We start from the raw sequence: 72,089 nt of genomic DNA on the forward strand, positions 1-72,089 counted from the left end.
TTCAACCTGGCGGAGGTGTGCTCTCTACTGAGTGCCGTTGTAATTTTTAAATTATTCTACAATACCTGAAATAACTAATTGGAAGTCCATGGATGACTTGATTTCCCATGTACTTGTATCAAGTATTCCATGTTGGCAGGCGAGATTTCTAACATGGCGGGTTTCTGGGCTGTGCTGTGGTCACTCAAAGACATCTACACATTCGAGTCACGCTCGTGTGTGGATCTTTGAGGGGGCCATTCTTCGATTTTTTTTCAATCAGCCTGCATGGCTGTGTCAAGACGAAGAAGGTGGACTCGTCCTCTGATAAAGGGCACCCTTCAGGAAAGGAGAGGGCCACGGGAGGGATTTGGCATGCGAGTGCTGGGTGGGATTGTTGTCAGAGGGCCTTTCGTTTGGATTCTTTAGTTCTCTGTCCTTGACCCGAAGATGGAGGCACGTAGGGTGCTGTGCTTCGAGCAGGACTTGCACTTCCGACGACGTTAAGCTGAGAAGACAGAAAAAAATTTGTTGGAATCCGATAGGAGAATGTGGGTGAGCAGACTCGGCATGGTGGGAAGCACACGATACATGTGGGGCAAGCGTTGGACTCCCTTGATTTATCTCTGCAGCTCATAGCTGGATGCACCACTTGCCTGAGTTCCAACAACACTCCCACATGACCTGTCACCATGGCCAGTGAGTTTATAAACAACAAACTTCCAAAGTGATGGCTAACAATCTGGTGATGTGCTCACCGCATCCCTTATGTTTCGGGAAAAGATGTCGGAATAGCTTGGATAATTTCACAGAGGCAGTGCAAACTGATCTTCAGACCTAGGATGATCCAAGACTTGCCAGATGATCAATCAAACCTGCGTTTGTGTCTGTGTGCTCAGCCCGGACTTACAATGTTATTTCAGGGAATCTCACAATAAAAAATGTCGGCGGCTCCTAACAAAATGGCGACGCTTATAGTCTTTTCAGTTTCTTCAAGATCTACAACCAGTTGACGGCCATTTCAGTGTAAGAATCACCTCTCTGTGCTTTACTAGGAAATGTTGATTAGTGAGGGATAATATGAAGTGCCAGGTGCGCATTCCTGCCTGACCACCCGCCGGGTGCTGCACCCCTGGTGGGCATTCCTCTTCTGCATCCCTTAGGCACATATTGCCCCTCGTCGCTGGTATGCCTCCGACTTCCCTGACTTACTCTCAACACGCGCTTGTCTGTACTCGGTGCAATCTGTTAGACAGAACGGATTCGCAAACCTCACCCCAGCTCCAACACACGGATAAGCCATGTACATTGGGAGAGCTCCTTTATCATGGAATGAAGGAAACTCGCATTCACAGGCTGGCATGGACACCTGCTCTTCGAGGCTTGGCACTCAAAGGGAACGGGCACCTCTTATTGACACAACTGTTGATATCCCAGAAGATATGGGCCCTCGATTAATGCTGTGGTGTCTGATAAGGGGAGGCACCAGGTAGGACCAGACACCTGGTACGTGGAGGACCGTTGGGACCCATATCAGTATGACGTGACAATCAATGGGATAACAATGGTTTTAATCAACCGCTCATCACTGGCAACACCTGCGCAACACCGCTCATCACTGACAACACCTGTGCAACACCACTCATCACTGGTAGCACCTGATCAACACCGCTCATCACTGGCAACACCTGTGCAACACCGCTCATCACTGGTACCACCTGTGCAACACCGCTCATCACTGGTACCACCTGTGCAACACCGCTCATCACTGGTAACACCTGTACAACACCGCTCATCACTGGCAACACCTGTGCAACACTGCTCATCACTGGCAACACCTGTGCAACACCGCTCATCACTGGCAACACCTGTGCAACACCGCTCATCACTGGCAACATCTGTGCAACACCGCTCATCACTGGCAACATCTGTGCAACACCGCTCATCACTGGCAACACCTGTGCAACACCGCTCATCACTGGCAACACCTGTGCAACACCGCTCATCACTGGCAACACCTGTGCAACACCGCTCATCACTGGCAACACCTGTGCAACACCACTCATCACTGGCAACATCTGTGCAACACCGCTCATCACTGGTACCACCTGTGCAACACTGCTCATCACTGGAAACACCTGTGCAACACTGCTCATCACTGGCAATATTTGTGCAACACCACGCATCACTGGCAACATCTTTGCAACACCGCTCATCACTGGAAACACCTGTGCAACACCACTCATCACTGGAAACACCTGTGCAACACCGCTCATCACTGGCAACATCTGTGCAACACTGCTCTTCAATGGAAACACCTGTGCAGTTCATCACTGGCAACATCTGTGCAACACCGCTCATCACTGGAAACATCTGTGCAACACCGCTCATCACTGGAAACATCTGTGAAACACCGCTCATCACTGGTACCACTGCTCATCACTGACCGTGAAAGGGGATGTGTCTTGGGTGGTTTTGTGTCTTGACCATTTTCATATATTTCATTGTGATCACCACGACACCTCTTAATTGTTAGATTTACATTCTTCATTACCACTTTATTTTAGTTCGTTCTCTCTTATCTGCCATTTATTCATTCACCTGTATGAATGATGTATGTGCACAGTTTACAACTTAGTGCATTGGGCAATTAATCGAATGACAATCAATCAATAATCCCTCAAAAAAAACAAAAAAATAACAAGTGTAACAGTTAACACACATAGTTAATCTCACAATTCAAAGTTAACGCAATATTTAAGAAAAAGTCAGATCAGTTAGTCTCGACTATGTAATTTTCAACAAAAAAAATTTTTTTTTAATTATTAATTTTAATAATTAGAAGTTGCTTTTTTACAACTGCATCGTTGTGTTGAGCACCCGAATTATTAATTTTCAACCAAACGATGTAATTTACGAAGTAAAGAAGTTTAATTAATTTATTTTATTTCGTACAATATGGCAAAGGCTGACAGGATGGCCCAGCTCTAGAGGCATTCACAATCACCTCCGAGCTATCTAGCCTGGGTTTGAATCCCGACCCAGCTACAAACTGTCATCCTGGTGTTTCACAGGTACGGTGATCCATCAATGTATGTGACGTCCCTCAGATGGAAGTTAAACTGGGACATCCTGTCTGCTAGCATTGGTTCTTTCATTGGTGTTTTTCAAGTCAATTTGTGTCTTTTTGTGGGCGATGGTGGAAGGGAATAGCAATCTGCATGTCAGATCAAAACTAGCCTCTGGTACCTTGAGCTAGAGGGAGAACCTTCCCCGTCGACTCTGCTTCATCATCATCTCTAACCTTTCTGTATTGTGTGAGCCCTTACTGAGTGATGACGTTGAGTAACAAGATGGCGGAACGTTCGAGGAAAGGAAATTCGATTCACCACGTTTACTTTGGATTGTATTTATTTACTTAATATAATAATCAATAATAATCTATCTATAATTCCAGCAATCTCTGTGTGTGTGTGTGTGTGTCTGTGTGTGTGTGTGTGTGTCTGTGTGTGTGTTTGTTTGTCTGTGACCGCTGTTTCTCGACAACCACGGGTCCGATATACTTGAAACTTGCCAGGTATATTGCTGGGGACCCGAGGATGTGCCTTTTCAAGGTTTTAAATTAATCGCAGAAGTAGTTACCGAGCTATGTCCAAAAAACGATTCAACCAATCAGAGAGCAGCGAGCTATCGCGTGTGCCGAACGTGGCGAACACACTCTGCCTCGGACGGCACATTTGAGAGCGTATTCATTTATTTCACGTTGGCAAACTATGTTGCCGCTATGTTGGCGTTAAACTATGTTTTAAAACTAATTAAAACCATTTCATGTAAATAGAGGGGGGGGGGGGGGGGGGATTGTCACTGTACTCGCAAGCCGTTCGCCGTTCGCTTTGGCGTTGCGAATGGACCAAAACATTTCATGAACCAAACCATTTCATGTAAAGCGTTCGCCGTTCGCTTTGCGTTGCGAATGGACCAAAACATTTCATGAACCAAACCATTTCATGTAAATAGAGGGGGGGGGATATAATTTTAGATATATATATAGTACGGGCATGCCCTAGTAATAATAATAATAATAATAAATTCCGTTTTATTGACATAAAAAGCATACAAGACCATAGTCCGAAGACTAAAACAGCTGTGTTTACATTAAAATGAGAAAATCAATTTACGATGAATGAAAAAGCAAATTAATACCTATATATAATTACATTTCGAAATCAATCACAAACATGCAAATAACAAGAAATTATTCAATAAATAGGTCAATAAATTACAAACAAGTTTACTTTACTTTTTAAAAAACAACAGAAAAAAACATTTAAGAGATGAGATTATGATTTTACAGACATTAAAAAGTTAAAAACATTCAGCAATTATACAGAACATGTGAATATATTTACTTTGTATTAAATTACACACGCAGGTAATAAAAGTTGAAATCATTAAAAATTATTGAAAAAGAGAAAAAAAACAAAAAAAAACTGAGCTTAATTTGAGCTTTATATTTTCCTTCATTACTTTCCTGTGAATAAACGTCTTATGTGTTTGAATTCTCACTCCATCTCCATCTGACTCACTCCTGTCCGTCCAAGCATGGGTAACTTCAGGGTTAACCTGTCAAGTAAGTGACGGTTTGCATTTTCTGAGCTGGCATCTGAAATTCCATGAGTCTGATCATTTTAACGTTACATTATTGATCTCGCGATGTTTAATGGATTAAAATAAAGATCAGCTCCCACATCACTCGGTTTCATCTTCGCAAGCGTAACTAGCGGGTCCATAGAACACCTTACCCCATGCAAAAACCCCTCCCCCCCCCCACCCCCCCCCCCCCGTCTTTTGAGGAAAGTTTCATCCGCAGCTCAATGGAATACTGCTCTCCCCTCTGGGCTGGTGCTCCTGCCTCACACCTAGCTCGTCTTCACGCTGTTGAAACCAAAGCGTTCAGAATCATTGGAATCTCCCGCGATGAAGCTGATTCTGAGGGTCTTTCACTCACTCACCACAGGCAGGTTGGTGGTCTTTCCGTCTTCTACCGACTCCTCTCCGGCCTTGCCCCCCCAGCTCTCTCTGGGCTCTGTCCCCCAAATATTCCTACAGGTCGCACAAGATCTGCCTGCAACCATCTTATGGTTAAACTGCCAAAATCAAGACTCCCTGCTCACCTTCACTCCTTCATTCCTCTTTTCTCCCGCCTCTGGAACAAACTCCCTCACTCTCTTCAATCCCACTCCTCCCTCCAGGTCTTTAAAACGGCTGTTCACCACCATCTCTTATCTTCCCCAATCCAAAACCTTGATCTTTTCTACCCCCGTTAATACACCCCAAATCCAACTCTTTCAATCCAATCTCTGACTTCATTCCTGAAATTCCTTGTCGTGTCAATTTATTTGATACGGTGTACCCCTTCCCTCCCACTCCCCCCCCCCCTCCCCCCCTCACAGCCCTCTCCCTCCCACAGATCTCCCGATGTCCCTGTTCTCTACTGTTGTGCTTGTGTGCTTCCCTCTCTCTCCCATCTTGGATCCGCCTCCCTTTATTGTTTTATGTGTCCGTTTTTGTTTTTTTGTGTTTTATGTGCTCATGTGTGTTTAATGTGCTAGCACTTACATGAGCCTCGATCTTGTATTTAAAAAACCCTACAAACAGTAAGTTTCCTGTTTGGAATAATTTTACCTTGTTTGACTGCTGCACAGGTAGACAGACTAAACTTGTTTTATCTTACTCCTTTGTGCGCATGCACGATTGGGATGTGATTCCGTACAATTTGCCAAATTCAGAACCAAACTAGAACACCACTCAGTAGAGCGCATACTCCCGCCGTGGGTCAAGTTGGAATAGTACGATTTCACAAAAGTTTGAGGGAGTAGTTCAGTGACAACACAAGACAAGACACTGCACAGATATACATGTATATATATATATATATATATATATTTAGAATATATAGAAGATAATGTTAAAAAAAGACAAGGCAATTTCACTTACATTTTCGGATTCAGCGTTCAATTCCATATAAGTGAGTGTATTTTGAGGCATGTGTGACTTCAAATACAATTGTAAGCCAGGAAAACGTTCGTTTCATTCCTTAGGGATACAACATGTAAAACTGGCCCAAACGTCAAAACAACACTCGCTCATTTTAAGTCGTACAAGCTAATGCGACCACTCATTCTTCTGGGAAGAATCCCGTGCACATGCTGGTCACACTTATAACTCACCTAAGTCTTTATAAGTTCATCAAATACTGACACCGCGATTGACATTCGCTGAGCTAAATGTTGATATCTCTCCTGAGGTAAAAAAAAAAAACAACAACAACAACAACAAAAAACTGTTTTAAAGCATTATACGTATCAACCGATACATTTTATGAAACGGGGAAACCGAATACACACTTTAGTGGTTTTAAAATGACAGAATATGTCTTTATTAGAGAAAAAAAAAGAACCTTGAATACGACGCTGCTAACAAAATACACCGCTCTAATGCATAACCACGAGTTTAAACTACATTTACAACAAATATGAAAACTATTTTCATATCACAATGTTAAATATAGAATATATAGAAGACAATGTTAAAAAAAAATGAGCCCTATCTTCCAATGGTAAACAATCCTTCAAAAAATTCCTGGATCCGGAGTAATATCCTAGGCTTTACCAAAAACTAATGAATTCTTCCTTATCCCAAGGGCAATCATCCCACCAACTTTCATGCAAATCCGTTCAGAACTTTTCGAGATATTGTGGTGCGGGAGCACACACGTTGAACAAAGGTAGGCCACAACGCTTTGGTTATCATCGAGCTCTTTATTCATTGCTTACTCATCCGCACTGGCGCGCTCCGGGCTGCGCGCCCGGTGTATATCCCGCGGCCACGCCTACCCCTCGGGCGTGGCCGCCGCCCACTTGGTGCGTGGAATGATGCCCTCACGCCAGTGAGCTTTAGTGTCCGCCACACGCGCCCCCCCAGAATTACCGCGCACCTGGAGGGCCAGTTTGCGGGGCAACCGGATGACCCGGCCGAAGCGCCCTCTGGCGACTGGCGGCGTCCGGGGTGCAGGGATGCCTCCGGTTGCACCCGGGATGGGTGCAGGACCGGGGGGCGGCGTGCCGGCGGGCCTGGGCGGTGCCGGGGGTCCGCCCGCAGGGGGGCGGCCCCGACACGGGGGCCGAGCCACCGGCGGTGGGTGGTCCACGTCGAGGTGGGCCGGCTTGAGGCGATCCACCGAGACGCGGTCAGGAGTGCCGCCGATGTCCAAGGTGAAATGTTTCACCCCGGTCTCCAGCACGCGGAAAGGCCCGTCGTACCGGGGCCGCAGTGGTGTCCGGTGGGCGTCGTGCCGGACGAAGACGTACTCCGCGGTGCGAAGCTCCGGGGCGACGTGCGTAGACGGGTGCCCGTGGTGCGCCGTCGGCACCGGGGCAAACCTCCGGGCGGTCTCCTGCAGCGCGGAGCGCTCCTGCGCCGCAGACCATGGTGCCGTGGGGTCGGGGAGGAACTCGCCCGGCACCCGCAGCGGTTGTCCGAAGACCAACTCCGCCGCGGGTGCCCGCAGGTCGTCCTTGGGCGCCGTCCGGAGGCCCAGCAGGACCCAGGGGAGCCGGTCGACCCAGCCGCCGTCGCGGAGGGTGGCCCGGAGCGCGGCCTTCAATGAGCGGTCGAACCGCTCGCACAGGCCATTGGCCTGGGGGTGGTAGGCCGTGGTTCGGTGCAGCTGGACCCCGAGCCCCCGCACGACCGCCCCCCAGAGCTCCGACGTGAACTGGGGGCCGCGGTCGCACGAGATGTCCGAGGGGGCGCCGAACCGGGTGACCCAGGTGGCGATGAACGCCTGCGCGATGTCCGCCGCCGTCGTCGCCGCCAAAGGCACGGCCTCCGGCCACCGGGTGGTGCGGTCCACCATGGTGAGGATGTGGGTGAAGCCCCGCGAGGGGGGCAGAGGTCCCACCAGGTCCACGTGCACGTGGTCGAACCTACGTGCCGGCACCGTAAACGGGGCCAATTGGGCCTGGGTGTGCCGGTGCACCTTCGTGCGCTGGCACGCGAGGCACGTCCTGGTCCAGCCGCGGACGGCCTTCCGGAGGCCATGCCAGACAAACTTGTCGGCGACCAACCTCTGGGAGGCCGCCCGAGGGAGACGTCGCACAAGAGGGCCGCGCCGTCGAATGGCACCTCGGTGACGCGGAGGCCCGTGATGGCGGTCCGCAAGGCCTGGATGCCGGGGTCGGCGGCCTGGTCCGCCGCCATCCGGGCATAGTGGATGCCAAGGTGGACTGCGTGGGCGACGGACCGGGAAAAGCAATCCGCCACCGGGTTGTCCTTCCCCGCGACATGCCGGATGTCCATCGTGTACTCGGACACGGCAGAGAGGTGACGCTGCTGCCGGGCCGAACACGGCTCGGCGACCTTGCCCATCGCGAAAACCAGTGGCTTGTGGTCGACGAAAGCCGTGAACGCACGGCCCTCGAGCAGATGGCGGAAGTGCCTGACCGCCAGGTGAAGCGCGAGCAACCTGCGGTCGAAGGTACTATAGCGGCGTTCGGGTGGGCGAAGCTGCCGGCTGAAGAACACCAATGGTTGCCAGGCACCACGCACCCATTGCTCGTGCACCGTGCCCACCGCGTAGTCCGAGGCATCGGTGGTGAGGGCGATCGGTGCATCGGGCGCCGGGTGCGCGAGCATGGTGGCGTTAGCCAAGGCGAGCTTCGCGCCCGCCAACGCCGCGTCCATCTGCTCGGTCCAGGTAACGTCACCTTTGCCCGGCTTGCCCCGGAGGGCCTCGTGCAAGGGGCGCAGGAGCTGGGCGATGCGGGGCAGGAACCGATGGTAAAAGTTTACCATGCCCAGGAACTCCTGGAGCCCCTTGATCGTGCGGGGACACGGAAACCCCTTCACCGCCTCCACCTTGGCCGGTAGGGGGACGGCCCCGTGCCTGGTGACGCGGTGCCCCAAAAAGTCGATGTCGGCGACGCCGAACCGGCACTTGGCGGGGTTCACGATGAGGCCATGCTGGCGCAGACGTTCGAAGAGCGTGTGGAGATGGTGTAGGTGCTCTTCGCGGGACACGCTGGCGACGAGGATGTCGTCCAGGTACACGTAGACGAAATCCAAGTCGCGCAAGACGCTGTCCATTAGGCGCTGGAACGCCTGAGCTGCATTCTTCAAACCGAAGGGCATCCGAAGAAATTCGAAAAGGCCGAACGGCGTGATGACCGCCGTCTTCGGGATGTCCTCCGGCCTGACGACCTGATGGTAGCCGCGTATGAGGTCCACCTTCGAAAAGAAGGACATGCCCGCCATCCGGGCGGAGAAGTCCTGGATGTGGGGGACGGGGTAGCGGTCGGGGGTGGTGGCGTCGTTGAGGCGCCGGTAGTCCCCGCACGGTCGCCATCCCCCGCCGGGCTTTGGCACGATGTGAAGCGGCGACGCCCAAGCACTCTCGGAGCGCCGAATGATGCCGAGCCGCTCCAGCGTAGCGGACTCCGCTTTAGCTACGGCGAGCTTCGTCGGCTCGAGGCGGCGTGCCCGGGCGTAGACCGGTGGCCCGGCGGTGGGGATGTGGTGTTCCACCCCACGCTTGACGGCCCCCGCCGAGAAGGTGGGCCGCGTGAGGGCCGGGAAACCCGCGAGGAGGCGGGTGAATTCGTTCGCTGCCGGAAACGGACAGATGAACCTGGCCGGAACCGATCCGCTCAGCAAGCCACTCGGCGAGCCGCCGATGAGCCGCTCCGGGAGCTGCTCAACGAGGCGGGCAGCGCGCAAGCGAGCGAGCTGAACGTCTCAGCCTGGACAAGCCTTCTGTGCTTGACGTCCACCAGTAGACCATTGGCACGCAGGAAGTCTGTGCCGAGCAGTGCCATAGGCACGTCGGCAGTGACGAACGACCATCGGAAAACCTGCCCTCCGAACCGCAGAGAAAGGCAGCGTTTTCCGTACGTGCGAATGGACGTACCATTGGCGGCAAGCAGCGCGGGGCCCCGGCCCACGGACTGCTTGTCGGACGTACCGGCGGGAACGACACTCACCTGCGCTCCCGTGTCGCACAGGTAACGGCGCCTGGATAAGGTGTCCGTGATGAACAACAGGCTGCCAGTATGGCCAACGCTCATGGCAGGAAGCGAGCGCCGGCCTGGTCGTTTCCCGACCTGCCAAAAGTACAAGGCGGGCGACAGGACCTGGCCTTGTGGCCGAACCTGGCATGGAAACGGCACCAGGTCTGGCCCGGTGGTGGTCGCCGCACCGGTTGCGACGACGGTGGTGGGCGGGGCGTGGCGGCGGCCACGCACGGATCCGCCAAACCTACGCCGCGCTCGGAAGGAACCGAACGCCATGCCACGTGGCGATCCGCCAAACCTACGCCGTATTCGGGAGGATCCGAACGCCATGCCACGCGGTGATCTGCCAAACCTACGCTGTGCCTGGAAGGATCCGAACCACCTGCGCCGTGTGCGGCGCCGGGACCCTCGACGGCCGTGCTTTATGCCGGCCGTGCGTCGTGGGCTGCGAAGTACTTGTCCGCCTCCCTGGCCAGGGCCCGCGGTTCCATAATGGTCGACCGGCCAACGCGAGCCGCACCTGTACAGGCAGCGCGCGGAGGAAGAGAGCACGGAACAGGAAATCCGCGCGGCCGTCGCTGAGCAGGGCTAGCATGTAATCCATGCGGGCGGACGGGCGTATGTCGCCGAGGGCGGGAAGGTGCAAAAGACGGTCGGCGCGGTCGGCCTCTGGGAGGCCAAACGTATCGAGGAGCAGCTGCTTGAGCGCCGCGTACTTGCCCTCATCCGGCGGGTGCCAGAGGAAGGACACGACGCGCGCGGCCGTGCCGGAGCCAAGGGCATCGACCACGTAGACGTACCTCGTGTCGTCCGCCGTGACGTCCCGGAGCTGGAATTGGGCCTCGGCTTGAAGAAACCAGGTGTCGGCCTGCGCTTCCCAGAACTCCGGCAGCTTGATCGCGTTGATGGCCATTGCGCGTTCGGGGGTTCAACTATGGTTGAACCAGTCGGAGGTCATCAATGTGGTGCGGGAGCACACACGTTGAACAAAGGTAGGCCACAACGCTTTGGTTATCATCGAGCTCTTTATTCATTGCTCACTCATCCGCACTGGCGCACTCCGGGCTGCGCGCCCGGTGTATATCCCGCGGCCACGCCTACCCCTCGGGCGTGGCCGCCGCCCACTTGGTGCGTGGAATGATGCCCTCACGCCAGTGAGCTTTCGTGTCCGCCACAATATCTTGTTCACAAACAAACACACACACACGCACACACACACACACACACACGCACACACACACGCACACACACACACACACACACACACACACGCACACACACAGACACGATCGAATGCATTACTCCCTGCCTAGCGGGAGTAACTACTGCTGAGCTGCAGGTTTGTGTTCCAATTTATGGTCTACACTGTTCAAAATACAACATTCAATTGTTATTAAGTACTCGCTCAATCACAGACCGATGTCTGCAGAGAGACAGACAAAGTGAACCAATAGCTTAACGCCGCTTTTGGCTTTGCGTGCTCGGCTAAGAATCACTCATGACATCACATGTTGCCATTGATTTGGTTACTTCTGGCATTCGACATTTATATGGCTTTGTGCCGTGCAATACGCCACACACGTGACAATATACGGTATTCTTGGTGGTAGCGTGAAGGTTAAGGTGGTTGGCGTCGGATTTTAAAGTCCCGAGTTCAAGCTGCAGCCACGTTCTGGCTACTACAACAATAAAAGCAGGCAGGTTTCCTCGGCCTGTCATCCTTCTGAGGTCGGCCAAATGAGGACCAGCTTGCCGGGAAAAGTGAGCTCGTCCAGTATCCTGTGTCAAAGTGGTGACCTCTCCAGGATTGTACCCCCTAGCCAATAAAACTGTCTTTCCCAGCCGTATGTGCCTCACGGCACTATATATAGACTCGGACACTTTTCTCAGAAAATAACAACTGCAGCCATTTTTCAGGAGAAGTTGGTGAACAGGTTTTCCAACACAATTTTGCTTTCCTAAACACCAAAAATTGTTTACCAAGCTCAGTTTTCAGTTGTAAGGCGTGAGGGTGTGGGTCGGGGACGCAACTCGCTGTGCACCCCACCGACCACTTTCCCAAACCTCCACCCATGTGAAAGTGGTCTATTGCATGTTGTTTTCAGAAGCTTCCATAATCACTGGAAACTCAAGTCTCCATCTTCTTATTCTTCTTAGCTGGTTCGGATTGGGATACATTAATGATTTCTACATCCGTCGGTGCGTGAACGACATTTGCAGGCTCCAGTGCAATACAAGTTGCTTTTTAACTCAACTGGACGGAACATCACATACTGAACCCTCCGGCGTCCGTCGTCTGTCGTCGTCGTCGTCGTCGTCTGTCGTCCGTTAACTTTTCGACGTTAACACTCCAGCGTCCACAAATATCAACCGATTCTGATCAAACTTGACATGCAGCATCCTTACCGCAAGGACCAGGTTGGTATTACATTTCAGCCCGATCCGTTGAAAAATGGCGGACGTAGGCGACCATTTTGTTTTTGGTCATGAAAACGACGTTAACACTCTAGCGTTCACAAATATTAACAGATTTTGATCAAACTTAGAATGCTTAACCCTTACCACACAAGGTAGGTTGCTATTGCATTCCAACTCGATCCGTCACAAAATGGCCGCCATAGGCGGCCATATTGTTTTCAGCTCCGAAACAACGTTAAGACTTTAACGTCCATAAATATTTATGGATTTTGATCAAACTTGGTGTGTGAAGTTGTCCAGTCAGTTCAGTTGAGTTCTGCTTCCCTGGAAGCTCTAGTTTACAACTGCATCGTTGTGTTGAGCACCCCTTTGCACAGCCACATGAGATGAACTCTTCACAAATGTCTGGTACTGGTGGCAGAGACATGAGTTGTGGCTTCAGCTTATTATCCTGTAATATCTATCCATGGCCAACTGGTGAAGGCAGGTGTGAGTGGGCACATATGGCTCGTCTCCATACCATAACCTGGTAGTGAGCCCAAGGTATGTGAAATCTCACTGCATCAGATGTGGGAGGAAGTGCTTCAGGAGATCTACATTTGCAAAACAGTCTTGCACGGACCTCATCATAGCTAACTATGCATCCTGATGATACATTTTACAAATGAATTGTTCTGCAGACTTTATGGTGTCATCAGTAAGTGGGTGCTTCCCCAAGTTCGCCAGCAGATGACGATTGTTCTTCACCGCTTCCCATGATGTTCTCTTGCTGTGACCTGCTATGTGAGAAACTGTGTCACACCCAGTTATTGTGTGAAAGGGAATCAGCAATTCATAGTCGTCTTGATTACAGCACCGTTTGTTTCATCCATGCTTCTCAGTGTAACTTCAGCTAAAGAAGTGTCTTCTTCTGGTAATAGTTCATCACCGTCACGCGTACCTGACGAGGACATGTGTTCAAAAACGTATTGTCTACCAATAAGAAGACGTATGAACATGTGCAGGCTCTCTGGTACACATGATATTGCGTATTCCTCGAGGACAGACAGACCTTTATGAGGTGGGTGTCTAAATATATCAGATCGTAATTTCAGTGCTATGTGAACCATCGACAAGAACTTCTCATTGTTTGCCGTAAAATGTGAAACTGGAGAGATTATTTCCTGTCATTCTGGTATCTAGTATCCCTGGTGTTGGGCTAGTGGCTAGGGTGCAAGCTTAGGATACCGAGGATCCTGGGTTTGAATCCCGGTCGATCGCTGAATTAATGCCAGGGGGGTTGACTCAGCCTGTCATCCTTCCGAGGTCGGCTAATTGAGTACCAGTTCACTGGTAATTCCCTGTTTGTCGTTAAAGGCGGCAAACAGGGTTGGCGTCAGGAAGGGCATCTGGCCGTAAAACATTGCTTCCAAAAGGGGACCAAAAAACAACAACAACCACGGTTCCCGAAAAAGGCCAACCCCTGCTTTGCGGGGAAAAATGGCCTCTAAAGGTGGTTATATGTTATATGCTGCTTTCTCATTTTGGAGATAGGTATTTACACACCTACACAGTCACGTGAAAAAGTAAGTACACCCCATGTAAAGTTTTGACTTTTTCAACATATTTCAACATTCAGCTATTTGATCTACATGGGACGTGTGCCAGGAGGAAACCTTTGCTGTCCAGAAAGAACATCAGGGCAAGACTAAAGTTTGCCAATGAACACCTGGGCAAAGACCAGCACTTCTGGAACAATGTGCTCTGGACAGATGAGTCAAAGGTAGAGCTATTTGGCCACAGTACCAGAAGACATGTTTGGCGAAAACCAAAGACAGCATTTGACCACAAGAACCTGATACCAACTGCAAAGCATGGCGGTGGAAATATTATGGTTTGGGGCAGCTTTGCTGCATCAGGGCCTGGGCAGCTCACCATCATAGAATCCACTATGAATTCTTCATTGTACCAGAGGGTGCTTGAGGATAATGTGAGGCCATCTGTCAGAAAGTTGAAGCTCAACCGAAGGTGGACCTTGCAACATGACAATGACCCTAAACATACCAGTAAATCCACCAAGGAATGGCTGAAAATAAAGAAATGGAGGGTTCTGGAATGGCCAAGTCAAAGCCCGGATCTAAATCCCATCGAGATGTTGTGGGGGGATTTGAAACGAGCTGTGCATGCAAGAAACCCCTCAAACATCGCACAACTGAAATAATTCTGCATGGAGGAGTGGGCAAAAATTTCTCCCAGTCGATGTCAGAGACTGGTAGACAGTTATAAGAAACGCCTACTTGAGGTTGTTTCTGCCAAAGGGGGCAATACCACCTGTTAGAGCCAAGGGTGCACTTACTTTTTCCACATGCGAAATTTGCATTTATGTTTATATAAATTATACAATGGACTACAAAATGTAAATGTTTCATGATATTTGTTATATCATATCACCTTTATCTATCAATATTGTTGAAATGAAGATCAAATAGCTGAATGTTGAAATATGTTGAAAAAGTCTAAACTTTACATGGGGTGGACTTACTTTTTCACGTGACTGTATATATGTATTTATACATATGTATACACATATTAATTACAAAAGATTGCTAATTGACAAGCTTGGTTTATTCTCACCCAAATTAATCTTTATTAATAACAGTTAATGTTGTTATATTAGTAAAGAACATTAGTGGAGGATTGGAGTAAATTGTTGATGTTAAAACCATATATTATAACTCCTGGAGGTGTCTAAGAGTTTTACATAGCATTGTATACACATGTGTATGTTTATATTTATATACATTAAAATTAATTACATGACATCCTATAGGATACAATGTACAAATATTCAATTCCACCACCCATGGCCCGACAACGCCTGCGCTGGTGTTGTCAACCTATGGTTATTCGTGCTCTGTCAATTTTTTAAATGTTGAGTCAAACAAGGAAGCAGAATGTACCATGAAGCAAGGCAACTGCATGTATCATGAAGCAAGGAAGCAGCATGTACCATGAAGCAAGGAAGCAGCATGTACCATGAAGCAAGAAAGAAGCATGTACCATGAAGCAATGAAGCAATATGTATCCTGAAGCAATGAAGCAGCATGTATCGTGAAGGAATGAAGCTGCATGTACCATGAAGCAAGGCAACTGCATGTATCATGAAGCAAGGAAGCAGCATGTATCATGAAGCAAGGAAGCAGAATGTACCATGAAGCAAGGCAACTGCATGTATCATGAAGCAAGGAAGCAGCATGTACCATGAAGCAAGAAAGCAGCATGTACCATGAAGCAAGAAAGAAGCATGTACCATGAAGCAAGAAAGAAGCATGTACCATGAAGCAATGAAGCAACATGTATCATGAAGCAATGAAGCTGCATGTACCATGAAGCAAGAAAGCAGCATGTATCATGAAGCAAGGAAGCATCGCATACCATGAAGCAAGGATGCGCAGTACGTCCCAGACTCAGAAGAGCTCTCTAACCATTCCGCCACAAAATGCGCTCAACGCGCTCACATTGCGGAAAGTTTCTTAAACTTCGAGAGTAAAAGTTCCGCACGTGTATTTTGCGTTTTACAGACATGAACTTGTAAACTTGTACACGTTGTACTTTTACTTGTACTTGTTCTACTTGTACTTGTACTTGTTGTACATGTAGTTTACAGACTTGTAAAAGAAGCAGATTCCTTTATTTTAAGAATATTTATGAAGAGTTTTGAAACTCCAAGTCACAATCAATGTTCACCACACCTGTCGTCACCTCTGGCAATCTGTTGCACCTGGTCGGTGAATATTTCAATGAATCCTTCATCGCCTTTAACAATCTGCTGTGAACCTGAAGGAGCAGCAAAGATTGGATGCCAGACGTTGCTCACCCTTCACCCTTCATCCTCGCATCCCTCACCAGCATCATCACCTTGAGCCTTGTCTACCTTTGAAGTTTCGTCTTGAAGCACCTTTACAATTACTATTCCGTGCACGAAGTTGTCGTTTATTGTGGATTTATTGACAAATGAGGAGTCGAGGCACAGGGGTCGTTCATTTGAACACGTGGATGTGTTTAGCAATAGACAGGAGGCATCACCTGGTCCATTAGATCACTCTGATGTTCACCTGGAGGGTCTTGCTCTTTCAAGGGAGGACAAACTTTTGACAAACTATTTCTTTATCAGGTGTGTGCGTCCTTTGTTCACAGGTACCTTTTAACAAGCACCTGCTACTTGTACTTCCAGCATAACATCTACCGAACCTCGCACGATGCAACCAACACAAGGTACCGTCTTGTCTGTAATCTTCACACAGGTAGTGATTGTTACCTCCGCCTCCAAAGGTGGACGAGGTTACGTTTTCACCACAGACGTAGTTTGACTTCTCTATTTAGGGAGGGGGGGTAGATGTTATGGGGGGGGGCAAGGGAGTAATATTAATAATGGGTAGGTATGTCTCACTTCCAAAGTTACCTTTTGTTAGTGTATTTACAGTGTATGTGAAATCACAAATACACTTCACGTTCATTATTGTTACTCACCTTTCAATACGGGATGGTTTTATATTTATTGCAAACTACAGTCCTGAAAAAAATAACGGTGGGGTCATTGCCCCCCAAACCCCCAAACTCCGCCGGTGGTTTTCACCCATGTCTGTTCGTCTGTGAGCAGGATATCTCAAAAAGGTATGGACGGATTCGGACGAAACTTGGTGGACAGGTAGAGTGAGTGACAAGGACGAAATGATTTGATTTTGGTGAAGATTCGGATTCGAAGATTAAAAAAAAAAATTTTTTTTAAAGGAGATTCTTCGTCATTGAGCGACGAGGCCAAAAACGATACGTAGCATGGTATTTCAAAGAGTTCTGGACAGATTCAGACAAACCTTGGTGGACAGGTTGGGCGAGTGACAAGGACGAAATGATTTGATTTTGGTGAAGATTCGGATTCGAAGACTTAAAAAGTAAAAACATTTTAAAAGGAGATTCTTCGTCATTGAGAGACGAGGCCAAAAACGATACGTAGCATGGTATTTCAAAGAGTTCTGGACAGATTCAGACAAACCTTGGTGGACAGGTTGGGCGAGTGACAAGGACGAAATGATTTGATTTTGGTGAAGATTCGGATTCGAAGATTTAAAAAAAAAAAATTTTTTTAAAGGAGATTCTTCGTCATTGAGAGACGAGGCCAAAAACGATACGTAGCATGGTATTTCAAAGAGTTCTGGACAGATTCAGACAAACCTTGGTGGACAGGTTGGGCGAGTGACAAGAACGAAATGATTTGATTTTGTTGAAGATTCGGATTCGAAGATTTAAAAAAAAAAATTTTTTTTAAAGGAGATTCTTCGTCATTGAGAGACGAGGCCAAAAACGATACGTAGCATGGTATTTCAAAAAGTTCTGGACAGATTCAGACAAACCTTGGTGGACAGGTTGGGCGAGTGACAAGGACGAAATGATTTGATTTTGGTGAAGATTCGGATTCGAAGACTTTTAAAAAAAAAATTTTTTTTAAGGAGATTCTTCGTCATTGAGAGACGAGGCCAAAAACGATACGTAGCATGGTATTTCAAAAAGTTCTGGACAGATTCAGACGAAACTTGGTGAATGAGTTAGTTAAGTGCCAATAACAAGCTGATCAGATTTTGGTTCATATCGGAATCCAGATCCGGCCTATCAGTGGGATACAAAACATAAAATGTTCAACCTGACGGAGGTGTGCTCTAACGAGTGTACCCGTTCTACTGAGGACCGTTCTACTTTTTAAAAGGTAGTATTCCGCCTGTGGCTGCATCACTTTCTGGGGGTGTGGCCTGTGCCGCTGATGCGGTGCCCCCTTACCAACTAGTTGGTGCTCATTGTGCTGACCTCTGAAGGATGACAGGCCGAGTCAACCTTCCTCGTGTTAATTCAATGGCACAACAGGGGCTTGAACCCAAGACCCCAGGATCTCAAGCCAGCCACCTTAACCGTTAAACCAACACCAGGCTTCACCATCCTACTTCATGCCCGTTCTCGCATCATTTCAAAAGTGAATGTTGAGCTTTTCAAAGGCAGCGCAGGAAGCGGCCGCCATGAACGGGAGACAGACAAACGCACGGACAGACACCACGGTTCACAGTATATAATTTATGATGGATGATAACAATGTATGGTATAATTGACATACAAATAACCAATACACTACACAGAATTCTCAAATGAACATCATGTAGTTTAATAACATTTTTCCAACAAGGGACACTGATGTAACACTTTTCGGTGTAGAACCTTCCACGTTCTTTCCTTTAGTTTACTTCTTTGAAATTATTCCTTCCAACTGCGCCTGCAAAACAATGGAGGTTTTCATTAGAAATCTTTTCTTTTATTTATCCACCAAATGAAAGCGATTTTGATGGACGTACAAATTATTGTATGTAATTGGTGTGGTGTGGCCTGATGCAGAGCAGATGGCACTCCGGTGTGCTGGTGTGGGCTAATACAGAGCAGATGGCCCTCTGGTGTGCTGGTGTGGGCTGATACAGAGCAGATGGCCCTCCGGTGTGCTGATGTGGGCTGATACAGAGCAGATGGCACTCTGGTGTGCTGATGTGGGCTGATAGAGCAGATGGCCCTCCGGTGTGCTGGTGTGGGCTGATACAGAGCAGATGGCCCTCTGGTGTGCTGGTGTGGGCTGATAGAGCAGATGGCCCTCCGGTGTGCTGGTGTGGGCTGATAGAGCAGATGGCCCTCCGGTGTGCTGGTGTGAGATGATAGAGCAGATGGCCCTCCGGTGTGCTGGTGTGGGCTGATAGAGCAGATGGCCCTCCGGTGTGCTGATGTGGGCTGATAGAGCAGATGGTCCTCCGGTGTGCTGGTGTGGGCTGATAGAGCAGATGGCCCTCCGGTGTGCTGGTGTGGGCTGATAGAGCAGATGGCCCTCCGGTGTGCTGGTGTGGGCTGATACAGAGCAGATGGCACTCTGGTGTGCTGGTGTGGGCTTATGCGGAACAGATGGCACTCCGGTGTGCTGGTGTGGGCTGATAGAGCAGATGGCCCTCCGGTGTGTTGGTGTGAGCTGATAGAGCAGATGGCCCTCCAGTGTGCTGATGTGGGCTGATAGAGCAGATGGCCCTCCGGTGTGCTGGTGTGGGCTGATAGAGCAGATGGCCCTCCGGTGTGCTGGTGTGGGCTGATACAGAGCAGATGGCCCTCTGGTGTGCTGATGTGGGCTGATAGAGCAGATGGCCCTCCGGTGTGCTGATGTGGGCTGATAGAGCAGATGGCACTCCGGTGTGCTGGTGTGGGCTGATAGAGCAGATGGCCCTCCGGTGTGCTGATGTGGGCTGATAGAGCAGATGGCCCTCCGGTGTGCTGATGTGGGCTGATAGAGCAGATGGCCCTCCGGTGTGCTGGTGTGGGCTGATAGAGCAGATGGCCCTCCGGTGTGCTGGTGTGGGCTGATAGAGCAGATGGCCCTCCGGTGTGCTGGTGTGGGCTGATAGAGCAGATGGCCCTCCGGTGTGCTGGTGTGGGCTGATACAGAGCAGATGGCCCTCTGGTGTGCTGGTGTGGGCTGATAGAGCAGATAGCCCTCCGGTGTGCTGGTGTGGGCTGATAGAGCAGATGGCCCTCCGGTGTGCTGGTGTGGGCTGATACAGAGCAGATGGCCCTCCGGTGTGCTGATGTGGGCTAATACAGAGCAGATGGCATTCTGGTGTGCTGGTGTGGGCTGATAGAGCAGATGGCCCTCCGGTGTGCTGGTGTGGGCTGATACAGAGCAGATGGCATTCTGGTGTGCTGGTGTGGGCTGATAGAGCAGATGGCCCTCCGGTGTGCTGATGTGGGCTGATACAGAGCAGATGGCATTCCGGTGTGCTGGTGTGCTTTGCAGCAAGAAAATTCCGATCGAATTGTGACAACTTTACAGGTTTATCTATTTTTCATGGAAACAAATGATTTGTGACTGCTTTTCAAACATGTTTGCCCATCACAAATATATAGATGACCCAAACATTATTTGATTATTTGACAATTTTTTGACAAAGTGTAACTGCTTATTTCAATATCATATTTTGTACAAGTTTAAAAAAAGATTCAGCTCCTGCATTCAAATATATTCTGAAGTTCATGGGGTTTGCCAAGTTATATCGCAGAGTTGTCTGATGTGCAATTGCTTTGCTGAAGATAAACATCGTAACGTCTTTATTACCCCCCATTAACCCCCCTCCCCCCACCCCAACACTCTTACTCACAGCTGGCTTGTCCATGTTTGATTCCCGACCCGACTATAAACTGCCCACTTGGTGCTTTGCACGTAGGGCATTCCACCGCAAAGTTTGCCATTCCTCGGGTGGACGTTAAGCTGGACGTCCCCTCTGCTAGCATTAGTTGGTGGACATTATAAATCCTACGGTGTCTTTCGAGGAAGAGTGGGCGAGTTATCGCCGGCACCTTCATTAACTTAGACTCCTCCCAAAATCGCCCTCATTCAAAACTGGCCTGCCGGTTCGTGAAAGACTTGGGCAAAAAAAAACCTTTCTCCTGCTGACTCCACAAGAAAAGTGGGAATCGATTGGAGCCATTATAATGTTGGAATAATAGTCGGCTATCCCATTAGAGCACAAGTATTGGAAGATGTTTAAATAAAGAAGAAGAAAAAAACAGGAAGATCAAAAAGTATTTTAAAACCTCCTAATTCCAATCAATGGCTCCAAAGGTGAAAACCAAGATGGATTTCACTTCCATCATTGAGCTTACTTCCATAATTAATCAGAATGTCATGTGCAACGGCAAAAAAAAATTGTTTTCTCTTTCCAATATCTTGATCATCCCAGGTGCATCCACCCAAAATCTTAACTGACATCATGTTGAATAGCTCTAATTAAAATATTATTAGGCCTTGTGTAAAATTACTTCATAACTCAGAGCATATATATATATATAATATATTATGTGGAAAGGGAGGGGGGGCAGGGTTGTGGGTCAGAATAGTATGGATCGTGTGTTCGATTCGTTTAGATTTACACCTGTACTCGGGACACATCACGAATAAGTTGTACGTAATATGTGCACCGAGGAGGCGGTGAGCAGCTATTATAAAGCAGCATAGGGTAAGGAGATTGTTGTGTAAAACCTCCTGTCTACAGGTGAGACCAGGTGGACAAACCCCCCCCCCCCCCCCCCCCGGCCACTTCACAGAGGTACGCACACCTGGTGGTATAGTTAGCTACTGAGGGACATATAACGGAGACGGGACGCTTTTGCAGGTGTGCTACCCCACACGATGGGGCGGCCAATTACAGGAGCAGCAGCATGTTGGAAGGCAGAGGGATAAAAGCAAATAATAACAAAGGCCCCAAAGGAATAAAAGCCCTCCTTCGTCCATGCACACGCGGCAGACAGATGTCATCTCTCTCTCTCCGCCGGTGGCTTGGCCAACGAGCATTCGACTCTCTTCCCGGAATCTGCTCCTCGGTGCGCGGAACGCCAGCAGACTCACTATTCGCACAGCAGACCAAGCCGGGCCCAGCCCTGCAGTGTCGGAGTGGCACAGAAATGCCAATTCTTTGTCGATCATTTGTCCAAGTCCTTGCTTGTCCCCTTGTTGTGTAGGTCAGTGTGTTTTTTTGTATACATAGTCGAGGCTCGTGAAAGAGATAGCACACGGAAGAGATCAGGACGTAACAAACAAAAACAGGACGCAAAACACGCACGCATGTGGTGTACAAGATGGATACAAAAGGAAACTCCAAGGAGTGTTGGCACCACTAGTGGGGTTTTAGTTTCACTGGTACAATAAGTTTGTGTCTTTCCTTCCCCTTATTCAATGTCTTGTGCACTAGATCTGTCCAAGTTTTATTATTTCGAATGACCACGTCTTATTTCTTTCAAATAAACGATTTTATTTACAAGATTCGTTTTCGCACCTTCACGTCTTCCCTTGCTTGGGAAAACCGCCCCGTTCGGATTACGATTGACCAACCTTGGGGGAATAGTCAATTGTAACAGGTATCCCCACTATTATAGCATGTATACACAAGAGCTGTCCACTCACGGTACCTTGCAAGATCATTTGGCCATTAACGGAGGTTTTAGACCTTCTGTGCAAAGGGTCCGCATTGGCGAGACCCCCCTGATGCGACAATATTTAAGAAAACCATTAGGATTACAAGTCACAATGAATATATACGACTTCATCAATGTCAGGTAAAATAAGATTTCCAAAGACAGCCTGAATATCCCGAACATTGGGAATGCCCAACAATACAATGTTCACGGAAGAAAAAGTTCAAGGAAGCATAGAGAACTCATTTCACTGACCTTGAGTTGCTGCTTGCTCCGCATGAGAAACTGTACCTCTTCATTGTGATTCTTCTCATCAACCTGGCGTCTCTCGGTTTCCTGTCGCCCAATGGCCTCACACTGAGCCCTGAGCTCATTCACAGAGTGCTCCAGTTCCTTGTTTTTATGCTCTAGGTCCAGGATCTGCGGATGGAGAAGTCCCATTTACCATCACGAACATCGTTGACGTTGTATCGACACTACAAATAATTATGTTTAGCAAGCATGACGTCATACTTGCCAAGTCGGTGTCCTGCACTAGACACGAGAGTCCTGCAATTTTCACCAAATCACACTCTTACGCAGCCTATAGTCTACTAGTGAGGTATCCTTACACATTGCGTAAGCAATAACAAACCATGCTTCGCACGTAGGTACATAATAAATAGAAGCTTTATGATTATAGGCAAACATCACCGACCTGCTGATAGATGTCAACTTCGGTTTCTTTTTTTGTTTGTTTTTACGGTTTTACCGTTTTTCGTAAATTTTCATTGAGATTTTATTAAACATTTTGCAGTTATATATAGTGTTACATATTTAGGTGAATGTATGTAAATTACCATGCAGGTCTTTGCTTCCGTGTGTAGTATATTAAGTTGTTGTGTAGTTGTTGTGGTTGGAGGGTCAGGAGCCCTTCTGAAAGAGTGGCAGGAAACGGAAGTGGCCGGAAGCGGAAGTGACGAAAAACGGAGGAAAAAGACACGAGGGAAAGGAAGGTTTCTTCTTCCTCGCCCCGCGACGAGGAGAAGGTGGAATCGACCTTACGCTGCGCGGAAAACGCGCCGTTGCGAAACGTCTGGCGAGAGGAGTTACCTGGGCGGTAAATACCTTTGGACACGTCCAGTCACTGTGAGTTCGTGCACGAAACCAAGCGTCCGGGACAGTTTGCCCCGTCTACAAAGACGCGTACGGGTCCGCACGTTGGGCCTCGCTCGCGTCGGAAGCCGCGCGGGGTTTTTGCCCATCGACAAGGACGCGTAAGAGTCGCACTTGGGGCCTCGCGCACGTTGGACGCCGCGCTGGGTGCCCCGTGGCTTGGCAAGGAGGTGCGCTGCAGCCGCGGCCCCAGTCCGAGACGGCACGTTTAGAGCACGTCCGCCCGGGGCTCGTTCAACCGCCCGTGTGCGGAGAGGAGAGACATTGACCACGGAGGGAGTCAGGAGTGGGGCTCACGTGAGGAATGTATAAGATTAAGATGGCCATCTTAGAGTTTGTGTAGATGAGTTCACATGGTTGTAATATTGATTGTGCATTGTTGATGGTTGTTGATTGCTCAGTGAATATATTATTGATTATTCCGGATCCTTGGTGTGGGGTTTCTTCTTGACCGGAATTCATATTGATTGCGTTACGAAAGCGTATAAACCATATATCTTTCTGGCGGGGTCCCTCCCACGGTCCGGGGGTCACCAAGACCAGGTAGTTACCGGGAGGACCACGTAACAGAATTGGGGGCTCGTCCGGGATCTAAAAGTGTATAAAATAATAAAATAATAATATTTTTGGTAATTAAAATTTATTAATTAATTATTAATTGGTAATATTTTTTTTTGAGAAATTGGGGAAAGTCTTGGGGTGAAGGTTAACAGGTGTTAACGATAGGCACCATGGCGTTTGTGGCACAGAACTTTGGGGTAACCCCGAGTGAGGCACAGTTCCGAGCATTGCTAAAGTCGGATCTCTTGAAATTGGCCAAACATTTTAACTTGGAGGTCCGAACTAATTTGAGGAAGGCAGAGTTGCAGGCCACGGTGATACAATCTATGGTGGGATTAGGAACATGGGACGAGTTAGCCTGGGAGTGGCTACCCGAAGAACCAGAAGACGTGGAGCTCCGGAAACTGGAGTTGCAATTACGGAGCCAGGAACGGATCAAAGAAGAAGAAAGGAAAGCAGAAGAGAGAAGAGAAGAGAAGCAAGCAGAGGAAAGGAGAGTGGAACGAGAACTCCAGGAAAGGTTAAAAGAAGAAGAAAGGAAAGCAGAAAAGGAAAGAGCAGAAGAAGAAAGGAAAGCAGAAAAGGAAAGAGCAGAAGAAGAAAGGAAAGCAGAAAAGGAAAGAGCAGAAGAAGAAAGGAAAGCAGAGGAGAGGAGAGAAGAGAAACAAGCAGAGGAAAGGAGAGTGGAACGAGAACTCCAGGAAAGGTTAGCAGAAGAAGAAAGGAAAGCAGAAAAGGAAAGAGCAGAAGAAGAAAGGAAAGCAGAAAAGGAAAGAGCAGAAGAAGAAAGGAAAGCAGAAAAGGAAAGAGCAGAAGAAGAAAGGAAAGCAGAGGAGAGGAGAGAAGAGAAACAAGCAGAGGAAAGGAGAGTGGAAAGAGAACTCCAGGAAAGAAGAGAAAAGGAACAAGCAGAGGAAAGGAGAGCTGCAAGGGACCTCGAAGCAGAGGAGAGAAAAGCGGAAAGGGAATTAAAGGAACGTGACATGCAGCTTCAGCAAGAAATCAAATTCAAGGAGCTGGAGTTAATGAGAGAACGGGGAGAGGCACCACCCTTGCTGACGGGGTCGACACCTAACCAGAAAACCTGGGATGTGGGCAGACATGTGAGGCTGGTTCCACCGTTCAGTGAAAAAGAAGTCGCGAAATTTTTTCCACACTTTGAGAAAGTGGCTCGACAATTAAACTGGCCGGAGGAGGCATGGACCATACTCGTGCAAAGTGTGCTGGTGGGGAAAGCTCAGGAAATTTATTCGGCGCTACCAATGGACCAATGTGCAGATTATGAGGTACTGAAGAAGCACATCCTCAAAGCCTATGAGTTGGTTCCGGAAGCTTACAGGCAAAAATTCAGGAATGCCAGGAAGAGGGAGAGTGAGACCCATGTGGAGTTTGCCAGAGTGAAAGAAAACATGTTTGATCGGTGGTGTGAGTCAAAAGGAGTCGGGAAAGACTTCGAGACATTGCGGGACTTGATCCTGGTGGAGGAATTCCAGCAGTGTGTCCACGAGGACATCAAAGTGTACCTGCAGGAAAAGAAGGTACCAAAGTTGTGGGACGCAGCCACCATGGCAGATGATTATGCCTTAACCCACCGAATAGGGGTCCACGAACCTAACTCCTCGCCTAGATCTCCGCAGGGGAGGTGGGGAACAGCAGGTGCGGAGAACGACCATACATGGCGGCGGCCTCGAGATGATTATGGGGACAACTATGATACCCCACCGGTTCGAAATCAGAGGGATGCGGGCCCAAGACAAACTTATAGTTCGGGGGGCCCGAGGCAGACCCCGAGTTTTTCCTCCGGGCCTACTTGCGCGTTTTGCAAAAAACCTGGACACTTGATGTCCAGTTGTTACCTCATGAAAAGGGACAACCCAGAGCGGAGTCCGACTATTACAACTCCGAATGCGATGGCTAGCGTAAGAAATCGCCATCAAGAGGGTTACCAACCATTTATTTCCGAGGGGTTTGTGTCACTGGATGGAGCCTCGACTAACCGGAGACCGGTTAGGATATTGAGAGACACAGGGGCCCATCAATCTTTAATGCTTGAAGGCATTTTGCCATGGTCCGAGGAGACGGCAACGAGGGATAGTGTTCGTTTACAGGGGATCGGGGGCGGTGTTAGTGCTCCCCTTCAGGTCATCCAGTTGGAGTCCGATTTGGTGTCAGGACCGGTCACCGTCGGTTTACAAGCCACGTTTCCTGTAGAGGGTGTATCTGTGGTTCTCGGGAATGATTTGGCCGGGGGTCAAGTTTATGGTAACCTGAGGGTTGATAAAGAGCCCAGCAGGGAAAATAACACCACACCAGCTCGGGATGGTGACAAAAGTGCCAAGTTATTTGTAGGGGGACTGAACTTCAAAACAGAGGAAGAAGTTCTGACCTCTGTCTTCAACAGATATGGGCCGCTGGTGGAAGTGCGGTTGGTAAGAGACTGGGAAACGCAACAGTCAAGAGGGTTCGGCTTTGTCACGTTTGCCAGCACAAAAGACGCCAGAGAGGCAGAGAAGAATTGGAATGGCAAGGATTTGGAGGGTCGGACCATAACAGTAGGGAAGGCATTTCGTAGGCGTCGAGAGGTCTACAGGAGAGGACAACTGGGCGGTAGTTTTGGTGGTGGCCGCAGTCAATATTATTATGGAGGCTCCCTGAGTTACGGCCGCTCCCGAAGGAAGAATTGGCAAAGTAGTGGCCGAGAAGAAGACCGGTATTCAGGGGACTACAGGGACCAGTGGTCCCACCCTAATTATTAGGGACGTTCTGAGAAGTTGAAGCACTGAAGGCGGCGGAGCCGCCGAGCCAAGATTCCTACACGAATTAACCGTGAACGCCGTTCCTAAAGGCGTCCATGTAGAGAACTTTCCTGCACGGACTAACCGTGAACTCCGCGTTCCTAAAGGCATCCATGTAGTGAATACTCGGCTTGGCCTCCCGGAAAAGTGCTATCGAGTGGCTTAACTGGCTTTATTTTTAAGTGATAACTGTGCCCGGGGGGAACTGATAATGTGGGGGGGTTGAGTTATCTGGTTTGTTTCTCCAAATTGGCCGGCAAAGAAAGTTTTCGCTGGGTTCAAACTTTCTTTCTTGAAGGGGGGGAGTGTTACATATTTAGGTGAATGTATGTAAATTACCATGCAGGTCTTTGCTTCCGTGTGTAGTATATTAAGTTGTTGTGTAGTTGTTGTGGTTGGAGGGTCAGGAGCCCTTCTGAAAGAGTGGCAGGAAACGGAAGTGGCCGGAAGCGGAAGTGACGAAAAACGGAGGAAAAAGACACGAGGGAAAGGAAGGTTTCTTCTTCCTCGCCCCGCGACGAGGAGAAGGTGGAATCGACCTTACGCTGCGCGGAAAACGCGCCGTTGCGAAACGTCTGGCGAGAGGAGTTACCTGGGCGGTAAATACCTTTGGACACGTCCAGTCACTGTGAGTTCGTGCACGAAACCAAGCGTCCGGGACAGTTTGCCCCGTCTACAAAGACGCGTACGGGTCCGCACGTTGGGCCTCGCTCGCGTCGGAAGCCGCGCGGGGTTTTTGCCCATCGACAAGGACGCGTAAGAGTCGCACTTGGGGCCTCGCGCACGTTGGACGCCGCGCTGGGTGCCCCGTGGCTTGGCAAGGAGGTGCGCTGCAGCCGCGGCCCCAGTCCGAGACGGCACGTTTAGAGCACGTCCGCCCGGGGCTCGTTCAACCGCCCGTGTGCGGAGAGGAGAGACATTGACCACGGAGGGAGTCAGGAGTGGGGCTCACGTGAGGAATGTATAAGATTAAGATGGCCATCTTAGAGTTTGTGTAGATGAGTTCACATGGTTGTAATATTGATTGTGCATTGTTGATGGTTGTTGATTGCTCAGTGAATATATTATTGATTATTCCGGATCCTTGGTGTGGGGTTTCTTCTTGACCGGAATTCATATTGATTGCGTTACGAAAGCGTATAAACCATATATCTTTCTGGCGGGGTCCCTCCCACGGTCCGGGGGTCACCAAGACCAGGTAGTTACCGGGAGGACCACGTAACAATAGGATGGCCACAAAATGGGGGATCATTTTCTATAGGGTGGCCACAAATTGGTGGGGGGGGGGGGGGTCATGTTCTATAGGGTGGCCACAAAATGGGGGATCATTTTCTATAGGGTGGCCACAAATGGGGGGGGGGGGTCATGTTCTATAGGGTGGCCACAAGATGGGGAATCATTTTCTATAGGGTGGCCACAAATTTGGGGGGAGGGGTCATGTTCTATAGGGTGGTCACAAAATGGGGGATCATTTTCTATAGGGTGGCCACAAATTGGGGGAGGGGGGTCATGTTCTATAGGGTGGCCACAAAATGGGGGATCATTTTCTATATGGTGGCCACAAATTGTGGCGGGGGGTCATGTTCTATAGGGTGGCCACAAAATGGGGGATCATTTTCGATCGGGTGGCCACAAATTGGGGGGAGGTCATGTTCTATAGGGTGGGTGGCTACAAAATGGGGGGGGTGGGGGGGGGTCATGTTATATAGGGTGGTCACGAAATGGGGGGTCATGTTCTATAGGGTGGCCACAAAATGGAGGATCATGTTCTATAGGGTGGCCACAAAATGGAGGATCATGTTCTATAGGGTGGCCACAAAACGGGGGATCAATTTTACATTCATCCCAATATGCCGATCCCACACTTTATGGAAATCCTGTACAGTGTTTAAAATATAAAATTCAATTTCAATGAAGTACTTCCGCGATCATAAGCAGACTACTGCCTGACAGACAGACAGACAGACAGAGTGAACCGATTGCTTAACCACGCTTTGCGCTACGTGCGCCAGGTATTGGACGGACAGGTAAATCCTCACTTTTGCCTCCATTTCTCCCTTGCCATGTTCGGCTTGTAGAGCCTTGCGTATTCCAAAGGCAATGCTGCTCTCATAAAGGGTCTCGTAAGCTGCAATGGTCATGCGTAGCTCATCCCGGACGCGCAAGAGGATCAGACCACGTTCAACGCAGTTGATGGACACTTGTCGGATCAGTTCATCTGGTGAGCACAGGTAATGCACCATTCAGGTATCAATCTTGTCCAACCTAAGGGTGTTTATTACAGTTTGAGTCTACATCCTTCATGAAAGTGACCACTTCTAATTTATACTACCAAAAATGGTCATTCTCCAAAATATCCAAAATAGTCATTATCACATTCATAAAATATTTAATAATTACTGTACAGCAAACAGAAACAAGGGGAGAGCAACATTAAACTAAAATGAATGCAAACCGATAACTAGAACAGCACGAGATAGAGCGCGTACCTCCGCCAGCCTGAAAAGTTTGTTTTGTATCCCACTGATAGGCCGGATCCGGATTCGGACCTGAACCAAAATCTAATCGGCTTGTTCTTGTCAGACACCCAACCAGTCCACCAAGTTTCGTCCAAATCCGTCCATGACCTTTTGAGATATCCTGCTATGTATCGTTTTTGGCCATATCTCCAAATGGTGAAGAATCACTTTAAACATTATACTAGCCGGATCCGAATCCGGATCTTCACCAAAATCTAATCATTTCGTCCTTGTCACAAACGCTACATCTCTGCCAAAGTTCGTCCGAATCCGTCCACAACTTTTTGAGATATTTTGCTCACAACAAACGAACAGACATACAGACAGGGGTGAAAACATAACCTCCGTCCACCTTTGGTAGCGGAGGTAACAAACAAACAAGAAATATGTTGTGCATAGCACGATACTTGCGAAATCCCTAAAATAAGTTGTTGGCCTATGATGACCTCAAACATATAATTGGTGGTTGGATTCAGTGACCTGGTCTGCTAATCCTCTTAAAATTTCAAGTCAATCAGATGAAAATTGAGGATTTTAGAAATTTGACAAAGTTGGTGACCTTTGCCCTATGTTGACCTTTTGACCCCCAAAACAATAGGCGTCTTGCTTATGACCAACTCTACTTCGTGAAGGAGTTCGTGAAGAAATGAAGTTTCCTGAAGGTCCGTTGAAAATTGTGACCTGTAGTCGACTGACATACAGCCAACCAGACAAACAGACAAACAGACCGAACTAGAACGGCACTCAGTACTGAGCATACCTCCACCTGGTTGGCCCGATATCCCAATGGTGAAGAATCACTTAAAAATTCTACTAGCCGGATCCGGATCCGGATCTTCACCAAAATTTAATTGATTCTTCCTTGTCACACACACAACCTGTCCAACAAGTTTCATCCAAATCCGTCCACATCTTTTTGAGATATTTTGTTCACAAATGGACAAACAAACAAACAAGAAGACGTCATGCGGAGCACGATACTTGCAAATTACGCCTCCCCCCCCCCCCCCCTCCCCAAGAAAAAAAATTCCATTGAGACAGCAAATTGTCCATTTCATCAAGATTGAAATTGGCAATCTTGATCAAAGCTCGGGTCAATAGGGAGAAAATTGACGATTTTTCAGATGAAAATGATGATTTTGGAAGGTTGACATTGAGTTGACCGTTGACCTTTTGACCTCAGAAATAGTTGATTTTCCTATTTAGTGACTCAATGTGCAAATGCTGTTCAATTTTCAAGTCAATCAGATGAAAATTGACGGGGTTTTTTCAGATAAAAAGTGATGATTTTGGAAGTTTGACCTTGAGTTGACCTTTGACCTTTTGACCTAAAAATAGTATGTTTCCCAATTTAGTGACGATGTGCAAATGCTGTTCAATTTTCAAGTCAATCGGTTGAGAATTGACGGCTTTTTAGATGAAAATTGATGATTTTTAAAATTTGACCTTGAGTTGACCTTTGACCTTTTAACCTCAAAAATAGTATGTTTCCCAATTTAGTGACTCGATATGCAAATGCTGTTAAATTTTCAAGTCAATCGGTTGAGAATTGACGGTTTTTCAGATTTTTTTTTTTTTTTTTTTGTATACAGAATCGAGGCTCTTGAAAGAGCTAACATTTATTTCACAAACAAATCAAACAGACAAACAAAATATATAAAAAGAGGGAGCGGAAGACAAGATGGGGAGAGAAGGGGAAGCACACAAACACAACATTTGAGAGCAGGGAGATGTGTGGGAGGGAGAGGGCTTGGGGAGGAGGCGTGGGAAGGGGGGGGGGGGGGTAATGATGGGGAAGTCGTTAATTGATAATTAATAATTAATAATTAATAATTGCTAATTACTAATTGATAGGGGGTAATGAAAATTGATGATTTTTAAAATTTGACCTTAAGTTGACCTTTGACCTTTTGACCTCAAAAATAGTTCATTTCCCAATTTTGTGCCTCGATATACAAATGCTATTCAATTTTCAAGTCAATCGGATTTAGAATGGCGATTTTAGAAATTTGACCTCCAGATGACCTTTGACCTCAAAATCAATAGGCTTCTCAATTGAGACGACGTATACAGCTTGGTGAAGTTTCATGACGATCGGTTTAGAATTGTGACCTGTAGGCCAGTGACAAACAGATAAACAGACAGACAAACAGACAGAACCACAAACGGAACCGACCAATATACTTGAAAAATCATCGATTTTGCAAGTAACAAACAAACAGTCAGACAGACATGGGTGAAAACAACTTCCATCCACCTTTGGTTGTGGAGGTAATTAGATGGTAATCATAGAATAGTCACCCCACACAGTCTTGAGGACAGTCTTCTGTTTTTTTTAATGTTTTTATTCCTTTGATCCAATATGGCTGCCAGATCACGTGATCAATGACGTTATCTTAAGCTAGCCATATTCCCCATAGGTAGCTGAGCAATTAATTAAAGTTTCGCATTTATCAGTTTAGTGGTTTCAGAGAAGAACATTTTCAAAGATTTTCGCTTACATCCATATGGATGCTAGACCACGTGACCGATGACATCATCAATTTACATTCTCCAATATAATTGTTGCTTATATCACGCTCAATAAATTTCAAACTGATCGGACTAAGCTTGTGGCTGTTGAATTATGACGTCATAATGAAGGCACTGATGACATCATCATTAACATGTCTCATTCCCCATGGGGAGTACTTGACAATGAACCATGCTTCAATTTTTCCATTGAGCGGTTTCAGAGATATAGAGATGCAAAGCTTTTCGAAGATGGCGTCTGCACCACTTTACGTATATAACCACCTTTAGAGGCAATTGTTTCCCCGCAGAGCAGGGGTTGGCTTTTCCTTTCTTTTCCTTTTTCGGGCAATGTGGTCCCTTTTTGAAGCAACGTTTTATGTCGCCTCTTGCAACACACAGGGAATTACCAGTGAACTGGTACTCAGTTTGCCGACCTCGGAAGGATGACAGGCTTAATCAACTCCCCTGGTGTTAATTCAGCGATCGACCAGGATTCGAACCCAGGATCCTCGGATCCTAGGATCCCAAGCCAGCACCCTAACCGCTAAGCCAACAACAGGCTCATACCACGTTACGTATAACGTCAATATTATCACTATTTTTTTTCCTCATGAGGAGATGCATACTATGGTGAAAATGTTGTGTCAATCGGACCAAAAATTGGCAAGAAAATGAATTTAAAAAAATGCAGATACACACACACACACGTATGCAATTAACTAAGACTACCCTTGTGTTCTTAGGAGAAACCCAGTAATGCTCTAGAAAAGGGGTGCCAACTTGATTCATACAGTTACATGGAGAAGTAAATGTATTTTAAGCTATATATGTAGGGCGCTCCTTTATATAAACTTATCTAGAGCATTCCTTGGTTCCTCCTTAGAACACAAGGGTTCAGCATGCACACGAGATTTTTTGAACGTCCCTTATTTTGTATTATTTGGCATTTTCTATAAGCTATGGAATGTCCCTTCTTTTCTCTACTCAGCCACATGGCACATCCCATATATGGGGGCCTTTTATATACCCCTGGAATTTTTTCCCAAGAATCTAATAAGTACTACAGATTTATTTGCATCAACATTGAAATTACTTTGAAAAGTCTTGTGGAATCACAACCATAAAACTTAAAATAGCCTTTTGATAACTTGCAAACATTCTTTGAAGGTGTAAATTTATATATTTATAAATTATAGAGAGCTTCGTAAGCGAACCTCTATGCCAATTGCATGTATATGTAAATCCATTCAAAATTTCATTTTCATTTCAAATTTCACAAAAAAAAAAAATTTCACATTTCACAAAAAAAAAAATTCTAATTTTTCCCCATTCCCTTGGGAACAAAATTTCATGTTGTCATTTGAAATGTCCCTTCCATGATCCGCCATCTTGTCCCTTCCATGATCCGCCATCTTGTCCCTTCCATGATGCGCCATCTTGCTCACATGATCTTGCTTTGGTCTGGTGTGACCGATAAATTATTTTCACCTGGTGATTAAAATCAATAAATTACAATACAGTACTGTACAGAACGGATTTTGAATTCGAAACCGCTCATCATTTACGCCAGCTACACTGACTTCTGTTTTCCGCCAGCTACACCGACTTCAGTTTTCCGCCAGCTACACCGACTTCAGTTTTCCGCCAGCTACACCGACTTCAGTTTTCCGCCAGCTACACCGACTTCAGTTTTCCGCCAGCTACACCAACTTCAGTTTTCTGCCAGCTACACCGACTTAATTTAAGCCAGGTACACCGATTTCAGTTTTCCGCCATCTACACTGACTTCAGTTTTCCGCCAGCTACACCGACTTCATTTAAGCCAGGTACACCGATTTCAGTACGTACCTGCCAGTCGGACCTACGTACCTGGTCCAGTCGACTAGAAGTCTCGACTATATAGCCTACAGTAGGTAAGTCCTGCATTCTATCCCAATCTATCCATTCAATAAAATTAATTTGAATTTTAATTCTAAGCCCAAGATCAAACAACCTAGCCTAGCTTGGCCTAGGCCTACAGATGTTTGCGAGGGCTGCGTACTCGATCGCCTGACCATTGTCGACGAAGCTCTCCCTCTACGCAATGCGTATTCATATTTAATTAAATATTAACGGAAGTACAAAATTCCTGATCCAAGTGAAACAGTGTTGTTGTAATACTGAGGAAAAGGCATAAAACGACACATAATTACTACAATTACAAAGCTCAGTGAATGCTTTTGAATTTTGATTAAGGATTAGGAGTTTGGAATTAATGAGCAGATGTAATCTATATATACTCAAAGGCAAAAGTTATTGTGACACACAAACAACAAACAGAATCAGTGTTAAACTTTTACTGCCGCGAATGAAATGTTATTACATGGAAAGACAAATGTTTCAAGGTATGGTAACGATCAACAGTCCATAAGAACAGTGCACCTGGCATATGCAAATGAGCCACAACACAAGAGGGGGTTCACAAGCAAGTTCACACGGTCAGTAGCGAGTGTGTCCACCTTGTGCATTGATGCAGGCCTGGCACCTTCGCCTCATTGAGGCCACTAAACGTCGATGAAAGTCCTTGGGAAGATCATTCCATATCCGAGGAAGGATTTGGTGGAGTTCCTGCAGCGTTTTTGGAGGATTCGGATGACGTCATAAACGTCGCTCCATTTCATCCCAGACGTGTTCAATGGGTGACAAATCAGGGGATCTTGCAGGCCAGGGTAACACATTAACATTGTTCTGATTAAGATACTGCTGTACAACTCGAGCAACGTGTGGTCTGGCATTATCGTGTTGAAACGTCACTCTAGGGCCGTTCTGTTGCAAAAACGGTAAAGCGGCCATTTGCAAAATCTCGTCTCGGTACCTCACAGCATTCAAGTTCCCCTCAATCACAATCATTGGCGTTCTTGCTGCAGCTGTTATCCCACCCCAGATCATAACGCCCCCACCTCCAAAACGATCCCCTTCCAGAACACATGGCCTGATGTAACGTTCACCTGTGCACCTGTAGACACGTGTCCTACCGTCAGCTCGGTGAAGCTGTGCCAAATGGTGTTTCTATGGACGTTGAATCGACGAGCAACATCACGCTGCGAGGTACCAGACTGAAGCATACCTATAGCTCTCCATCTGTCATTTTCCCCGAGGTGTGGCATGTCGAACTTGTTCCAGAACGATGAATAGAGGTGTTTTTCTGACTTCTGCACTTCTTAAGACTGCATTGAGTGGAAATGATAAGCGTCTGGTTGTCTGGCCTTTTAAAGTGAACATTGCTGGCCATTTTTCTCGAATATGTCATGCTTCTTGCAAATTTCGTGCAATTCGAGCAACAACTGCTTGGTTGCGTTTCTTCGACCATTTTAACACACTCTTTCTCTGGTTCAAATCCAAAAATTCATTCACAAGATTACCAATGAAAAAATTCCATGTCACACTAACTTTTGCCTCTGAGTATATATAAAACACAGTTTGTGTGTGTGTGTGTGTGTGTGTGTGTGTGTGTGTAATGTTACTGATAGACTCCTAAACGGAGAGGCTCACGTGCTTGATATTTGGCATAGACATGGCCATTGAGCCTGGGAAGAACATGGCTGACCTAAAAAAAAAAAATTTCATAATATTTTTTTTACCATATTTTTACCTCAGCGCATTTCAGCGAGGAATAAAAAAAATGGAATCTGAGCTGGTGGCAGAGCAGCGCGCTGATTCGCTCAGAGCGATCACGTGATGTTCCACACCCGCCGCCAGACCATTGAACATAAAACACAGTTTGTGTGTGTGTAATGTAATGTTACCTCCCCTCCCCTCCCCCCTCCGTCCTCCCCTCCCCCCACCCCTTCCCCTCCCCCCTCCCCTTCCCCTCCCCCCTCCCCTTCCCCTCCCCCCTCCTCTCCCCTCCCCCCCTCTCCTCCCCTCCCCCCCATTCCCCTCCCCCTCCCCTTTCCCCTCCACCTCCCCTCCCCCGCCCGGCAATGCCGGGTACTTCTGCTAGTAATTATATATATATATATGAACAAGTCTCACTCTTCCATGAGCTTCGACTCTCCTGTAAATAAAAACAATCTCAGCTGCATATAGAACTATAGAAGGTAAATTCATTCAAACGGACATTATTTTTATATAATTATTTATTTACATGAAGTTTTGTATATTGTGAGTAATACGTCACACTCGTTCCATGTGACGCGCACTCGGTATGCTTGAAGTGGAGGAAATTGTCTTGAAACGGCCTGTGATTGGTCATCTGGACAGACTCACTGTCAAGCATCATTAAAGTTTAACAAAGTTTTGCGAACAGCAGCAGCAGCAGCAGCATCTGGGAATTCCGCGACGTTAAAATAACAGGTATTATGCTCACTTTGATTGTACCTGAAGTGCATCATCTGCCCACCTTTATACAATCATTATTGTTGGCAAATATGTTGCTTTAAGTCGTCACTTTGAACGTTACAAACCAATAATTAATTATCAGGTTTATTCGCAATAGAATAACCGTTTTCGATATCTCAAATAATTAATAATGTTTTAATTTTAAACATGCGTGTTGTATTTTCACGCTCTTACAGTGACGTCACTCATTGCTCTATTGCTGTCTTCTCGCTGTTTCAGTGACGTCAATTACTTGCGCTCGCGAAGCGAAAAGCGGGGTTAAGCATTAAAGTGCGTACGTCTCTGCATTTTAAAAATTCATTTTCTCGGCAACCGTTGGTCCGATTGACATGACATTTTCACCTTAGGAGGGCCTCCTCCTGTAGAATATTTTCGTCAATATTATGACGTATTTTTGTCACGTGGTACAGGCGCCATCTTGGAAAAACTTCACACCTCTATATCTCTGAAACTACTCCATGGAAAAAATTGAGACCTGGCTCATTGTCAACTACTCCCCATGGGGAATAAGATATGTTAATGATGATGTCACCGGTGCCCTCATTATGACGTCATAATTCGATAAATACAACACTTATCCATCCGATCATTATTATAAAAAAAAATCAGCAACTGTTGGTCTGATGGACACAAAATTTTCACCATAGGAGCGCCTCCTCCTTTAGAATATTTTTATGATAATCATGACGTCATCGGTCATGTGGTACAGGCGCTATCTTGGAAAAACCGAAAAATGTTGCAACTTTATATCTCCAAAACCGCTGCATGGACAAAATTGAAACATGGCTCATTGTAAAGAATTTCATATGGGGAATAGGTGTTGTTAACGATGACGTCATTGGTGCCATAATTATGACGTCATAATTCGACAGGGACAACGCTTAGTCTGATCAGTTTGAAATGTATTGGGTGTGATCTATGCAACAATTATATAAGAGAATATAAATTTATGATGTCATCAGCCACGTGGTCTGGCAGCCATATTGGATCAAAGAAAAAAAATGTTCAAAAACATAAGAGTTGGCTCGCAACAAGTTGACTGCGCAGGGTAAGTATTTATGAATACCATCTAGTTCATTGCTGTGTTGCTATCTTCACGTGGATATATAACACCATGTTGTTATCGACATTGGAGCATGTGTACATATAACACCATGATGGTATCGACATTAGAGCATGCGGACATATAACACCATGATGTTATCGACATTGGAGCACGCGGACATATAACACCATGATGCTATCGACATTAGAGCACGCGGACATATAACACCATGATGCTATCGACATTAGAGCATGCGGACATATAACACCATGATGTTATCGACATTAGAGCATGTGTACATATAACACCATGATGGTATCGACATTAGAGCACGCGGACATATAACACCATGATGTTATCGACATTGGAGCACGCGGACATATAACACCATGATGCTATCGACATTAGAGCATGCGGACATAAAACACCATGATGTTATCGACATTGGAGCACGCGGACATATAACACCATGATGTTATCGACATTAGAGCACGCGGACATATAACACCATGATGTTATCGACATTGGAGCATGCGGACATAAAACACCATGATGTTATCGACATTGGAGCATGCGGACATATAACACCATGATGTTATCGACATTGGAGCATGCGGACATATAACACCATGATGTTATCGACATTGGAGCACGCAGACATATAACACCATGATGTTATCGACATTGGAGCACGCGGACATATAACACCAGGATGTTATCGACATCTGAGCATGAGGACATATAACATCATGATGTTATCGACATTGGAACACGCAGACATATAACACCATGATGTTATCGACATCGGAGCATGCGGACATATAACACCATGATGTTATCGACATTGGAGCATGCGGACATATAACACCATGATGTTATCGACATTGGAGCATGCGGACATATAACACCATGATGTTATCGACATTAGAGCATGCGGACATATAACACCATGATGTTATCGACATTGGAGCACGCGGACATATAACACCATGATGTTATCGACATTGGAGCACGCGGACATATAACACCATGATGCTATCGACATCAGAGCACGCGGACATAAAACACCATGATGTTATCGACATTAGAGCATGCGGACATATAACACCATGATGTTATCGACATTGGAGCACGCGGACATATAACACCATGATGCTATCGACATTAGAGCATGCGGACATAAAACACCATGATGTTATCGACATTGGAGCACGCGGACATATAACACCATGATGTTATCGACATTAGAGCACGCGGACATATAACACCATGATGTTATCGACATTGGAGCATGCGGACATATAACACCATGATGTTATCGACATCGGAGCATGCGGACATATAACACCATGATGTTATCGACATTGGAGCATGCGGACATATAACACCATGATGTTATCGACATTGGAGCATGCGGACATATAACACCATGATGTTATCGACATTGGAGCATGCGGACATATAACACCATGATGTTATCGACATTGGAGCACGCGGACATATAACACCATGATGTTATCGACATTGGAGCACGGACACGGATACCAGGAGCAAGCAGCAGCAGACTTGTGCTGTAAACGCTTCCAGACTCGTCGCTGCTAATTGAAGTAATTGTTTACCTTGTCCAGAACGGACCAAATTGCTTTCCTGGAAAAGGGCACATGTCAGATCACTCAGCGTTATTGGTGATTAAACTACCTGGGATGCTTGATCAGGCCGCACGCCATCATAATCACTTCCCTGACAGTTTGCTTTCTCCTCGTCTTCCCTCTTCCCAACGTTTTCATTCATTGACATTCCCAATTACCATCTCCATACATCATACAGTACACGCTATGTCATCACCGTCCCTCCTCCATACCTTACTCTTCCAAACAACACCAGGGAGCCTTTTATACATCCTTTGGAAAGTTCAAATAGATGTAAAGACTTATTAAACATCCATTTCAAAGTAAACTTTCACGATACATATCATTCCCATGTGTCCAGACATATGAAATTACTTTGCGGAATTTTTAAGGGATTCGAAATAGGTGAAACTATCTCCTGTTGGGGAAAATTGTTTTCTAAAAGTTTTATTCGTTGGAGACAAGAACAGAAAACAAAACCGACAACAGACTAAACTGGAACCTCTGTTGTGTTAACATGGAACCTTCTGGAACTTGTGTCTGAGAATCTCCGAAGTTTACAGGTTATAACAGACATTTTAGCTCTTCCAACTAAGGTGGACGCAGGTTATGTCTTCACCCGTTTGTCCGTCTGTTTGTCTGGGAACAGGATATTTAAAAAAGTTGGGGACGGATTTGGACGAAACTCGGTGGACAGGTTGGGTGTGTGACAAGGACGAATTCATCAGATTTTGGTGAAGATCCAGATCTGGATACTAGAATTTTAAGGAATTCTTCACCATTGGAAGATTGGGCCAAAAACGATACATCGCACGACAGCTCAAAAAGGTTGTGGACGACTTGTGGCAAAACTAGTTGGATGAGTTGGTTTGGTGACGAGAACAAGCTGATTAGATTTTGGTTCAGGTCGGGATCCAGATTCGTGGGATACAAAATGTAAACTGTTCACCTGGCACAGGTACGCACTCTAACTGATGTCATGTACCCCTATAACTATATGACAGAGAAGTTCAGAGTTTAACAACCAAACTATATCTTGAAAGATAACAACAAATAAAACTTTTAATCATTCTGATTATTGCCATCAATATCGGTATCCATGTTAGTCCCACCGAAGGCTTGTGTGTAGAGCTCTCGTCGCACTGGGCATATTCCTGTCTCCCGCGCCTGGCGCTGCTGCAACCTCACATCGAGTTGCTCCTGGAAGCTAATGACATCGGGACGAGTTGCTGGCGTGCTGGAGACAGCCTGGATCCACAACTTGTCACCATCGTTGATCTCCCTGTGAACCGTAGACGTTGATGCAAGGCGAAAAGTTTACATACAGTATATACACATATTAGTGTAGCAGCATAGCAAACCTGTTGTGCATTTTGTGATACAAGCACCAAATTTGGCACAAATGTACATTAATATGTTGCGAACATTGTGTGGTCAGCAATGAAGACGAGAGTCTGAATTACATGTATGCAAAAGACCTTGTGAACCAGTGAAGCAAATACACGGGTAAGCATGAATTAAATCTAGGGCATGATATAATTTCCATGATGTTTACCTCTACACTCAATGGTGGAAGGAGGTAATGTTTTGATCCCAGCTTGTCTGTATGTCTGTTTGTCTGTTAGTCCACAAAATTCCAGACAAAGCTTGTAGTAGTGGTAGTTGTAGTGGTAGTGGTGATAACAGAAATTGTTATATAGAACTGAACTTATATTATTATTATATGCAGAAAATAACTTCATTTCTATATGCCCTGCAGTGGACAGGTTAATTGGTTTATGCACTGAAGGGGTCACCCTGGTGTGCACTGCTGTGTTCTGCCTCACTGAGTTGTTCAGGTATGATGTACTCAGCACAAGCTTCCGGTCGGCCCGGAGGTGGGGGTGCGGGGCCTGTCACGGAACGTCAAAACAAACGGCCTGCCGGGGCCGCCCAAAAGTCGGGCGTGAGGGGCGCGTCCACTAATGGAACGCCTCTCGCTTCCCAGATCGAGGGCCACGTGGTCAGGAGAACCTCGTCCCTTCCGGTCACACTTTGCCTATCGGCCGGCCTCGAAGACCGAAATTGTGACGGTGTCACCCGAAAAATTTGAAATTACGAAATTTGAAAAAATTTGAAAAAAAAAATTACGGAATTTCAAGTGGCCCAATATCTGAAAATGTTCGCAACATATTAATGTACATTTGTGCCAAATTTGGTGCTTGTATCACAAAATGCACAATTCTTTTGAATATTTGGGCTAAGCCGCCCCACTATATATATATATATATACACACACAGATCTTTACAACAAGGGAGAACAGAGGGAAACAGGGAGAGCAAGTGAAAGACAAAGAGAGGGAGACTCAAGAATTGATGATGAATTGCTGATGAATTGATGATGAATTGATGATGAATTTCTTATGAATTGCTGATGAATTGCTGATGAATTTATGATGATTTGCTGAGGAATTGATGATGAATTTATGATGATTTGCTGAGGAATGGATGATGAATTGATGAATATGTATTGATAATGAATTGATGATGTATTGATGATGAATTGATGATGAATTTCTTATGAATTGATGATGAATTGATGATGAATTTATGATGATTTGCTGAGGAATGGATGATGAATTGATGATGAATTGATGAGTATGTATTGGTAATGAATTGATGATGAATTGATGATGAATTGATGATGAATTGATGATGAATTTCTTATGAATTGCTGATGAATTGATGATGAATTTCTAATGAATTGATGATGATTTGCTGATGAATTGATGATGAATTGATGAATATGTATTGATAATGAATTGATGATGAATTGCTGATGAATTTATGATGATTTGCTTAGGAATGGATGATGAATTGATGATGAATTGACGAATATGTATTGATAATGAATTGATGATGAATTGATGATGAATTTCTTATGAATTGCTGATGAATTGATGATGAATTTCTAATGAATTGATGATGATTTGCTGAGGAATGGATGATGAATTGATGAGCTGTTGTTAAGTTAAAGACGTTAAAGAAGAGTTAAAGTAGAATGGCATGGAACAAAATGGAAAGGTGGAAATACCAAATGTAAAGGGAAAGCGGTGCAGAAGGGAGAGTGAGCTCATGGGAGTGAGCTCTGCACACAAGATGAATGAACCACAGCAGAAGAGGAAGAGGGAAGCGAGGATGAAACAGAAAAGGGACAAAACAACTAACAAATGTAAAGAGATGAGGGAGAGGGGGCAGGGGGGAAATCACAATAACCTGGAAAATGGAGTGTTTGGGAATGGGGTTGCTGGGGTAGAAGAGATCATGGGTATGGATGGGGGATGACCTGATATAGTGGTAAACAGGTGTCTTGAAGCCCTGGAGGGAAGAATGTAACTAAACAGACTGGGGAAGTTGGTTCCACAGGTGAGAGAAAAGAGGAGCAAACAAGTGGAGGTGAGCCGTGAGCCTGGATTTTGGGAGTTTAACCAGAAGAGGGTTATTTCCTGGATTCTAGCTTCGTTGGTATCGGGAAGCCTTTCAGTTTAACATATAATTATCATTCCTCTTATCATTATTATCTCACATCCTATAAGACTATATTACCTGCTCATCGTCCGAGAATGTGTGTTCTATACGAAGTGATCTTTTACAGCCTTAAACTGACAATCCCAGCAAATTAACGATGCTTCGAGTTTTCTGTTTTAGAGAAAAGGTCTTGAGGGGCTCTCAGATACCGCTAAACTGGAAAAGGTATTTTATGTTAGTTTCACTTATTTTCTATGCACGAAGACTACAATCGGAGGCACACCTTGGTGGAAGAATGGCATTCAAGATTTCCGTAGTCTGGTCATTTCCTGCATCTGCACCACCTGCCCCCTTGGACTTCGGTTGGCTTGGCACCGGTCCACCGCACAGGGGCTGCACACTTGACTTGGGTATGTGTACCTTAAAATGCACATGTGCAAACCCATTTTTAATAAGTTTAGTGAGTATACTGTATATAATTGGACAAGTGTCTTTATTTTTTTTATTTTTTTTTGTACAATATCGAGGCTCGTGTAAGAGCTAACATTGATCACAACAAGACAAACTGACTCATAGAACATAAAACATATGATAAAGGGAGCGGGAGAACAAGATGGAGGGCAGGGACATCGGGAGATCTTTGGGAGGGGGAGGGCTTGGAAGGTGGAGGCATTGGAAGGGGAGGGGGGGTGGGAAAGGTAAAAAAAACACATGGACACTGCTAGGACTTCCAGGAAATAAGTCGGTATTTCAAAAAAGTGGATCTGGGGTGAATTAACGGGGGTAGAAAAGATCAAGGTTTTCGATGGGGGAAGGTAAGAGATGGTGGTGAACAGCTGTTTTAAAGACCTGGAGGGAGGAGTGGGATTGAAGAGAGTGAGGGAGTTTGTTCCAGAGGTGGGAGAAAAGAGGAATGAAAGAGTGAAGGTGAACAGCGAGCATTGATTTTGGCAGTTTAACCATAAGAGGGTTGCAGGCAGATCTTGTGCGACCTGTAGGAATATTTGGGGGACAGAGCCCAGAGAGAGCTGGAGGAGCAAGGCCGGAGAGGAGTCGGTAGAACACAGAAAGCCCACCAACCTGGTCCATGTGCTCGTGTAGGTTTAGAAGCATTTCTTGTATTAATCAATGTTAAGAGTGAAGTTGTCCACACCACATGGAGGGGTGGGTTTCAATCAAATTAGAGCTTAGAAAGAGCAAGGATTAGGCCTCTGAGGGTACGTTCTACCCACACTGAGGCAATGGCATTCACGGTGGTGGTGAAGTGATGACGACCAATGATGCATATCTGAGGCATACCTGTGGGTGGTTGCGATGCCGACCAATGAAAGCTCATGCGAACTATGGGTGGTTGATCGCACAGCTGTTCCCCTATGCCAATCACAAGACAGGTGTTAGTGTGACTTCTTGTTATCACAAGATTAACAGGTGTTAATCACAAGACAGACACAGTGCCAATCACCGGCTGTGATGCAGCTGCCGGAGTGCAAATCGCACATGTGGTGGTGACATCTTGTGGTGTAGCCTCCATTTTAGAGCCCCCCACCACCCTCCCAGTCTGTACCCGATCCAGGTAATATGGGAAGGAACGCCAGGTAAGACATTGTTATCCTATCTCGCATTAATTTGGACAAGCCTGCAAAGTAGGGTCAGGAATCTTCATTTGGATCTTCACCAAAATCTAATCATTTTGTCCTTGTCACACACGCTACATGTCTGCCAAATTTCGTTCGAATCCGTCCGTAACTTTTTGAGATATTTTGTTCACAAACAGACAAGCAAACAGACAGGGGTGAAAACATAACCTCCATCCACCTTCGGTGGCGGAGGTAAACAACATAGTATAAAATGTGTGACACGTCAATAAGATACCTTCGGTGGCGGAGGTAATAATGCTCCCACATACAAGCAAAGTAGTAAACAGTTTCTAAGGAAGCCCTTCCTCCCACTGCTAAACAGAAGGTGTTTGAAAAAGCTAAAAAGGCCGTTTGTGTTCTCCAGTGATCAACTATATAATTCAATTGAAACAAAACAAATATTTTAAAGATTGTAGAAAAAATAAAGTTTGGACGTGTACCGCCACTGATTCACCGTCTTTTACAGCACCTTATTTAACATGTTACATTATTTCATTGGTTCTCTGTGCCTGGTGTTTTTGTTATTTTATGATGTCCTTGAAAACAGTAAGTTTCGTGTTTGGAATGATTAAAAAATTTGTTTTCCTGCCGGACAGGTCAACAGAGTAAAAGTGATCTTACTTCTCTCTCCGCATGCACGATCGGGATAAATTTAGAGCCAGAGTACTGATAACCTACAGGTTTGTTTTCCAGTTCAAGTTCCGATTTGTGCTCAGAATATAACATTTGATTGAAATAAACTGATGTTTCAAGACAGGTAGATAGACAGAAGTGAACCAATTGCCTAACCCCGCTTATTGCTTCATGCACGCACAAGGTAGCCTAATTATATACAGTATGTTCAAAAGGTGTTTTGAGTTTGGAAGGATCACAGAACTCAAATAGACGTAGAAGACCTATGCAGGCCGCTGTGTGGCCCCTCCGCCGCAACGCGGCAGCCATTTTAGTTAGCGCAAGGCACCTCCGCTTTCTGCGTACAGATAGGCCTATTGTTAACATGAGCAGTGTGAATGTTCAACAAATATCAGCAATATGCCTTCTTGTGCTGCAATAAACTGTACAAATCGACTTGTGAAAGGTTCTGGGAAAACATTCCACAGGTAAGTAATTTATTTTTCTTAATTATGAAGAGTTTACTCGCCAAACTCTAGTTAAACTTTCACGTTATGCACAGATGTAGTTTTTCGTTTATGTAGTCCCATCTGTTAGTTTGTGTGTGTTTGTGTGTGTGTGTGTGTTTGCGGATTTGTCAGTGCATTTTGACTTGAACCAAAGGCCGTGCCTTTGCTTGAACTTAAGGACTCTAGCTCTTAATCTCTTCTCTCCCAATTTTGTTGAGCCACACACAATTTTGGGCTGTTAGGAGATGCATAAACATGTTCAGTTATCAAGGATCTAGGTTAACATTTGTCGTCTAATTAGACTAATAGGGTTGTATTTTGTAATCGCTTTCTTTATCGTTAGTAATTGTTACTTTGTGGAAAATATTGGTGTGACGCGTGAGTGAGTGCAATCTGTGCCCATTTGCCCTAGTTAATCATAATGTAGGGTGAGAGCCAAGATAACATTACGAGTTTAACTGATAAAAGAAATAAAGCTTGATAAAGTATTTCCCTTGCTGTGTGTACAATGTCGCCAAGCAAAAAATATTGGGGGCTAGAGTATGGTCTAGTGATTGAATTTTCGGACACTGTACCGTATATAGAGTGTAGAAAACATGTGGGGGGCAGGCGCATAGGAAGCAGTTTTGGTTGGGGGGGGGGGGCAAAGACCCAAGGGGGCTCACAAATTTTGTCTTTTCTTTTGAATATAGATTTCCCAAGGATGGTTCAACCCTTCAGAAAGAATGGCTCGTAAAGATGAGGAGGGACAAGTGGACACCCAGCAAGTATGCCAGCCTATGCTCGGATCATTTTGATGCTGAGTGCTTTGACCGTACTGGCCTGATAACCAGACTTCGCCAAGGTTCAATTCCAACCATTTTCAGAAGAAGCCCTTGTCTTTATGGTCGTCCCCCTAAATGCTGGTTGGAAGATACCTGTTGTGGAAAACCAATCAGGTCCACACAACTTTAGTCCAATGGTTGGTTTAATTGCATTTAGATCATCACATTATTCCTGTAAAGTAGAAATACACAATAAGTATATGATGCGACATCTCATGGGTCCAGTCATATCATTCAATGCAAGCAAGCTAGATATTCTATACAGGCGTACCGTTAGCGAGGCTACCGATGTAACATGTCACAAGGGAGAAGTCTCGGAGCACCATCGCAGCAGCGGGTCTTATAGTCACGCCCCTAGCGGTGACAGCGGTGACAACGAGCAGCGAGCATCACCCCGGGTTCAGTACGAATACGATTTCACTACATTCTCCCCCTGTCAGAATTATACGGCCGCGTGGCTAAAAGCGAGTGAGCGTCAGCACGACTAGGGTGCGGAGTATCAGTCGACCCAACCGTATCGGGCCGGGCGGCGAATTTCTCTGCCAGCACGCGTCCGAAATTCCCCGGGTACGGCATCATGTATCCCTGTGTCCCCGGCGTCAGAGGCGCCAACAGGGTCGGGTGACGAAGGGGGTAACTCCAAGTCGTCGGGCCCGGGTAGTCCCGAAGAGGGGAGGGTCGGTGGACTGTCGGCGATGGGAGCGTCGGGAGAGGCCATAGTCTCATAGATGGGTTCGATTGGTTCGTCCGATTCCCTACTTAGGTCGTCGACCCCGCAAGGGGCAAGGTGACGAACGGAGACAGTAGTCTCACGGCCATCAGACGTCATCACACGAGCATGCTCAGGATTAGCCTGGAGAATCTGCACTTTGTCCACTAGGGAGTCGTACTTGCTCGCGCGAACCGCCCGTTTAAGGTAGGCCGGCCCGGGCCCAGCGAGCCAACTGGGCAAAGACCGTATACACCCCGAGCTCCTGGGGTGGTGGAAAAGTCGCTCGTGGGGAGTTTGGTTGGTTGCCGTACTCAGGAGAGCCCTGATCGAGTTCAACGCCGCAGGTAGCGACCAAGCCCATTTATCGAGGCCCCGGCCGAGGGTCCGGAGGTGGAGCATGACGGCCCTCCAGATAATCCCGTTGAAGCGTTCGATCTGCCCATTAGCCTGGGGTCTGTACGGCGTGGTGTAACTAGACGCAATGTTATTTTGGAGCAGATAGCTGCGCACCTCCTGAGACAAGAAGACCGCACCCCGGTCGGTATGGACATAGGCCGGGTAACCGAACATTGAGAACAAGTTCTGTAAGCATCGCATCACCGTGGCAGCAGTCATGTCCGCGCACGTATAAGCAAAGGGGAATCGTGAGTACTCATCAACGATAGTGAGCAGATAGCGAGAGCCGCTCGACACCGGCAATGGGCCCTTGAAATCCATCGCCAAGCGTTCCCACGGGCGTGTAGCCTTCACCAGAGTCCCCATGGGAGGGTTATAGAAACGCGGTTTGATTTCCGCGCAGATAGCGCAGTCGCGACAGATACGGCGGATATCGTCAATCGAGTAAGGGAGATTCCCACTCCGCACGAAATGAGCGAAACGCGTTACGCCGGGATGGCCCGCAGTGGCATGCAGCACCCGTAGGCCCTCCAAAGAGGTGATACCAGCACATGTAGCCGGGCGTGATAAGGCATCGGCGGCCTGGTTATCCTTCCCCGGGCGATATTTGATGGTGTAACAGAAGTCGGCAAGTTCGATACGCCAGCGAGTGATTTTCTCGTTCTTAATGCGCTGGGCGTGTAAGGTGTCGTACATGAACGCAACGCTTTGCTGGTCCGTGATGATTTGGAAGGTCCGCCCGAGTAGGTACGGGCGCCATCGCCGAATAGACTCGACGATCGCATACGCTTCCTTTTCAACGGACGAGTGCCTCCGCTCAGCGGTGGTAAGAGTCCGTGAAAAGAAAGCCACGGGACGCCCCCCTTGGGAGAGGGTCGCCGCGATGGCCTGATCCGAGGCGTCACTTTCGAGGACGAACGAGCCGCTCTCGTCGATGGTCGCCACGGCGGCTCGGGCGATGTCGGTCTTAAGGCCTTCAAAGGCCGTCAATGCGGCCGAACTCAGGGGAAAGGTGTCGCAGGCCACAAGGGGGCGAAGTTTCGCGGAGAAACTTTGCACCCATTTGGAGTAATGGGCGAACAGCCCAAGGTCGCGCTTCAGGGACGCCCGATCGCAGGGAGGGGCCATGTCGAGCAAAGGTCGCAGACGCTCCTTATCCGGAGAGACAGAGCCATGGGTCACGGTGTACCCCAGAAGATCTATCGTGCGTAGGGAGTATTGGCACTTATCCTCATTCATAGTTAAGTGATACCGCTGCGCGACCTCAAGGAAGCGCTTCAGATTAGCATCATGGTGCCCTTGGTCATATCCACAAACCGTAAGGTTATCGAGGTAGACGAAAACATCGGTTAAGTGCTCCCGCGCAACGAGGTCATCCATGGCCCTCTGGAAACAAGCGACCCCGTTCGTTACCCCAAAAGGCAATCGCGTAAATTGGTACAACCGCTGCCCCGACTCGAAAGCGGTATAGATACGATCCGCCCTAGAGATAGGGATCTGGTGGTATGCACTACGGAGATCGAGAGTGCTATAGACCGAATACTGGGACACCTGTTGCACTAGCGCGTCCATCCCCGGAAGGGGGTAGGCATCCAGCTATGTAAAGCGGTTAATCGTTTGGGAATAGTCGATTACCATACGTTTGCGATGGGCCTCGCTGCGCACCACCAAGACCTGGGCGCGCCACAGCGACCTACTAGGTTCTATGATGCCGTCTTTCAAGAGCTGAGCCGTTTCGTCCGCAATGAATTGCATGTCCGCGCGAGAGTAGCGTCGTGATTTTACCGCGACAGGGGTGCAGTCGGAGGTTAGATTGGGGAACAGCGAAAGCGGCTGGACGTCCATTTGTGCTAGGGCGCACACCGCTAGCGCGTCGTCCGCCCCCACAACAAGAGTGTCAGGCCCACCAAACTCCATTACCAGACGTCCATGCAGCTTAAGAAAATCGTGTCCTAACAGAATATCAGCACATAATGCGGGTAAAACCATAAGGTGTACATCAGGGAAAACCCGTCCCTTTAGCACGAGTTTCAATCGGCATTCCCCCTTCGTGCTGAGCCAAAGTCCCTGGGAAGCCATGAAGATCCGTCTCGTAGACCGCCAGATCCGCCATCCATGCCTGAGCACAAGTCGCTGGTCGATAAAACTATCCGTAGATCCTGTATCCACCAAGGCCCGAACACAATGGCCCTCAACCATAAGGGGAATAAGGGCTTGAGCCAGGCCAGACGAGGCTGCTGGGAGCGGGACTGCGCCCCCCGAATGGGTCGGACCAGCCTCGCGGGTGGATCCTACACCAGCAGCAGTTTTGCGGTCGTGGCCGGAGTCTGCGTTGACCATGGGGAATCCATTATCGTCATCAGAGGGCTTTCCCCAGCATTCCGGTGTTTCGCGATTCAAAATCCGACAATTCTGACGAGAAAAGGCCTCCGTAGTATTTGACATCGCCTTTTGACACTTCTGGCAGAAAAAGGCTTCCGTAGTATCCGAAATCGCCTTTTGACATTTTTGGCCGCTTTGGCAAAAGGCTTCCGTAGTATCCGAAATCGCCTTTTGACATTTTTGGCCGCTTTGACAAAAGGCTTCCGTAGTATTCGAAATCGCCTTTTGACATTTTTGGTCGCTTTGACGAAAGGCCTCCGTAGTATTTGAAAGCTGCCTTAACTCTTTTGTCGAGGCGGGGGCCGCTGTTAGCTCGTGGACGACTCGAGGAGTACGAGGGGCTTGGCAAAGTTTCAAAGCCCCTTGCGTGGCCCGGAGTTTGGCCAAGGACACGGCCTTTGCGCCCGATGGAGAAGGAGACGGTGGTGGCTGTCCGGTGACGCCCGCCAAGGACGTCTGAGCGGCCAGGGGGCCACAGAGAGGGGCCCTCCCCTTCGAAGTCGGGTAAGGCGCCGAGTGTCGGGCTTGGCTTGCGGGCTCCGCTATTAGCCCATTCAAGGTCGCTGCGCCCGCGCGGCTGCGCAAGTCAATGTGCCGCGAGCCGCGTGCCGTTTTCCTGCACACTTTTGCGTAATGTCCCTTTAGCGAGCACAAATGGCATATAGCGTCACGTGCCGGACACACGACTCGAGCATGACGAGGCCCTCCACAGAAAAAGCATGCGGCCCCGCGCAAGGCCTTGGGTCTGCTGGTCATAACGGCAGCCGTTAGGGCTGGGTCATCCTCCGGAGCATCCCAGAGTTCAGCGAGCGGATCCGCGTCCTCGGCGGTGGCACTCTCCGGCCGGGCGTGTAGTGTGGTGCCCGCCAAAAGGCGCGTGCGGTCGTAGGTGTGCGATTGCATCCGCGCTTTGGTGTACACTGTCGCTTGCTCGAGTGCCGTAGCAAAGGTCAGGTCGGTCTTCTCCAAGAGTTTGAGCCTTAGTTCCTGGGAGGAGACCCCAGCAATGAAGGCATCTAAAAGACGATCATCCTGAGCCTGCGCGGGAGTCCGTGGCTCCCTGACGCTGTCCAGCAAAAGCTGCCGGAGCTCCTGGGCATAGTGGTCCATTGCTTCGTTGGGTTGCTGACGTCGCGTTTGCAACAAATAGCGTGCGTACACCGGGCTTTTCTCCTTTATGTAAAGCCGTTTAAGCTCGGCGATGGAGAGGTCGTACGTCGCGCATTGAGCGATAGCGTTGTACACCCGGTAGTCGATTTTTGCGTGGAGAGTGGCTAGCTTCGCGGCAGCCGTCGGTGCAGTCTCAGGCTCATCAAAAAGATTCTGCAGTTGTCGGAGCCAGTGCTTCAGCTGCAAGCCTCCATCCGCGGCTTGCGGATCGGCGCTGAAGATGGACACCGTCAGCGTCTTGTTGCCAGCCATGGATCTAAATGCAATTAAGTGTTGTGGAAAACCAATCAGGTCCACACAACTTTAGTCCAATGGTTGGTTTAATTGCATTTAGATCATCACATTATTCCTGTAAAGTAGAAATACACAATAAGTATATGATGCGACATCTCATGGGTCCAGTCATATCATTCAATGCAAGCAAGCTAGATATTCTATACAGGCGTACCGTTAGCGAGGCTACCGATGTAACATGTCACAAGGGAGAAGTCTCGGAGCACCGTCGCAGCAGCGGGTCTTATAGTCACGCCCCTAGCGGTGACAGCGGTGACAACGAGCAGCGAGCATCACCCCGGGTTCAGTACGAATACGATTTCACTACAATACCCGTTGGGTATTTCTTAATAAATGGCATGACTGGGCAAGAGAGAGCGAATTTGGGGGGGAGGGAGGGGGAGGAAGGGAAGATGTAAAAACATGACCAGAAGGGGAAGATAGTAGAGTGAGAGAAGGGAACAGGAATGAGGGGGAGGAGGGGGGGGGGGGTAGTGGAGAGCAAAAAAAGTCAAGTTCTGTGATGGAGAAACTATCATACTGAGAATTGGCATGAGAAGGGAGTGGAAAGGGGGAGAGAGAGAGAGAGGGGGGGGGGGGGTTGTGTGTTTGTTTTTAGAGCTGTAGAGACAATTATGTTGAGAACTGGAAAATAATAGAGGAAGAGAGGAGCAGGAAAGAGAAGGAGGGAGAGAGTGGTAAAAAGTACATGAGAAAGGAGCAATAGGCAGAAAGAGAAAGAGAGGGAGAGGGGGTACAAGAACCAGCAAATAGTAAGGAGTGAGAGATTAGCAGCTAGATATGAAATGGAAAACTACCGGGGAATTCGGATAAACTATGTCAAGATGCCAGGAAAATGCTTCGACAGAGATTTAAATTATGAATAGAATTCATAAAATAGTGTTTAAAAGCAACACAACACCGTCCAATATAAAAATTCACGTCCACTCATCCACTTCCACTAGGCCTAGCTAGTGCACACGTTCGCCTATTCAGTTCTTGCGCTAACTAAAATGGCGGCGTGAGCGCGCGAGCGGGGCCACCGCTGTGTGTGTGTCGTGAACGGGCATAGTTCTTCTACGTCTATTTGAGTTCTGTGGGAAGGATACAGCAATACATTTCCAGGGTCTGTAATGTAAGGGAATGGGGGGGGGGGGGTAGGGGGAATAGGGGAGCTTGTCAGATATTCCGCAATTTTTCCTTGGAATAAACGTCAATGATGGCAAAGAAAAACATTATAAATACATATTCAAAATCAAATCCCGTTATTAAAAAGATGGTACTGAAGGAACTGCGCTCCAACGCGAGTCGAAAGAATTGACGCGACCAAAGACGGAATTCGTCCGAGTTGCTTTATTGAAACAAAACAGCTCAGGTATTCTGACAAAAGCCCGTTTATCGGGCAGCAATATATATACACATTTATGTCGGGAAGTTTGCCCGGCAAAAGCTATACCGGGCATGCCCGGGTGTCAAGGGCGAGCCTTGGAAAGGCGAGTCTGGACCTGCCCGGGCGTGTTTGGCTGCGGCCTGGCAAGTCGAGGCTGGGCGTGCCCGGGCGCTCTGGACGAGCACTGGAAAGGTGAGAGCGGGCATGCCCGGACGCTCTGGGCGAGCCCTGGAAAGGCGATAGCGGGCATGCCCGGACGCTCTGGGCGAGCCCTGGAAAGGCGATAGCGGGCATGCCCGGACGCTCTGGGCGAGCCCTGAAAAGGCGATAGCGGGCATGCCCGGACGCTCTGGGCGAGCCCTGGAAAGGCGAGAGCGGGCATGCCCGGGAAAGACGAGACCGGGCGTGCCCGGGAGGTTCGGGCGTGCCCGGGAACAGTGAGTCCGGGCATGCCCGGGAGAGGCACGTCTGGCCGTGTTCTGGCTGGTGCAAGGCGATTGTGTGCATCCAGCGGTAACCGCTACACACGCCCCTCCAGAATCGACCTGCACCGGCAGGGTCAATTTAAGGGGGGTCTGGATGACCCGGCCGAAGCGACCCCTGGAGGGTCGTGGGGAGGGGTCCGACGTGGTGGTGGGTGGTCGAGCGGGGGGAACTGTGGATGGGGGGCGGCCTCGCCATGGAGGAAGGGCCAACCTTGGTAGTCGGTCGACGTCCATGTGCACCGGTTTGAGGCGGTCCACAGAAATCCGGTCCGGCCGGCCGCCGAAGTCGACGATGAAAGACTTGTCGCCCTGTCGCAGGACCCGGAAGGGCCCGTCGTACGGCGGCCGGAGTGGCCCCCGGTGCGCGTCATGACGCACAAAGACGTACTCCGCTGTGCGAAGCGCCGGGGGGACGTAGGACTGGGGGCCACCGTGGCGGGACGTCGGCACGGGGGCAAATCGTCGGGCGGCCTCCTGGAGGTCCGAGCGCTGGCGAGCGGCGGACCAGGCACTGGTAGCGTCGGGCACGAATTCGCCTGGGACATGGAGCGGCTGGCCGTAGACGAGCTCGGCGGCGGACGCCTGGAGGTCTTCCTTGGGGGCCGTGCGAAGGCCCAAAAGGACCCACGGCAGCCGGTCGGCCCAACCGTCGTCCTGAAGGCCGGCCATGAGTGCGGCCTTCATGGAGCGGTGAAACCGCTCGCACAACCCGTTGGCTTGGGGGTGGTAGGCCGTGGTGCGGTGCAGCGTGACCCCCAACGAACGGGCGACCACGTCCCAAAGCTCAGACGTGAACTGTGGGCCGCGATCGGACGAGACGTCCGCTGGTGCGCCGAAGCGCGCGACCCAGGTGGCGATGAACGCCTGCGCCACGTCGGCGGTGGTGGTGGAGGCGAGGGGCACGGCCTCCGGCCACCTGGTGGTCCTGTCCACCATGGTGAGCAGGTGGGTGAACCCCCGCGAGGGGGGCAGGGGACCCACCAGGTCCACGTGGACGTGGTCGAAACGCCGTTCAGGCACGGCGAAAGGTGCCAGCGGGGCCTGGGTGTGGCGGTGGACCTTGACCCGCTGGCAGGCCGTGCAGGCGTTGGCCCAGTCGCGGATGTTTCGTCGAAGGCCGTGCCAGACGAAACGCGCCGACACCAGCTTCTGAGAAGCTTTCCGGCCCGGGTGAGAAAGGCCGTGGATGGAGGCGAAGATGCGGCGCTGCCAGGAAACGGGCACGATGGGGCGAGGCTGGCCCTGGGAGACGTCGCAGAGCAGGACGGTGCCCGCGAAGGGAATGTCGGCCAGGCGGAGGCCCGTGTCCGCCGCACGGAGTGCCTGCACCGAGGCGTCGGTGGTCTGGTCGGCCGCCATGAGCGCGAAGTCCACACCGAGGTGGACCGCGTTCGCGCTGGCCCGAGAAAGACAGTCGGCCACGGCGTTGTCTTTGCCGGCGACGTGCCGGATGTCCGTGGTGAACTCCGACACGGCGGAGAGGTGGCGCTGCTGGCGGGCCGACCACGGCTCCGTGACCTTAGCCATTGCGTAGACCAACGGCTTGTGGTCGACGAAAGCCGTGAACGGGCGGCCCTCCAGGAGGTGTCGGAAATGGCGAACGGCCAGGAATAGCCCGAGCAGCTCGCGGTCGAACGTGCTGTAGTTTAACTTGTTCGGCCGGAGTTGCCGGCTGAAAAAAGCGAGTGGCTGCCAAACCCCGTCCACCCATTGCTCATGGACGGCGCCCACCGCGTAGTTGGAGGCGTCCGTAGTGAGGGCGATGGGCGCGTTGAGCACCGGGTGAGCCAGCAGCGTTGCGTCGGCGAGGGCCCGTTTGGCGCTGGCGAAGGCCGCGTCCATGGCCGCGGACCAAACAATGTCATGCTTGGCCGGGTTGCCCCGGAGGGCCTCGTAAAGGGGCCGCATGAGCTGAGCAGCGCGGGGCACGAATCGGTGATAAAAATTCACCATGCCGAGGAACTCTTGGAGGGCCTTGATGGAACGGGGACGCGGGAACGTGGTGATGGCCTCGACCTTGGTCGGCAGCGGCACGGCCCCGGTCTTGGTGATGCGGTGGCCCAAAAAGTCAACGGTCGTCGCGCCGAAGTGGCATTTGACCGGGTTGACAATTAAGCCGTGCTCGCTGAGGCGACCGAACAGTGTTCGTAGGTGAAGGAGGTGCTCGGCGCGGGATGTGCTGGCGACGAGGATATCGTCCAGATAGACGAAAAGAAACGGCAGGTCACGCAGCACGCCGTCCATCAAGCGCTGGAACGCCTGGGCCGCGTTCTTGAGGGCAAACGGCATCCGCAAAAATTCGAACAGGCCGAACGGCGTGATGACGGCCGTCTTCGGGACGTCGGCCACCCGGACAGGTACCTGGTGGTAGCCCCGTATCAGGTCAATTTTCGAAAAGATGACCCGTCCCGCCAAACGGGCGGAAAAGTCCTGAATATGCGGGATCGGGTACCTGTCAGGGGTGGTAGCGTCGTTGAGATGGCGGTAGTCGCCACACGGGCGCCATCCACCCCCCGGCTTCGGCACGATGTGCAGTGGCGAGGCCCACGCGCTATCGGAGCGCCTCACGATGCCGAGGTGCTCCAACGTGTCGAACTCGGCCTTCGCCACGGCGAGCTTGGCCGGGTCGAGGCGGCGGGCCCTGGCGTAGACCGGCGGGCCCATAGTGGGTATGTGGTGCTCGATCCCGTGCCGCACCGCGACGGCCGAAAACGTCGGCCGCATGAGGGCCGGGAATTCCGCGAGCAGGCGAGCGAACTCGTTCGCTGCCGGGAGGGCGCACGCCAGTTCGGTCGGCGCGGAGCTGCTCATTGTGCACGCCAGGGAGCTGAAGGTCTCGGCGTGGACAAGGCGACGTCGTTTGACGTCGACCAGCAGCCCGTGTGCGCAGAGGAAGTCGGCGCCCAGCAAAGCCACGGGGACGCTGGCGGTAACAAAAGTCCATTGAAAACGCTGGCTGCCAAAGCAGAGGGTGACGACGCGTGGGCCGAAAGTGCGTATGGCCGAGCCATTAGCAGCGACCAAAGAGGGGCCGCAAACGGCGTCCCGCCTGGCCTGCTCGGAGGCGGGTATGACGCTCAGTTGGGCGCCGGTGTCACACAGGAAACGCCGCCCAGACGCTTTGTCCCGAACAAACAGCAAGTTGCCCGAGTGGCCGGCGCTCATGGCTGGGAATGAACGCCGGCCCGGCCGTTTCCCGACCTGCCGAAAGTGCACGGGGGCCGGCACGTCCGAGCCTTGTGTCCGAACCTGGCATGGTAATAACACCACGCCCGGTCAGGTGGAGGCCCCGGCCGTCGTGTCGGAAGCGGGCGGTGCGGCGTGGCGGCCGCCAGTTGCACCGGCAGTTCGGCCTCCAACCGCGCAGGGCGCTCGGGCGTCGTGGGCATCGCCTCGGACGGCGGCGGGCTCCAGGTAACCGTGCCGATGTGCTGGCCCGCCGAGGAGATCTTATCGGCTTCCCTGGCGAGGGCGCGGGAATCCGTGATCAACGTGCCAGCCAGGGCGAGGCGTACCGGGTGAGGCAGCTGGCGAAGGAACAGCTCGCGGAACAGAAAATCCGGAAAGTGCTCACCGAGCAACGAGAGCATATAGTCCATGCGCTCTGACGGGCGCGTGTCGCCGAGCTCGGGCAGAGCGAGCAGGCGCCGTGCGCGTGCTGCCGGTGAGAGGGCGAAAGCGTCGAGGAGGAGTGTCTTCAGCGCGTCGTATTTGTCAGCAGCCGGCGGGTGCTCGAGGAGGCTCAAGGCGCGGGCCGCGGTGGCGGAACCGAGCGCCGCCACAACATGGTGGAAGCGGGTGTCGTCCGCGGTGATGCCTTGCAGGGCGAACTGAGAGTCCGCCTGAGCGAACCAAACAGCCACGTGAGCCTCCAAGAAGGTAGGCAGTTTAAGCGTCACTGCCGTATCCATGTCGGTAGGTCACCAATGAAGGAACTGCGCTCCAACGCGAGTCGAAAGAATTGACGCGACCAAAGACGGAATTCGTCCGAGTTGCTTTATTGAAACAAAACAGCTCAGGTATTCTGACAAGCCCGTTTATCGGGCAGCAATATATATACACATTTATGTCGGGAAGTTTGCCCGGCAAAAGCTATACCGGGCATGCCCGGGTGTCAAGGGCGAGCCTTGGAAAGGCGAGTCTGGACCTGCCCGGGCGTGTTTGGCTGTGGCCTGGCAAGTCGAGGCTGGGCGTGCCCGGGCGCTCTGGGCGAGCCCTGGAAAGGTGATAGCGGGCATGCCCGGACGCTCTGGGCGAGCCCTGGAAAGGCGATAGCGGGCATGCCGGACGCTCTGGGCGAGCCCTGAAAAGGCGATAGCGGGCATGCCCGGACGCTCTGGGCGAGCCCTGGAAAGGCGATAGCGGGCATGCCCGGGAAAGACGAGACCGGGCGTGCCCGGGAGGTTCGGGCGTGCCCGGGAACAGTGAGTCCGGGCATGCCCGGGAGAGGCGCGTCTGGCCATGTTCTGGCCGGTGCAAGGCGATTGTGTGCATCCAGCGGTAACCGCTACAGTACCAAGCTCATTTTAAAATAAACTCCACCAAAGGCAGACCCAAGCCTGTTTGAAAATGGAGAGGAGGGTTGGGCGTTGAGTTAGAACCCAACCCTATAAAGAACACCCAATAACGCTACTGAAACACCAAAAGGAAGTAGCCGTTCTGGGACCCCACGGCATGGGACGGACAGCATAACATCTGATGATGAACTTATGATGGGACTGGGTCAAAGCCTAAAGGAAGTCCGGCCTTGATTATCTCGATCTTCATTGCCAAAACAACGACCAGAGTTGCACATGGAATGTCAGAATGCTCTATCAACGTGGGAAGATGGCCCAGGTGCTGAGAGAGATGAGGATATACCACCTGGACACCAAAACAACTACCAGAGTTGGCACATGGAATGTCAGAACGCTCTATCAATGTGGGAAGATGGCCCAGGTGCTGAGAGAGATGAGGATATACCACCTGGACACCAAAACAACTACCAGAGTTGGCACATGGAATGTCAGAACGCTCTATGAATGTGGGAAGATGGCCCAGGTGCTGAGAGATGAGGATATACCACCTGGACACCAAAACAACCTCCAGAGTTGGCACATGCAATATCAGAACGCTCTATCAATGTGGGAAGATGGCCCAGGTGCTGAGAGAGATGAGGATATACCACCTGGACACCAAAACAATCTCCAGAGTTGGCACATGCAATATCAGAACGCTCTATCAATGTGGGAAGATGGCCCAGGTGCTGAGAGAGATGAGGATATACCACCTGGACACCAAAACAACCTCCAGAGTTGGCACATGCAATATCAGAACACTCTATCAATGTGGGAAGATGGCCCAGGTGCTGAGAGAGATGAGGATATACCACTTGGACACCAAAACAACCTCCAGATTTGGCACATGGAATGTCAGAATGCTCTATGAATGTGGGAAGATGGCCCAGGTGCTGAGAGAGATGAGGATATACCACCTGGACACCAAAACAACCTCCAGAGTTGGCACATGCAACATCAGAACGCTCTATCAATGTGGGAAGATGGCCCAGGTGCTGAGAGAGATGAGGATATACCACCTGGACACCAAAACAACCTCCAGATTTGGCACATGGAATGTCAGAATGCTCTATGAATGTGGGAAGATAGCCCAGGTGCTGAGAGAGATGAGGATATACCACCTGGACACCAAAACAACTACCAGAGTTGGCACATGGAATATCAGAATGCTCTATGAATGTGGGAAGATGGCCCAGGTGCTGAGAGACATGAGGATATACCACCTGGACACCAAAACAACCTCCAAAGTTGGCACATGGAATGTCAGAATGCTCTATGAATGTGGGAAGATGGCCCAGGTGCTGAGAGAGATGAGGATATACCACCTGGACACCAAAACAACCTCCAGAGTTGGCACATGGAATGTCAGAATGCTCTATGAATGTGGGAAGATGGCCCAGGTGCTGAGAGAGATGAGGATATACCACCTGGACACCAAAACAACCTCCAGAGTTGGCACATGGAATGTCAGAATGCTCTATGAATGTGGGAAGATGGCCCAGGTGCTGAGAGAGATGAGGATATACCACCTGGACACCAAAACAACCTCCAGAGTTGGCACATGCAACATCAGAACGCTCTATCAATGTGGGAAGATGGCCCAGGTGCTGAGAGAGATGAGGATATACCACCTGGACACCAAAACAACCTCCAGATTTGGCACATGGAATGTCAGAATGCTCTATGAATGTGGGAAGATGGCCCAGGTGCTGAGAGAGATGAGGATATACCACCTGGACACCAAAACAACTACCAGAGTTGGCACATGGAATATCAGAATGCTCTATGAATGTGGGAAGATGGCCCAGGTGCTGAGAGACATGAGGATATACCACCTGGACACCAAAACAACCTCCAGAGTTGGCACATGGAATGTCAGAATGCTCTATGAATGTGGGAAGATGGCCCAGGTGCTGAGAGAGATGAGGATATACCACCTGGACACCAAAACAACCTCCAGAGTTGGCACATGGAATGTCAGAATGCTCTATGAATGTGGGAAGATGGCCCAGGTGCTGAGAGAGATGAGGATATACCACCTGGACACCAAAACAACCTCCAGAGTTGGCACATGGAATGTCAGAATGCTCTATGAATGTGGGAAGATGGCCCAGGTGCTGAAAGAGATGAGGATATACCACCTGGACATACTTGGCATCAGTGCGATGCAGTTGACAGTCCGAGGCCGTATCAGCAGTGAAGATGCAACATTTTGTACTCAGGGTTGGAAGATCATCACAACTATGGAGTGCGGTTATTGCTCAGCAAGTACGCCTCACAACCACTAGTCAATGGCGGCAATATCACTGCTAGATTCCACACGAGGCATGCAATTGTCACCATCATGCAAGTCTCTGCACCCAAGGAGACAGCAATAGAGGAAGAGAAGGACCAATGATATGAACGACTGCAGGATACAATGGATGAGATTCCCATCTAAGAGATCAAACTGCTCATTGGTGACATGAACGCACATCCCAGTGGTAGTCGACGAGGTCTGTACAGCACCATTGGGCCACATGGGTCAGCCAGAGTCCTCAAGGACAAAGGTGAAAGATTGAATGATTATTGGCCTTGTGTAGCACTAATGGTCTCACCATCAGCAACACGTTTTCAACCACAAGAACATTCCCAAGAGGACATGGAGGTTACCAGATGGCAACACCTTCAATTAAATTGACTATGTGCACATCAACAATAGATGGCGGACATCGTTGCAAGATGTCCCGGGTATGCAGAAGTGCTGATGTAGGATCTGACCACCACCTTGTGATTGCTAGGATTCACCTGAAATTGAATAAGACAACGATTTTGACTCAATGTATGTCTGTATGCCATGGAGAAACTGACGGATCAAGGCACAGCATCAAGTTTCCTACTGCCCTTTCCATCCGGTTTGAAGCCCTGCAAGGTGCAGGTGACTTTGAAGCACAGTGGAGAATCTTCAGGGATGTGCCTAACTCGGCATCAGTGAGACATCACCTGTGGGAGAAGAAGAGGAACCCATAAAGAGTGTTGGATCAGTGGCCCAATGTGGAAGCTGATTTACGAAAGGAAGGCACAAGAACAGGAGAGACCAGGAAAGGATAACAAACAGGAGACAGCAAGCAGATGAAGAATGCAGACAACTGAACAAAGCCATGAAAATGAGTTACAGGATAGACAAGACGAGCTGGATGGAGGAGAAATGCAGAGAGGAGCAAGAGGCAGCGAATCTGAACGACATCAGGATGTAGTACGCAACAGTGCGAGAACCATGTGGTACGAGCAGTAACACCTCAGTACCAATCAAGGACAAAAACAACGGAATGTGACAAACATGAAGAGCAAGTGGAGGGAATACTTCAGTGAGGTCCCCAACCAACCCATCCCTAGCTCCACATTCGTATTCAACGAGGATGAGATCCCTCCTCCACTGGGCGTCAACATGGGTAAATTTAGCATGTCAGAGGACACAAGAGCAGTCAAGAATCTGAAGAACAACAAGGCCCCTGGACTCAAGATTCCAGCAGAACTGCTGAATCATGTTAAGAACCTCAATGCCGCGAAGCCCACTGACCTCTTCAACAAGATCTGGACAACTGAGGATACCTGGAGAAAGGGAGACATCATCAAACTTCCGAAAAATGGTCATCTCTGCATCTGCAACAGTTGCAGAGGAATCACATTGTTGTCAGTACCTGGCAAGGTTTTCTGCACAGTATACTTCTTAATTGATTGAAGGAGGAAGTTGACAGTTCCCTTCAAAAGGAGCAGGATGGCTTCAGGAGTAAAAGGTCATGCAGTGAGCAGATATTCATGCTCAGGCACATCATCGAGCAGAGTATGGAATACCAGAAGCCCCTCGTCATCAACTTTGTCAATTTCAAGAATGTTTTGACAGCATCCACCAGCAGACTCTGTGGAACATAATTCACTACTATGGCATCCACAAGCGGCACATTAACATATTTGGTGCCCTATACCACAACCCCAGCCGCCGTGTTGTGTCAGGACCAACAAAGGCACTACTGTCGCCTTTGACATCATCACAGGAGATCACCAAGGCTGCATCCTGTCACCCTTGTTGTTTCTCCTGGTCATTGACTTCATTATGAATAAGACGATGGTTGGTCCAGAGTTTGGCATACCGCAGTAACAACATCGTTAGATGGGCCTGGACTTTGCAGATTACCTTGCACAACTGGCCGAAGAGATGGTTCAGCTCCAGGAGATGACCACCAATCTGGAGGTATATGGTGAAAAGGTTGGGCTGCACGTTAGCTTTGAGAAGACCAATGGCCATCAACCAACATCAAGGGCCACCCATCACGTCGGGGCAACAGAGTATTGAAGATGTCAACCATCTCACCTACCTTGGAAGCAATATCTCCAAGGATGCTGAGTTTGATGTCTGCTCAATAATAGGAAAAGCAGCCTCAGTCTTCCAACACCTATATAAAGTATGGAGGTCCATCACGATCAACACACCCATTAGGTTTCGTCTCTACATGAGCATTGTGGTGCCAACGGCAATCTATGCCAGCGAGACATGGAAGAGGACAGTAAATGTGGCAAAGAGGCAGGCCATATTTGATCAGTGATGTCTCCGCAAGATCATGGACATCACCTGGAGAGACCACCTCATCAATGAGGATGTGCTGGCAAAGAGTGGACACCGTGCCTGAGTGATATTGAGACGGAGAGATGTCTGAGGTTGACAAGTCATATCCAATGGCTACCCAAAGGGCGACCTGCTAGAATCGCTATTGAGTGGATTCCACCTGCCAGGAAAAGAGAGGGAAGCCAAAAAAAACAAACTTGGAGGTATACCTTCAAATAAGACATAAATGAGGGAAACCACCTGGAGCAGAGCGAAAAAGCTGGTTTGGAACCGGATTCAGTGAAGACGATTTGCTGCCCAATGTTCCAAAATGGCGATGAGAGGAACTAACTAACTAACTATTTACAAGGAAATTTGATGCAGGATTAGGCCAAACGACATAATTTAATTGTGGGGGAGGGAGAGGGGAGTGGGATTGAGAAAGTTATGACAGGCTCAGGGACATCACTTGGGTGTTAAAAATAAAAAATGTGACTTTTTGTGTTATTTTTATTTATTTATTTATTTTTGATACGTTGTAGGCACTTTTCTCTATATGATATATGTACTGTATATATTGTCATTGTATGTCAGCATATATGCTATAGACAAAACGCCATGAAGAGTCACATTGCAGGGGATGAGTTTGACCCAGTGAAGAATCATATTATGACTGATGAATTATGAATGATGAAGATGAATGATGAAGATGATTGATGAAGATGATTGATGAAAGATGATTGATGAAGATGATTGATGAAAGATGAAAGATGAATGATGAATGATAAAAGATGAAAGATGAAAGATGAAAGATGAAAGATGAAAGATGAAAGATGAATGATGAATGATGAATGATAAAAGATGAAAGATGAAAGATGAAAGATGAAAGATGAATGATGAATGATGAATGATAAAAGATGAAAGATGAAAGATGAAAGATGAAAGATGAAAGATGAAAGATGAATGATGAAAGATGAAAGATGAAAGATGAATGATGAATGATGATGAATGATGAATGATGAATGATGAAAGATGAATGATTAATGATTAATGATGAATGATGAATGATGATGAATGATGAATGATGAATGATGAAAGATGAATGATTAATGATTAATGATTAATGATGAATGATGAATGATGATGAATGATGAATGATGAATGATGAAAGATGAATGATTAATGATGAATGATGAATGATGAATGATGAATGATGATGAATAATGAATAATGAATGATGAATGATGGAAATGTATGATGAAGATGAATAATGAAGATGAATAATGAAGATGAATGATGACGGTGAATGATGAAGGTGAATGATGAAGGTGAATGATGAAGGTGAATGATGAATGTGAATGATGAAGATGATTGATGAATGATGAATGATGAGTGATGGATAATGAATGATGAATGATGAATGATTAGTGATGGATGATGAATGATGAATGATGAATGATGAATGATGGATGATGAATGATGAATGATGAATGATGAGTGATGGAGTGATGAATGATGGAGTGATAATGATGAAGTGATGGAGTGATGGAATGATGGTGTGATGTAGTGATGAATAATGGAGTGATGGATGATGAATGATGAGTGATGAGTGATGAAGTGATGATTGATGGAGTAATGGAGTGATGAATGATGAATGATGAATGATGAATGATGAATAATGAGTGATGAATGATGAATGATGAGTGATGAATGATGGAGTGATGAATAATGGGTGATGAGTGATGAGTGATGAGTGATGAATGATGGAATGATGAATAATGGAGTGATGGAGTGATGAATGATGAATGATCAGTGATGAATAATGGGTGATGAATGATGAATAATGGAGTGATGGAGTGATGAATGATGAATGATGGAGTGATGAATAATGGGTGATGAGTGATGAATAATGGAGTGATGGAGTGATGAATGATGAGTGATGAATAATGGGTGATGAATGATGAATGATGATTGATGAGTGATGAATAATGGGTGATGAATACATGGGTGATGAATGATGAATGATGAGTGATGAATAATGGAGTGATGAGTGATGATTGATGAGTGATGAATAATGGGTGATGAATAAATGGGTGATGAATGATGAATGATGAATGATGAGTGATGAATGATGAATGATGAGTGATGAGTGATGAATAATGAGTGATGTGTGATGAATAATGGGTGATGAGTGATGAATAATGGGTGATGAATGATGAATGATGAATGATGAGTGATGAATGATGAATGATGAGTGATGAGTGATGAATAATGAGTGATGTGTGATGAATAATGGGTGATGAGTGATGATTGATGAATGATGAGTGATGAATGATGAATGATGAATGATGAATGATGAGTGATGAGTGATGAATAATGAGTGATGTGTGATGAATAATGGGTGATGAGTGATGAATGATGAATGATGAGTGATGAGTGATGAATGATGAATGATGAGTGATGAATGATGGAGTGATGAATAATGGGTGATGAGTGATGAGTGATGAATAATGGGTGATGAATGATGAATGATGAATAACCACCGTTTAGAGGCCATTTTTCCCCGCGAAGCGGGGGTTGGCCTTTTCGATGAGTGATGAGTGATGAGTGATGAATAATGGGTGATGAATGATGAATGATGAGTGATTAATGCTGAATGATGAATGATGAATGATGAATGATGAGTGATTAATGCTGAATGATGAGTGATGAATAATGGGTGATGAATGATGTGTGATGAATGATGGGTGATGAATGATGAATGATGAGTGATTAATGCTGAATGATGAGTGATGAATAATGGGTGATGAATGATGTGTGATGAATGATGGGTGATGAATGATGAATGATGAATGATGAGTGATTAATGCTGAATGATGTGTGATGAATGATGTGTGATGAATAATGGGTGATGAATGATGTGTGATGAGTGATGAATAATGGGTGATGAGTGATGAATAATGGGTGATGAATGATGTGTGATGAATAATGGGTGATGAATGATGTGTGATGAGTGATGAATAATGGGTGATGTGTGATGAATATTGAATATGATAACCTACACACGTAACTGGAATAATCAAAGCCACAGCAGCTGAATCGACCTTATTCAAACCTCCGGCTTCCCAACCTTAATAGGTCTTTTGCTCCAAGGAGCAGTGACTTTTGATGTAAGATAAGTTACAAACTAAAATGGTGTGATTGAGGTCAAGGCATGGAAAGGTCATGTACAGGGAATACAAGGAGATGTTGGGGTTGGAGCAGGAATAAATTAAAAAAACACGTTGCCATATCTGCATACGTTATAAATAGATGACGCCATTAATAACGGAAACAGAGTCTTCCCGTGGATGTAAGAGAGATGGCGTCAAGTGAGAGGCTTGGATGGAGCGAAAGTTTAAAATATGGAGAGATTTAGTTTGGAAGGGAAGGATGGTGTATAAGTACGGGGAAGTAGAGTAAGTTTGAAGATGTACCATGAAAAGATGAGGGATGACGTAAATGTAAACAATTGTGTTAAAGTAACCTTCGTGGTCTTCTTGTCCGTGTGTTTGGACACGAGCACGGGGTTGTCGTACTTGAGCAGCGAGTCCGCCGACCGAATCATGCTTCAAGTGGAGGCTCGACGACCTGGAAGATGGGCCTGAGGCGGCGGTTAGACGTAGGACAACCAATCGTTGCCCATGACAACAAGGACGCGCGCGCTGCGATGCGTACGTGATATATGGATTAGCTGTGGTCACGGCGTATGTCGAGCTTATATGGAGCACAGTTTGTGTTATTATTACAATAAACACCGTAATATAGATACATGATGACAATTGTAATGAGATTGAAGGTTACAGCAAATGGCAACGAGAACAACACTCGGTAGAGCGACCAGTCAGTCTACCTCTGGTATCCCACTGATAGGCCGGATCTGGATTCGGACCTGAACCAAAGTCGAATCGTCGTTTTCATGTCACCTAATCGAATCATCCAGCAAGTGTCGTCATAAGTCGTCCATAACTTTTTCAAATATCGTTTTTGTCCCGATATGTCAATGGTCAAGAATCACTTTAAAATTCTAGTATCCGGATTCGAATCTTCACCGAAATCGAATCATTTCGTCCTTGTCACACACCTAACCTGTCCACCAAGTTTTGTAATAATCCATCCACAACTTTTTGAGATATCCTGTACACAGGCAAACAGACAAACAGACAGACAAACAGACAGACAGACAAACAGACAGACAAACAGACAGACAGACAAACAGACAGACAGCCAGACAAGCAAACAGACAGACAGACAAACAGAGAGACACACAAACAGACAAACAGACAGACAAACAAACAGACAGACAGACAAACAGACAGACAGACAAACAGAGACAGACGAACAGACAAACAGACAGCGGTGACAACATAAGATCCTCCCACCTTCGTTGGCGGAGGTAACAATTGACTCAGGATTGTAACACGGCAACGTTGGGCCAAATGGCCACCTCATTTCCTTGTTTAACTTCGTACAGGTGAGGAACATGCGATGCGACCCTTACACTCAGCGTGGTCCCCGGAGACTGTGGGCGGACCTTTTGTAGATTAATTTACATTTAAATACAGGTGTAATCCCGTGTGCATCGAATGGTAATTTCTTTCTAACATCTCTTGGGAATCTTTTCTTTCCTTAGAGATTCAGGACACAAGAAACAATTTTAGTTTTATTTTGCCATTTTTGTTTTACTGCATTTGTTTTATGAACCATCACACCAGCCCCAGGCCATCAATGCCATTTTGCACCTTTTGCAAATATAAAACTTTTCTTCCCCCAGCAGGTAGCACCAGAATGAATGACCACCTGTACCAAATTATCTGAAACCAATCAAATCTAACGCCAACAAAGGAGGTATACTCTGTTCCGCACTTCACACAACTACAAAGCAACGTCCTCAGACAATTTGCTTTATGAACAGTCTGTAAAAATTTTTATTACCGCACACCTCATTCGCACCTCATCAACCATTCCTGCATCCATCCCTCAATTGTCGGGAACGACAAGGAAAGCTCTAATCTACAGGGTGGCATAGGTCCCAGTAGTGGGGCGGCTTAGCCCAAATATTCAAAAGAATTGTGCATTTTGTGATACAAGCACCAAATTTGGCACAAATGTACATTAATATGTTGCGAACATTTTCAGATATTGAGCCACTTGAAATTCCGTAATTTTTTTTTTCAAATTTTTTCAAATTTCGTAATTTCAAATTTTTCGGGTGACACCGTCACAATTTCGGTCTTCGAGGCCGGCCGATAGGCAAAGTGTGACCGGAAGGGACGAGGTTCTCCTGACCACGTGGCCCTCGATCTGGGAAGCGAGAGGCGTTCCATTAGTGGACGCGCCCCTCACGCCCGACTTTTGGGCGGCCCCGGCAGGCCGTTTGTTTTGACGTTCCGTGACAGGCCCCGCACCCCCACCTCCGGGCCGACCGGAAGCTTGTGCTGAGTACATCATACCTGAACAACTCAGTGAGGAGGAACACAGCAGTGCACACCAGGGTGACCCCTTCAGTGCATAAACCAATTAACCTGTCCACTGCAGGGCATATAGAAATGAAGTTATTTTCTGCATATAATAATAATATAAGTTCAGTTCTATATAACAATTTCTGTTATCACCACTACCACTACAACTACCACTACTACAAGCTTTGTCTGGAATTTTGTGGACTAACAGACAAACAGACATACAGACAAGCTGGGATCAAAACATTACCTCCTTCCACCATTGAGTGTAGAGGTAAACATCATGGAAATTATATCATGCCCTAGATTTAATTCATGCTTACCCGTGTATTTGCTTCACTGGTTCACAAGGTCTTTTGCATACATGTAATTCAGACTCTCGTCTTCATTGCTGACCACACAATGTTCGCAACATATTAATGTACATTTGTGCCAAATTTGGTGCTTGTATCACAAAATGCACAATTCTTTTGAATATTTGGGCTAAGCCGCCCCACTATATCGGCCGGCCTCGAAGACCGAAATTGTGACGGTGTCACCCGAAAAATTTGAAATTACGAAATTTGAAAAAATTTGAAAAAAAAAATTACGGAATTTCAAGTGGCCCAATATCTGAAAATGTTCGCAACATATTAATGTACATTTGTGCCAAATTTGGTGCTTGTATCACAAAATGCACAATTCTTTTGAATATTTGGGCTAAGCCGCCCCACTATATCGGCCGGCCTCGAAGACCGAAATTGTGACGGTGTCACCCGAAAAATTTGAAATTACGAAATTTGAAAAAATTTGAAAAAAAAAATTACGGAATTTCAAGTGGCCCAATATCTGAAAATGTTCGCAACATATTAATGTACATTTGTGCCAAATTTGGTGCTTGTATCACAAAATGCACAACAGGTTTGCTATGCTGCTACACTACAGGAGTAATTACATATTACAACTAGATGGTATTCATAGAATACTTACCCTGTGCAGTCAACTTGGTGCGAGCCAACTCTTCTGTTTTTGAATGGTTTTTTCTTTGATCCAATATGGCTGCCAGACCACGTGAGCGATTACACCGTAAGTTTATATTCTCTAATATAATTGTTGCATCGATCACACTCAATAAATTTCAAAATGATCAGATTAAGCGTTGTCCCTGTCAAATTATGACGTCATAATTAAGGCATCAATGACGTCATCGTTAGGAACACTTATTCCCCATATTTAATTCTTTACAATGAGCCATGTTTCAATATTTTCCATGGAGCGGTTTTGGAGATACAGAGGTGCAACGTTTTTAGATTGTTCCAAGATGGCACCTGTACCACGTGACCTATGACATCACAATTATCATTAAATAAATCTACAGGAGGAGGCGCTCCTATGGTGAAAATATTTTGTCCATCGGACTAACAGTTGCTGAGAATTTATTTTTCATACTGATCAGATCAAGCGTTGTACTTGTCGAATTATGACGTCATAATGAAATCTCCAATGACATCATAATTAAGATATCTTACTTCCCATGGGGAATACTTCACAATGAGACGTTTCAATTTTTTCCATTGAGCTGTTTCAGAGATATAGAGGTGCAAATTTTTGGTTTTTCCAAGATGGCGTTCGTACCACGTGACCTCTGACGTCATAATTATGAATAAAAAAAGTGTACAGGTGGAGGTGCTCCTATGGTAAAAAAAAAAAATGGTGTCAATCGGCCTAACAGTTGCCGAGAAAATGAATTTTAAAAATGAAGACGCACATACGCAGGAGAATGCCTAACCCTGCTTTTCGCTTCACGAGCGCAGGGTAGTAATGATATATTATAGTAATACAACAATTACAATACCTCCTTAGACGTAGAGTGCATCCTCACACCCAGGGTCAATTTACCGTACCTGTGAGATGGCTGAAGCAGATAGGGAACAGTGTTGGCGGCTGCGCAATGAATATTAATTGGCCGAGGAAACCAGCGTTATGAGCCGCACCCAATCTTCATACAAGGTGCAATTCATGAAAATTTCCAGTGGGGGTGAGGGAGGCTCTACATGCACAGAACAGATTGGTATGGTGGGAGACCGTTTCTTCCTTCCTCGTCTTTCTTGTAGGGTTGTCCTCAGTGGTGTGGTGTCCATCCTTTAAAAAATCTGCAATTGATGTTTTTTGTCTCTTAATTTTTTTTTGCCTGCATGCACCACACACACTATAGAGTAAGATGCTATGCGACACGTCGCAGGCCTACAAGCACTTCATGTTGCTGCTCCTCTTGTTCTTCCTGTTGTTGTTGTTAGGGTTCTTGTTAGGGGGTCGATTTTTGAAATGCGCACCCATTGGTCGGACAGCTGTCGGACCACACCCACATCTGTCGCTAGACTCCACCCACCATTGCACCAAGATGAAATGATATGTCCGCCATCTTGTTTCTTGGTGGGCCTAACACATTGGGCCTCTGCTGATTATACACTGTCTGGCTTTGTTGCGTCAGATTTCCATTGGCTTTGTTTTGGTCGAGTGTTAAATTATTAGTAAGGTTTAATCAATCCCGTCCACACCTCCCTTAAAAAATAGCGTTACGTAATTTTGAATAGCCCCATTTACGTGTTAAATGTGCGTTTCCCATTGAGCCCGTTACCAGATTATAAAAGCCAATTCACACACGCTCAATGGCAAAGTCCCGTACTTTGAATGACCACGTACAGGTTTTTATGAACAAACGGGAGACAGAAACAGACAGACAGACACGCACAACAAAACTACGGCAAAATATACAAAATAAATCTTCTGTTTGGAATCGCAATGAGTTTTATCTATCCAAACTTATTCATTCACATGTCAACACGAGACAGACACAGCTTTATCTAATCTTATTCATTCACATGTTAACACGGGACAGGCATGGCTTTATCCAATCTTATTCATTCACATGGGAACACGGGACAGACACGTCCCTATCTAATCTTATTCATTCACGTGGGAACATGGGACAGACACGTCCCTATCTAATCTTATTCATTCACGTGGGAACATGGGACAGACACGTCCCTATCTAATCTTATTCATTCACGTGGGAACATGGGACAGACACGTCCCTATCTAATCTTATTCATTCACATTGGAACACGAGACAGACACGTCCCTATCTAATCTTATTCATTCACGTGGGAACACGAGACAGACACAGCTCTATCTAATCTTATTCATTCACATTGGAACACGAGACAGACACGGCTCAACATATATACATATACATAATTACAAAACGCAACATCTCCAATGCTCTGGAAAACCCTATTTTCCGTTCGGATTAATCTACATTATTCGCAACATTCCACATCCGGACGAGAACCCAACAGCCACGACTTCCTTCTCTCCTGACCTGGATAGGATCATTTACCGGAATAAAACTTGGGAACACATCTTTCAATCCGCGAAAATCTTTGCATTCTCACTCCGTCTCTTTGAAACGATGGTCAAACTACTTATATATTTAGCTATTTCCACAATCAACCACTGGACTATGTTCAATAACTTGAAGTTCTTGGCTTCAGCATCAGTTACAGCCTCACCTGGACAGACCATATTTCAAATCTGGCCTCCAGGTCCAACCACATACTTGGCTTCCTTCTTCGTGCCAGGTATAATTCCTTGGTAAATCTGTACTTCTCAAAACCTGCAAGGACTTTGTTTATAGTTCTGTGGAATGCTCTTCTCCCCTATTAGCCATGCTGCCCTTTCTTCTCTCATCTGTCTCTTGGATGCAATGGAATCTGAAGCTCTCAATATTATTGGCATCTCCCACAAAAAAACCCATACACACAAGGCCCGCTGCCCGCTCATCGCAAACAGATTTGTGGCTTCTGTTTGCGACCATTTCTCATTGGATCTTACCCTCCCTGCTCTTTCTTCCCTCCATCCCTCCACAGTCCCTCCAAGTTGCATGCTTTCTTCCAGCAATCCCCTCCTGGTGGAATTCCCAAAATGCACACTCAGTGCTCACGTCAAACCTTTGTTTCCTTCCCAACAACGAATGTCAGCAGAGGGGACACAGTTTAACATCCATCCGAGGCACATTGATGAATGACCGTGTCTGTGAAACACCGGGATGGGAGTTTATAGCTCATTCGGGATTCGATCGCAGGCTAGACAGCTTGGAGGCGAGTGTGTGTACGTCTAGGTCATCTTGCCAGTTGAGGTGGACAGGTGAGGAGGTATAGTATAGGTTATTAAAACGAATGACAAAAATACTTAATTAGTTACAAAACTCATGCAAGTAAGAAAACAATCAAAATGGGGATGGTTTTCAGCAGTAAATTTGAATATTTATAATCGCAGACCATTTAAGGGCCCCTTCCAAGCACCTCCATGTACAACCTCATGTAAGACTAATTGATAGTATACTCTTGATGATTTTAAAGTATTTTTCCTCGACTTGGATTCATTACTGACTTGCTACACATTGTCAACATTGCTCAACATCTGAGTTTCAT

At 47.6% G+C, this 72,089-nt stretch overlaps 1 protein-coding gene and 2 long non-coding RNA genes across 3 annotated transcripts; 1 reads left to right on the plus strand and 2 right to left on the minus strand.

Moving 5' to 3' along the window:
* Positions 1-18,674: 18,674 nt before the first annotated feature.
* DNALI1 (dynein axonemal light intermediate chain 1) lies at positions 18,675-43,677 on the minus strand. The gene is made up of 6 exons (XM_078767747.1): positions 43,669-43,677; positions 42,872-43,008; positions 40,194-40,363; positions 29,035-29,213; positions 22,740-22,904; positions 18,675-18,762 (listed from the first exon to the last, which is right to left on the minus strand). The coding sequence occupies exons 1-6, from the start codon at positions 43,675-43,677 to the stop codon at positions 18,730-18,732; spliced, it is 693 nt and encodes a 230-aa protein (XP_078623873.1). The 3' UTR covers positions 18,675-18,729.
* Positions 43,678-45,150: 1,473 nt separating this feature from the next.
* On the plus strand, positions 45,151-46,196 carry LOC144888702 (uncharacterized). Its single transcript, XR_013621247.1, has 2 exons — positions 45,151-45,325; positions 46,039-46,196. It is a non-coding gene; the product is annotated as an uncharacterized LOC144888702 (long non-coding RNA).
* A 4,936-nt stretch (positions 46,197-51,132) lies between these two features.
* LOC144888730 (uncharacterized) lies at positions 51,133-51,394 on the minus strand. The gene is made up of 2 exons (XR_013621291.1): positions 51,279-51,394; positions 51,133-51,179 (listed from the first exon to the last, which is right to left on the minus strand). It is a non-coding gene; the product is annotated as an uncharacterized LOC144888730 (long non-coding RNA).
* Between the last annotated feature and the right edge of the window lie 20,695 nt (positions 51,395-72,089).

The sequence above is a fragment of the Myxine glutinosa genome, chromosome 13 (assembly GCF_964187855.1).
Source record: "Myxine glutinosa chromosome 13, kmMyxGlut1.1, whole genome shotgun sequence".
NCBI classification, from domain to species: Eukaryota; Metazoa; Chordata; class Myxini; order Myxiniformes; family Myxinidae; genus Myxine; species Myxine glutinosa.

Bases quoted from the DNA above. Each gene is read 5' to 3' on its own strand.
- DNALI1 (XM_078767747.1), bottom strand. The intron at 40,364-42,871 runs GTGTGCCTCCGA...TACGGTTCACAG, and splicing joins AATGCCATTCTTCCACCAAG to GGAGATCAACGATGGTGACA. The intron at 29,214-40,193 runs GTGGGACTAACA...TGTGCTCACCAG, and splicing joins GCTCTACACACAAGCCTTCG to ATGAACTGATCCGACAAGTG.